Source organism: Phyllostomus hastatus, unplaced genomic scaffold, assembly GCF_019186645.2.
Source record: "Phyllostomus hastatus isolate PE091 unplaced genomic scaffold, TTU_PhHast_1.1 phas_contig_152, whole genome shotgun sequence".
In the NCBI taxonomy this organism is placed as follows: Eukaryota; Metazoa; Chordata; class Mammalia; order Chiroptera; family Phyllostomidae; genus Phyllostomus; species Phyllostomus hastatus.
This window is the reverse complement of record NW_025333622.1, coordinates 2,628,103-2,700,191: the sequence shown is the minus strand read 5'-3', so window position 1 is coordinate 2,700,191 and position 72,089 is coordinate 2,628,103. Positions and strand designations below refer to the sequence as shown.

Sequence of the window (72,089 nt, the reverse complement as noted above, 5' to 3'; positions counted from 1 at the left end):
AAGAAATATTTCCTTGTCACTTCCATTGCCAAATTTAAATAATTTTAACAGAACGTAGGGAGAAATATGTGTTTATATAACCATTTCATGTTGAATAAGCTAAAAAAAGGTTTATTCTTAATATAAGGATCAATTATTTTTAGAAAAGTATCAATACTTTTAATCACACCTGTCACAACTGCATAACTAAGCTGTATTGTCAAGAATTGTAAAATGAAATAACCCATATCTGACTACCTCACTCTATTGACAAGCAAGTTGCCACTTTGAGAAAAGCTTCTTTCCTGTTAGAAGATGGTTTCTTTTAAATGTCACTTGCAAGTGTCATTTTAAAAGAAAACAAGAAAAATACATCAAAACATATTGCAAAATTTTAAGAAGCTATATATTTAAAAGTTAATGTTTTGTTGGCCAACATGAAATGACTAGAGTCTATATTATTGTCTTGAATGAATTAACTAATTGATTCTACATCTGTCATAAAGAGCTACCTGTATAGGAAAATGAGAGTGATGTGTCTATTCCTTTCTTTGCTTTTCAGACTGAATATGCAAACATCAAATATTTACAGCATCTATATCATTGCTAGTTTTTAATCATGTTTATTTTTTATTGTCTTTGTTTTTTATTCTTCTCCCAGAAATGTTATCATTTTATTCTCCTTTAATTTCCTCTGAAAAATAAATATATATATATACACACACACACACACACACACACACATTTGAATTTATATATATATAAAAAATTGAAAGCTAAGGGCCAATTTTAACATTCATAAATATCATGATTAAAACTTACTATGCTAAAATTAGTACAAATTATGGAATAGTCTCACTAATATTCTGGCCAAAGAAATTCTGAAATGTGCAATTATTTCTCAATATAGTTTAAAAAGTCATTTATAAAACCAGAGCTTAAATTAATATCCACTGAATTATCAAATCACTTGAGGTTCTTTATGGTTTATGGTAGATTATAAACTGATGTCATTGAGTTTTTCTAAAGACATTCTCTTTCAAAATGCTTTAGACACCCAGTTAGGTACCTTTACACACAGAGATTTATTTCATGATGTTTTGATGTGGTTGGTGTCACAAATTTCTTTCTTACCCTATTTCCAGTCACTTGCTGGACCTCCATGGCAGTGAAATTGAACAATTTTTCCCCAAAATCTCTTTTTCACATCAAGAGTTTGTCTAAATTTTTTTAATTATTTCAAGAAAAACCTTTAATATTTAACATCACATTTAAAAATTAATTATGTTTATACCTAAAATAGATTAAACTATTAAAATAGAATGTGAAATGTAATGTATTATTAAATACTAAAAGAAAACCTACATTGCAATGTATATGTATGCTGATATTTGGCTGTAGACTTTCTAGCACTTACCATTGCAGTCTAAGAAATCTCTTTTATAGCAAGGTAGGTCCCAATTTTAATTGTGAATTATTCTCATTGAAATAACCCAGGAAGATAGTTTCTTAGTTATCCCAAATATAAAATAGCAATTTTATATTATTAAATTCAAATAATAAGATTGTAACTAGAAAAGCATTTTCTATCTTCTTAGTAGATTAATATACTGTTATGGTAGAAATCAGGAAAACATGTATAATGAAGAATGAGAAAATGGAGGTATTTCACTAGGAGCAAGGAAAACTTGAAGGCCAGCAAGGCAGGCTCAAACCTTTCTTGAGCTCTTTAATAACTGTTATGTAGAAAAGGTGTCTATCTTTTCTGTCTTACACCAGCATGTAGAATTAGTACTAATGGGTAAAAAGTCAGAGAAATGGATATTTTGACTCAATTGGAAAGATCAGAAAACTCTAACATGGAAAAAAATAATCTCAAAAGATAGAAAAGCTGTCTCTGTAATGACAGAGACAAGGAAACTGGGTGACAGCCAATCAAGAACCTACAGAGATTTCTTCAGTGGAAGACATCTGAGATTATAAAGCTTCTAAAACCTCTTCCAACCCTCAGATTCTTTGCTTTTATGTTTAACTACACAATGAAATAATGTAAACAAAGTATCAACTGTGAGAAGAATAAAAAAATCTCTGTAGACTGGCCCTATGCCTGTCATTTGCTAGAAGCTTGACCTGAAAATCTGAAGTACATAACAAGAATAAAAAAAAGACTTTCATATAGTCTTTTAGAATAATAAATTGACAGTGACCATATATATTTTGACTTTTAAAAATATAACTTAATGTCCCTGGCTGGTGTAGCTCAGTGGATTGAGCATGGGCCTGTGAACTTGGCCACCAAGTTCGGTTCTCAATCAGGGTACATGCCTGGGTTGCAGGCGAGGTCTCCCATAGGGGCTGCACAAAAGGCAACCAAACATTAATGTTTCTCTGCCTCTCTCTCCTTCCTTTCCCTTGTCTCTAAAAACAGATAAATAAAATCTTTAAAAAATAACATTTTTTATAAAAATGTAATTTTGCTTATCAGGGCCAGGGCAGAGAAAATGCATGAGAAGACTGGAACATTTTTATGTACCAGGAAGCAGGAAGTGCTTCATAAATAATGAGGATATGTCAAAAGCATAAAGAAGCCAACAGGACAGGTGCTACCAGTGACCCAATTTGTGACAATTTGAGTTTCAACATAATTGATAGAAACTGGTTATAACATATTTTTAAAAACTAGAAACTCTGAGGCTGTCATAAATAAAAAATTAATCAGTTGAAAGTTTGTTGCATAGTGGGACATTGACAGTATAAACAAAATATGTATTAAGTATAAAGGGCAAAAGATTAACTGCAATGGAGAAGTCTATCTTAATCAAGTGATCAAAATGAATATCATCAGTATGGGACTATGTGAAATCATGTACTATCTAATAGGATGCAAGGAGAAGAATGCAATGACAAGTCAATGACATAGTGTCTGTATCCTAATCATTGGGAAACATCACACAAGTGAAAAACAGTTCAACAAAGTAAATGACCTGTAATCTCCCAAAGTGTCATAATCATGAAAGTTAAAGAACTCTTCTGTATTGAAAAAGACTAACATGAAATGACAACAAAATATAACATGATTCTGAGCTAGATTCTTGTGTTACAATGGACGTTGTTGAGATAATTAGTAAAATTTGAATGGATTCTGAGGATGAAATGGTAGACATGTATCAGTGTCAGTTTCTTGATATTGATGCTTGTATTGTGGTTATGTAGGGTAATGTTGATAATTAAGACAGACTAAAGTGTTATAGGGTGGTGGGACACCATGTTGGGACCACACATTGAAGTACTTCAGGAAAATATTCTCTGTACTGTTTACTTCCAATTTTTATAGGATTGCAATTGTCAAAGATAATATATACACCTATCACCACTTATTATAGTTTGTCTTCCTTTGACTAAATATATGTAAAGGTTGATATTGATTAAGGTTATCTAATAATAGCATATAGTTATTTATAATTAGTGATATTCCCATTTTTGATAGTTTTTCAGTCAAGGAACAATAATTATCTTTCATAAGTATTAAAAAAGAACTTATGTACTGGCAAAAGACTTTTAAATAGAGCAGGGCACATGTGGGCCTTAGAGTGGCCCTGTGTAACAATGCAAGCACTACAACCTAACTAGTCTGTTAATCTCAAGCATATCAATAAATTTCTATGCCTAAATTTTCCTTCTTTTAAGTGGAACTAATCATACTGATGTCACCAGGCTCCTGTAAAGATTAAATGAGTCACCCATTCATTTCATTCAATCACCAAATACTTATTGAATATTAGGGTTTCTGGTTTAAGTTATGGATTGGGATGACAAAGATAAATAAGGTACATATGTAGGCTCATCAATTTCATAAGCTAGTAGATAAAACATGCACACAAATTATGATATGTAGAAATAAATGAAATAAGAAATGTATGCTATAGGATATCATGGAAGAATACAGTAAACACTGAACAAATACCACTTCTCTTTGGAAGAAAGATCAGATTAAGATCTTTGCTCAATTCCAATTTTAATATTAAATATCAATTATTTCCTTTTATTTTATGACACTACTATAGAAAAATATGCTTGAGAGAAGACTATGTCTGAGAAGTGTGTCATGTCAAATAGTATAGTCTTCATTTAACAACATAATTTTGAGTTCACAGTATCTGAATAAGGCTGCTCATCCCATTGCGTTTAAGGCAAAACAACCACTTTTAATATTCATTGGGGACTTACTATGTACCAGACAATGCCCGAAGAATTTTACATGTATAACATTTAACCTTCACCATGAACCACTGAGATAGGTTCCCTTCACTGAGTACACTTTACATGTTCTAAACTTTTCTACCTGCAAATATGCACACACTAATTTCATCTAATTTCTTTAAATATTATCTATATTCTTCCCTGGTTGGTGTAGCTCAGTGGATTGAGTACCAGCCTGCAGTCCACGGAGTCACTGGTTAGATTCCCAGTCAGGGCACATGCCTGGGTTGCAGGCCAGGTCCCCAGTAGAGGATACGCAAGTGACAACCACATATTGATGTTTCTCTTCCTCTCTTTCTCCCTCCCTTCCCCTCTGTCTAAAAATAAATAAATAATGCCTTTGAAAGAAAGAAAGAAAGAAAGAAAGAAAGAAAGAAAGAAAGAAAGAAAGAAAGAAAGAAAGAAAGAAAGAAAGAAAGAAAGAAAGATAGAAAAAAGAAACTCTCTATATGCTGAAGTAATGTTATTATTTATCCATCCAATTCACATCTTCCCATCTGAACTAGACACTCATAGGTCTTACTGCCTTGAATGAGTAATAGGTTTTTCAAATTAGCAAAATGAGCTAGCTTTTATGCTTAGTCAAACTTTTTTCCAAGCCCTTTTCTTGTTATATTGATGTTGACTCCATCCTTCTGCTTATTCAGGCTAAATGTATTTGAGTTATCCATGACCATATTGTCTCATTCCCCATGAGCAATCCATTCACAAATCTCACTAGATCTATTTTCAAAAATGTATTCTCAGATCTGACCTCTTATTATTATCACTTTGGCTACCATCTGATCAAAGGCTCTTAACCTTCTGGCTGAAGTTTTGCACTGGCCTCCCAAGTGGCATCATGGTCCTACTCTCATCCACTTCAATCTACTCATAACACAGCAACCAGAGTGATTCTATGAAAATAGGTCATATAAGGCCGTAACTCTGCTCAAAACATTTTCATTGTTTCCCAGCTCACTCAAATAAAACCAAAGTCCTAGAAACAACCTATGGGCCCTATAAATTCTCCACCTTCCTCTCCCCTGTTGCTCAGAGATTTTACACTTGCTATTCCTTTTTAGAAGTCTTTTTTTGCCTATATGTGTAGAACCTTTTCCTTCTCCTCTTTAAAGTCTTCTCTCAAATGCTATAAACTTAGTGGGATCTTCTCTGATGTTCCTGTTAAAAATTCATACCCACTTACCCTTGTACTTCTATTTCACCTTCCTTGTTTCACTTTAAATTTTTCTCAGAGTACTTTAGCATTCTATGCATTTTTGTCATTATTGTCTTTTGTCTGTGTCTCCACTAGAATGTAAGCTCCGTGATAGAAGGAATTTTTGTCTGTTATTCACTTCTCTTTCCTGCACAATTAATATATTGCCTGGCATATGTTAGGCACTTATTAAATACTCCTCAAACGCTTTAAATAAACTTGCCTCATTTATCCAGGGCCAGTACCAGAACTGAAACACAGTAGTCTGACTTCAGAGTCTTTTCTCTAATCCCCTGTATTGTATTTTTGAAATTGCCTTCAGCTCATCAACATCTCAAACCTGAATACCAAGCTTCTCATCATTCTGAATAAACTGGGCCACTTCCCAGAATCCTCTGATGTTGGAGCTTTGACAGTGTGTGTAAAAATAAACTGATAAATGCAGAATATTTTGTTATAAAAGGATGGGCTTAAAAGGGGATAGAGCACGGGAAGCATTCAGAATATGTTAAATAAAGGGATATTTGACTCTATGTCAAGTCATAGCAAGACTCTGTGTGGTTCTAGAGTCAGTGAGTATGTGTACATGCTTCTGAAGTACAGCCAGTAAATCCAGTAAATGGTTTCCAAGCACCAAAAAGTTTTATGTTTTACAAATTATTGCAACACACACACATACATTTCTCATCACCACCCCCCCCATACACATACACAATTGGCACTGATATTCTGTAATATTCTACTCCTAAACCTAGACGCACCTGCATAGGTTAGTACAAAAGCCAACTTGACAGCATGTTTTATGCACTGGCTTATTTCTTGGCCAAAGATTTGTTTTCTGTCATGGGGACCAGGCTCTGGAGCTGTTTTTAATGCAAAATAATAGAACACATATAGAGAGATCTCAGCCAACTTAAAATGTGTATATTGAACACCTCTTCTGTCCAAGGTGCAATGAAGCTAGAAAAAATGATAAAATGTTGTTGTTTCCAGGAGTTTCAGTTTGGATGGTGAGATTAAGTGAACACATATACAGAATAATTATCAAATAAATAAAATACAGAATGTAATCCTGACTGGAGAAAGTCAAGATAAAAAGGTGAAACTATGAGCCAGAGTAGTAAAGGATGGTTCTGTGAAGGAATGAAAAGGAACACTTAGTAAGCACCTGCTATGTGCCAGGTGCTTTGCATATATTGCCTCACTTAATCATCATAGAACCATATGGGGTCTGAATTACGTTATTTTTATAGGCGAGGAAATTGAGTTGAGGTCAGTTCAGCAAGAATTTGTTGCACTTTATTGCAATCATTTTGTATCTTCAGCCAGGAACACAATGTAAAACTTGGGACTGAAATTTTAATCTTGGTAGAGGAGGTTGGTAACAATCTTGGTAAACAAAACTTCAATTTGATGTTAAATTGTACTAACACAACTAAACTTATGTTCTACGAGGACCAGAAGTTTCTGCCTCTAAATGTGTGCCCTGACAAAGTTTTTCTGGAAGAGGCAATGCCTGTACTGAATCTTGAATGATGACAATAGTGAAACTGATTATCCAGACAGAGGGGACTGCAGGAACAAAGTTATAGAGACCTGATACTGTACGGCATGTGTATTAGTCAAAATCATTCTAACTGTTATAACAAACAACCCCAAAATTTATATTAGCTCAAACGTTATACAAGTTAAAAGTAAGTGTTCCTGATGTCAGGCTATTCTTTTATTTTAGTATTAAAAAATTCATCAGTGTGTTTGAAGGAATAAAATATATTCACATGTTGTATTAAATATTTTATGTATAAGGTTTTACAAGCAAATAAATTCATTAAAAAGTAATCTTAAATTGATGTGTTTTTTCTTTCATAAGAGGCTATTCTTAAAATGATGATTCATTATCACTATGTGGCTGTCAAGGTCTACAAGCATTTTGGCACTGGGTTGGAAGAAGGGTAAGAGAACCTATGGGAGGTCTTCACACTCCAGGTCTGGAAGTATTTGACCTTACTTTTATTTTTCTGGAGCACACTGGCATGGCCACTCTTATCTGCAAGGGAAGCTGGGAAATATAGTCTACCTTTTAACAAATGAAGGGAAGAAATTGTTTTTATGAATATATAGTGGTATTTGCCATCATGTGTAAATTCTGTTATTGCTATGGAATAAGGCGCAGTGAGAGAGAAAGAGCTTCATCACAGAGAACCTTTATTTCATGATAAAGAACTGCAGTCCAAATCAACAAGCATTTACTGTGCACAGCCAGGTACTATATTAAGCAGGAGGAGGCAAAGAATAAATCCCAAGCTTTGCCTTCTGGGTGGTTATATTTTAGGAGGGTACACAGAAAAATGCACTGAAGCTTTAGTTTTTATTTTGTAGGTGGTAGAGACCCGGGACAGGCATTGAATAAGGGGATTGTACAATCTTATTTGTTTCTATGTGTATTATTTAGATGACAGCAAGTATGATGCATTTGAAGTAAAAGACTAAAGGCAAATGATAAAAAATTTTACTTAAAATAGGTCAGTGTTACTGGGATGAAAAGTAAAAATAAAAAGTAGGAGGTCATAATTTACTATATGAAGAGAATGGAGGAAAAATTGTAGATGAATTCTAGGTTTTTGACTTGGATGAATGAATGGATGACTTTAACAACAACAAAGCTGTGAAATACAAAAGAAGAATTTGGCATAGGAGATAGGTTAATACAGTGATTTCAACTTTGTTAAGTTGAGTTTGAAGTGCCTTTGCAATATATTGCAAAGTTTCCTAGCTTTCCCTAGGTAGTTGAAGATAGGGTGCTGTCACAGGCTGGAAAAAAGCCCCCTGGGAGATCCACATCTTAATCCCTGGAACTTTACCTGGTAAAAAAGACTTTACAAATGGGATTAAGTTAAGTATCTTGAGTTGGTGAGACGAGCTTGGGTTATCCAGGTGGGTCCAATGTAATCTCAGGGTCCTTATAAGAGGTCCAGAGTGAAAAGATAAGAGAATGAAAGCAGAGAGGAGAGAAAATCCTGGACTTCTGACTTTGAATGTGAAAGAAGGGGCTATGAGCAAAGGAACGTACACTTGGAAAGTAAAGGTGGTAAAAGTCAAGGAAACAAATTCTTGCCAAAAACTACAAAAGAGACCAGTCCTGCTGATATCTTGATTTTTTCCCAGTTCAACGATTTTAGACTTCTTACCCCCCAGATCTATAAGAGAATAACTTTGTTTTCTTTAAAGCCACTAAATATGTGGCTGTACTTGCAGCAATAGGAAAATTAAGTAGGTAGAAATATTCAACTTCGAGGAATAAACTTGTAGGTAAATGATAGTTAAAACCATGAAACTAGATGCACACCTAGAAAGTGTGAGAAAATATAAAGGATAGCATCCCAGGACCAATCAGAAGTAATTAGTAGGGCTGAACAAGAAGAGATAACAAGTCAGTGTCAAGAGAACCAGGAGACCATGGCATCATAGGACTCAAGGTCATAAACAGAATTAGGGGGGAAAGAAGTTCTCAGTCATTCAAAAGCATGGCATATTATCATTTAATTGACTTAAATTTCTGGAATAAGAAAGAGGTGTTAATCTAGAAAAGAAATTGGAAGAGAAAGAGAGAATATCATCTTGCAATATCATTAGTGCTTATATATATACAGGGTTGATCTGATGTGAACTTTTGATATTCAGTTGGGTTCTGGACCCAATTTCATGTGGACAGTAAGGGAAATGGTTCCCCATACTTCCAACAAGCCATGCTCTGCTCCAGACACCAGTTGAGGGCCTTATAGTTCAACTAAATTCTGACACTGTCTACCCTGAGATAGCCTCAGATTGCACAGGTGAAGATCTCAGTCCTACAAGACTACCCCAACTGCACTATAGATGCCAGTGGCAAGCAACTCTGTTGTGTTATCTGTAGTTCTAACAACTGGCCATCATTCAGAAGTTCTCAATAACCCCTTCTCAGGTTCAACTAACTTGTTAGAATTCTCACAGAACTCATAGAAACAGTTCCCTTACTAGATCATACATTTTTAATGAAAGGATATAATTTAGGAACAGCCAGGTGAAAGGGATGCATAGAGCAGGGTATAGGGAAAGCACACAGTTTCCTAGCCTTCTCTAGGCCCACCACTTTCACCAAATCTCCAGTGTTCAACAACCTGGAAGCTCTCTGAATCCTGTCCTTTTGAGTTTTATGGAGCTTTCATTGCATAGCCAGGATTGATTAAATCATTATCCATCAGCAATTGATTGAACCTCCAAACTTTTTCTCCTTTCCAGAAGTTGGGATGGTAAGTACTGATACTTTCAACCCTCTAATCACCAGGGTGGTTTCCCTGGCAATCAGCCTCCATCCTTGGGTTATCTAACATTAAAACAACAACTTACTGTTTTTATCACAGAGGATCATAAAGATTTTAAGAACTCCGTGCCAGGGGCTAGTTTGAAGAGCAAATAACAAGTGCTAGCAAGGATGTGGAGAAAAGGGAGTGAAAAGGGAGTGAAGTGAAATTTGTTTTCACTTAGCATAATAATTTCCAGGTCTATTCATGCTACCCGTGTCTTCTATTTTGCTTAGCATTACAAAAGAAAAGAAAAGAAAAGAAAAGAAAAGAAAAGAAAAGAAAAGAAAAGAAAAGAAAAGAAAAGAAAAGAAAAGAAAAGAAAAGAAAAGAAAAGAAGACCATATATGAGATGGATTGACTCTGCAAAAAAAAGCCATAGTCCGAGCCTACAAGAGCTAAGCAGGGCTGAAGAAGACAGGACATTGTGGACATCATTCATTCATAGAGTCACCAGGACTTACAACCAACTCAAAGGCAAGTAACACACATCCTGCCATATCTCCATAGTATTCTGTTGTTTTCAGTTGACATCCCAGCTTTCTCTTTGTAGTACAACTTGTTCCATGGATACATCAACTAACTTTTAATCAACATAATGAAATGTGATACCTCACTTTAGAATATGTTTAGTACAAATTTCTCGAACGTAAGGTTGCGTTCTGCTTAAAGGTTGACAAACATTAAGATGGGATTTTGTGGAAGGAGGTGGCATGCTATTAATAGAATGGTATGGCAGATACTTCTCTTCATCCACTAAAGGCTCCTTTTCACAGATTTGATTGTACATCATTTTTTTTCACATGCAAAACTCTTTTTCTGTTGAATTTATTGTGTGGACATTGGTTCACAAAACATACAAATTTCAAATGTACAACTGAACAAACATCATCTATTTACTGTGACATGTTCCCATCTCCCCAAGCAAAGTCTTTTTCTGTCTCTATTTATTCCCCTTTGTTCCACCTCCACCTACCCCTGCCCCCTTTCCCTCAATCAGCACACTGTTGTCTGTGTTTATGTGCTTCATATATATGTGGGTGTGTGTACATATATGTGTGTGTGTGTGTAGTTTCTTTTGCTTAATTTCTTTACTTTCATCTAGCACCCCCCAACCTTCTATCCCTCTGACAGCTGACAATCTGTTCCATGTATCCATTATTCATGCCTTTGTTTCTATTTTGTTTGTCAGTTTATTTTGCTCATTGGACTTCACAAAGAAGTGAGATCATATGATATTTGCTTTTCCCTGACTGGCTTATTTCACTTAGCATAATAATCTCCAGGTCTATCCATGCTATCTCAAAGGGTAAGATTTCCACTTTATGTGCCACAGCTTTTTTATCCACTCATCTACTGATGGACATTTGGGCTATTTCCAGATTCTGGCTATTGTAAATAATTCTCTAATGAACATGGAGGTGCATAGCTTTTTTCAAATTAGTGTTTCAGGTTTCTTCGGACACTTTTCCAGAAGTGGGATCATTGGGTCAAAAGGCAGTTTTATTTTTTAATTTTTAAAGGAAACTCCATACTGTTTTCCACAGTGGCTATACCAATCTGCATTCCCACCAACAATGCAGTAAGTTTCCTTTTCTCCACATCCTTGCCAGCACTTATTGTTTGTTGATTTGTTAATGATAGCCATTCTAACAGGCAGGAGATGATATCATACTATGGTTTTAATTTGCATTTCTCTGATGTTTAGTGATGTTAAGCATTTTTCATATGTCTATTAGTATGCTAGATGTCAAGATCCTTAGTTTATATGTACAAAAGCAGATTTAAGAGCTTAACCAACTTCTCAAGGTCATAGCTAATAAACAGCAAAACTAGATTTTAATTTATGTCTCTTTCAATAAAAATTACAGTTCATTCCACTATTCCATTCTATATTAGTCTATAGGATGAGCAAGTAAAAATAAATTTTTGCTTCATAAACATTTTTATTAATCAGTTTCCCCAAAATGACATTGTTTTTAATAAGGGGAAGGCTTTCCATAAATGTGTCTATAATAAAAAAATGTGTCACAGCATTTTTAATGGCTAGTTGTATTTAATTGCTTAAATACAATATGCCTCTCAAATGATGTCTGCTCAATGAACATACAACACGATTTTCACTTTTATCACTTCCATGACTTTAGCATTTAGTAACAATTTAATGTAAAAATATTTTAAATTTTGTATACTATTTAAAAATGTATAAGCTAGTAAATACTTTGAAACATTCTCCATAAGTTAGTAACGCGTGATTTTACTGGGATACAGGTTTTGTAAATGCTATAATTACACAAAATGTGCAAAATATAATAATATATTTTGACTTCAATATTTGTTAAATATTCCATATTTTTCTAAATGAAGTGTTTCCTCTATAAATGTAAACTGCTTCTTTTTTTTCTGTTTTCCTCATTTTCAGAGATTTTCCTGCAATTTCACTTCAAGAGTTGATGCAAGTGCAGCTGTGGTTTTTAAGGAGGTGTTTACACCACATTTAGTACAGAGTTTTTCCATCATATTCTACTCACATATTTCAATAATTAAAATATAGAATAACAGTGGCAAATGCATTGATACCACATAGAGCTCCAGAAATACAACATACATAAGGAAAAGTCAAAGTCAACCACATCTAAATGTAAATATGAGGAATACCTTTGTATGACCTTTTGCTCTAATGAGTGTAAGGATATTTAAAATTTAGTTTCCAGCTAGGTTTATAGTGAATATAAGCTCTACACTGAAAAAACATTATTTCAAAAGACAACTATGAAAATGGAAGATTTATTTCTCTTTTCATAAATCATTGTTTCCAATGAGTTTGACATCCCTACATCCCATCCTTTGATTCAAGAGGATCTTTTCAAAAAACAGAACATTTCATGGTCCTTTTTAAAAAAATTGATTGTCTTTGCTGCCCTCAGAATAACATTAAAACTGCCTTACTGTGACATCCAAAACCTTTCATGATCAGAGAGAGAAACATCAATTTGTTGTTCCACTCATTATGAATTCATTGGTTGATTTTTGTATGTGCCCTGACTGGAAATTGAACTGGCAAGCTTGTCATATCAAGATGATTCTCTCACCAACCAAGCTACCAGGCCAGGGCCTGAAGCATTAATTTTTAATGTAAGACCCAATGCAGCTCTGGCATGACAGCCGGCAGTAGTATTTGAGGTGGTAAATGTATCAGTCTGGGATTTTGAGTGACTGTTCCAAACTGTAGTGGTCAGGTTATTTTTTAAAATTATTTTATTGTTATTCAAGTACAGTTGTCTGCATTTTGCCACCCAACACTCCCCTCCCATCCCAGCCATCCCACCTCCCTCCCCTGTATCCACACCCCTATCCCTAGCTTGTACTCCCCTTGGTTTTGTCCATGTGTCCTTTATAGTTGTTCCTGAAAACCCTTCCCTCCCTTTCCCTCATTATCCTCTCCCACCTCCCCTCTTGTTAATGTCAGATTGTTCTTAATTTCAATGTCTCTGGATATATTTTTCTTGCTTGTTTGTTTTGTTGATTAGGTTTCACTTAAAGGTGAGATCATATGGTATTTGTCCCTCACCGCCTGGCTTATTTCACTTAACATAATGCTCTCCAGTTCCATCCATGCCATTGTGAAGGTTACAAGCTCCTTCTTTCTTTCTGCTGCATAGCATTCCATTGTATTAATGTTTCATAGTTTTTTTTTATTTTTAGACCACTATATTTAGAGTTTGTTTAATGCTACATGGCATAACCTAATTCATCCTGACTGATAATACACCTGAGCATTCATACTAAGTGTATAAAAAATGACTATGAATGTCATGCTAATTCAGATCATTTTTTGTAGTCAAATGATTTATTTGGTCAAAATGGGTTTTTCTACCAAATAAGTCAAAAAAGTTTCAATTTTCAGAGTTTCATAATTTTGGAATTATGAAAAAGTCACTATGAGCCTGTAATGTATTAAATGTGTAACAGGCAATACAGCAGAAAACAACAGGCACTGAAAGAAAAGGAAGAGCCTCCTTGAATACAGAAGTATAAATTTTTTGATTTATTCAATGGTTTTATAAAAATTAAATATGTAAATGGTAAGAAGAATTAAATAGTGTAGGCACACTAATGTTATTTTTTTATTTTATTTCTTACTGATCTTCACTGAAAAGCAATATAAAGAAAAAATTAGATTCGTATTTGATGCAGGAATCATCAAATCATGTAATATGCAATTTACATGAGGAAAACTCCCCACAATTATTCTGGCTTCTCTATGTATACAAGTCAATTTGTAAATTGACTTTCTCTTTATATAATTTATTACATAAATTTATTGAGTACCTATGATGTGTAGGTACTATTTTAAACACTTTATAAGTGCATTTACATAAGCACAAAAATTACCCTAAGGATATTACTATTAGGTCAATTTTATAATATTTGGGAAAGAAATGCATGCAAAGAGGAAAGCTACTTGTCTAAAATCACAAAATGAGTAAGTTTGTCATACCCAGGCAATCTGACCTCAGAACCTGTGCTCTTAACAATTACACTATGGGAATTATACAACAACTGCCTACCTAAGGAAATAAAAAATACCTACTAATATTTCTTTCATTTCATTTAGCCTGAGTCTTATTTTTCACTACTTTAATAACTTTTTGGTTCCCCACTGAAATTCTCTTCAATTTCTTTGATCCTGAGTGGTTGATTGCAAAATCTAGAAAAGGATTGGATTCAGAGACAAATTAATTAAATATTACAATATTACATTAGTACTGTCTTTAAAAATACCATTTCTACACTGTTGATCCATACTTTGTTTTCCAATTATTAAATAGAATATATTTTCAGAAAATGTGTTGTAGCTGCCCATTTTTCTCAAAATGTTTCTCAAGGATACATTCATTCTAAAGGAATTCTAGCTACCATTTATTGAATACACACTGTCTGCCAGATGGTATACTAAGCATTTTGCAGTCATTTTGTCACTTAGTCTGTACAGCAACATTTCAAGTTTTGGATTCTTAATTTTATTTTACAGATGAGGAAATAGATTCAGCATAGATTGTGTAGTTTACTCAGAGATAGAATTGAAATGCCAATTGAGATGAGCCCAGCCTCAAAGTCTGGGCTCTGTACTCTGTGGACCTAAGGTATTTGGATAGGGATTAGAAATAAGCTAAAAGTAATTGCATTTAAGGACATACAGGTTTGGGGCTTTTTGCTTTTTGTTGTTGTTGTTGTTGCATCCCAAGAGAAATACCAAAGTAGATGATATAAAAATAAAATGCATTCTATTCCAGTATGTGTTTCAGAAATAAATGAATTAATGAATATTCTTCTCTTGGAAAGTTCTAACAAGTCAAGTCAATTTATATGCTATGGTAGCACATAAATATGGAAACTATAATTTTGTTTCTTTAGATGTTTATTTTAGAAAATTTAAATTTACAATGAGATATCTCAAAAAGGTATAATAATTTCTTCAGCTACAAACCAGGTACTTTTCATTTAAAAATGTAGCCCATATCAATATTCTTTATACAAAAAAATATGAACTCCTCTGTTCTTTTAGGGGGAATATATTTCAGTAAGTATTCTCTGTAGCTGATCAGCATCAACCAGCCTCAGTGCCTAAGGCTTTTAAAGAGCTTTGATGAACTTTTATTTCAAAGTGCTTTCTTTTTTTTTTTTTTAAGAAAACTCTATGTCACATAATTCAAATTCCAATACAGTTTGGTAGGGATTATGATAACACCTATAACCAAGAAAGCTATTCTTTTTTTTAATCCTCACCTGAGGACATTCTTTTATTGCTTTTAAAGAGAGAGAAAGAGGGCAAAACATTGATTCGTTGCCCCCTGTATGCACCATGACCAGGGATCAAACCCACAACACCAGTATGTGCACTGACTGGGCATCAAACTCTCAACCTTTCAGTGTACAAGATGACACTCCAATCAACTGAACCACACTGGCCAGGGCAAAAACATCTATCCTGAATAAATTTTGTGGTTATTTATTACCTGGTACTGCCTACTTTTCCTTAGAAATCACTCCTCCTAAACCAACTGCAGAAACACTCATATAAGAGAACATCAGAAGCAGGATGCATAAATCCTCTAAAAGAGCAATAAAATACCTTTCCAAAAAAACCCAAATCCAGATTCCATACCATAATCCAAGCAGCACAGCCCATCATAAACAAAAATTCATTATGCCTGCCATGTGGAAAAATGTTAAGCAAGAAGAAATAAACAGAGAATGTTTTAACAAATCATATTAGTCAAATGAAAAAAAAAAAGGATAAAGCCACAGTTCTGAATGAGTCTGCCAATAAAGCTTAAAACTGAGCCAAAATTTGGAAGAAATCTAAACATAGCCAGACCAATTCTGAGTCTTTTTAAGATATTATATTCTCAATGTTTTCTCTCAACTATTTCCTTTAGGTTTAAGGGGAAACCTTGACCAGATCTGGAGATGTGATGTTAAATGCACACAAACTATACCCAACCCTAAATTGAGGATGCAATCGGATGAAATTCAGAGACATGACACAGAGCATCATTCTGACACAAGAATTACAAAATACACCCAAAGAAGATGAAAATGTTTGTAGTTCTAGAATATTGCCTTAAAAAAAAACTAAAAAATGCTTATGGATAATCCAGTCCTCCATTAATGTGCAAAGTCCTAAGTAGATGCAGTATGTACATTCCCCAGTTCAACAGCATGTAGAACTTTGTGTTATGAATGTGTAATGAAATGGCCTTGTCTGTGTAGCCCAGATACAATCAAAACACTTCCTTATTTGACATACACACAATGACAACTTACTGTCTGAGAAAACCGAAGGGAAAATGAAAAGCCCCATCATGAAATAAAATCTCCCTTTTGTAGAACAGGGCAATCACTTGGTTCTCTCCCACCTGTTCCTTTACACAGGCACTCTCTGGGTAATGAATTTGGGCAGGTATAAGTTGAGTTCACTCTGTATGGAGGAGTGGGTTCCCTTCATTTGCTGCTCAATGTTCCATGACTGTGATCTTGGGAGAGGGAGATAGAGGAGGAGAGAGTGAAAGGGAAAAAGAAAAAGAAGATACCTTACCGGAGCTAGAAGCCTCACCTCTACTGGTGGGATTGTGAAGTTATGCATATTTCCTTTCTTGTATGTTTGTGTCCAGGAAAAACTCAGCATGCAGAGTTAGGCTAAATGTGTCTTTTTAAATTATTCTGGAATCTTAACCCCTATGTTTAATAATATTATTTACTATTGTAGAAAAAAGGCATATTAAGTTCCAATACACCAAATAATGAAGGTATTTTTAGAGCAAAATATATTTGAAAGATGCGTGTATTTATACATAATGGAAAGCCTGCACTAAACACTATCAATGCATCAACCACAACAACAGAAGCACACCACACAATATTCATGACTGAGACATCAAAAAGTTACAAAATAGATCAATCACCTGAGATTTATAATGGATTAAATGATTATATAAAAACAGTGACACATTCTTCTTCAGTGTAGACTTTCAAAAAAATAATCTTCCAAACACTATTCTCCTCATGGACAAATTTCTAAACTAGACGCATGCTTTGAAGCAATCTGTGTTTCTTCCAAACACTGAATTTTCTCCTCATGGACAAATTTCTAAACTAGATGTGTGCTTTGAAGTAATCTGTGTTTCTTTCTTTTGTTTATACCTATACATACTCAAGTGACCTTAAAGAGAGGGAGAGATGACAGGGAAATGAAAAAAGAATGCGTAGCACGTCTTGCCCTGCACACCTGCCTTTTCACTCAGTAGCTCAAGGCAACTCCCTCTTTTACTGTAATTTCTTCTTCTTTATTTTTCTTTCATACTATGTACCTCACCATTTTGTCTTAATCATTATTATCAAATCTTTCCCCCTGAAAGAAGAAAGAGGACACAGGTGAATGGAAAGAGAATATAGAAGGGAGAGAGAAACTCAATGAAGACCACAAAATGGTGAGAGAGGGTGGTTCTTGGATTGATTTGAACAATGGACAGGTATCATTCCTGCAGATAAAAACTGACTACATCTGTTGTTCATTATGATCTGAATACTAAAATGGTGAGGGGGTGTCTGTTCAATTTTTTAAGAAAGTAATTTTAAAAAACTTTCTTACTTTTAAGAATTCTTACTAAAATCTTACTTTTAGTGAAGACATAATTTTATTATCTTCTTCAGTGTCCTTTTCTCACCCAAAATATGAATACATTGAAATAAGAGTTTGAGTTTCCTTTCCTCTTTTTCTGTAGTAAAGTAAGTGTGTGTGCGTGCACATGTATGTAAATCATGAAGAAACTGTGAGCCTATAGTAAACAATTGCAATGAAAAATATACACATAGAAGAGTTGATATACGATTAATTCATAAATATTACAGGACATGGCTTGTGGGTTCATTTTTTCTTGTAATTAAATCCAGCCCTACCTATTCTGACACACAAAGATTGGAAGATTATTGAATTCAGAAGAAAGAAAGAAAGAAAGAAAGAAAGAAAGAAAGAAAGAAAGAAAGAAAGAAAGAAAGAGAGAGAGAGAGAAAGAAAGAGAGAGAAAGAAAGAGAGAAAGGATGGAAAGATGGAGGAAAGGAAAGGAAAGGAAAGGAAAGGAAAGGAAAGGAAAGGAAAGGAAAGGAAAGGAAAGGAAAGGAAAGGAAAGGAAAGGAAAGGAAAGGAAAGGAAAGGAAAGGAAAGGAAAGGAACTGGTTAGTAACTTTGTTTATTACCTGATTATTTACCAAAGACTTATTTGTTTGCCTAAACATTTCTCATATTAGTTTTTATTTTGAAAAAGACTAAACAAAATATATTCATCAGTATGAATCTAAGACTAAATTTTCCTTTTCAGGTCTTAAAATTCCAGAAAATAAATATGTGATTATTTATTTTCATGACATTTATTATTTCACATCCTTTAAATGCTATCAGAATAAAAATTATAGCAATGACTCTACTTCAGGCTAATGGATAAATAGTCTAATTTAAATAGACATTCTTTCTTCTATGTGCTTTTCAACAAAAGCTTTCCTTATACTATATTCAAGGCTGACAACCAGTTAATTTACTGAAACTGAAATGTCCATATTTATATTATCAATAAATCATTTATGCTTCCATAGGCATGGAAACAAATACATTGCTGTTTGATTATATATATTTAGAAAAAACAACTTTTTAAGTCAGGCAGATTACACTAGAGATTTAAGTGAGCTTCTTTATAAACAAATACAATGTGAAACTATTGACCAGAGGAAAGACATTTAGAATTAAGAATAAAAAGGAAAGATGAGGGTCACTTCTTGAACAAGCTATTTTACTAAATAATCTATATGGTTTTCAAATTTTAGGCATATTTTGGCAGGAAATGTTTGGTTTATATATTTTGCAAATCATACACAAAGTTGTTTTCACATGTAATATATATCAGATTATTGAAAATAATATAAAAATTAAACTCTTATAACAGTGAATAAATTTTTTATTGTTATTCAATTACAGTTGTCCCAGTTTTTCCCCAGTCTCTCACCCCTGCCCCGTCCACCCACCCACCACTCCCTCAGTCAGTCCCCACCCTGTTGTCCATTACCTTGGGTCCTTTATACATGTTCCTTAACTAGACCCTTCCCCTTATTTTCCCCATCATTGCCTCTCCCCTCCCCTCTGCTCACTGTCAGTTTGTTCCTTATTTCCATGTTTCTGGTTTTATTTTGCTCATTTGTTTGATTTACATAAATTTTTTAAAATTTTTTGGTTATTTATTCACTTCAAGTTACAGACACATTGCACAATCTGTCCTGAGAATAAAAACCAGAGATGGCCAAATTAATCACATATTTATCCCAATTTGATATTTTACTCTGTGTTTTAGAGAGCAAAAAAATTATAATTTAAAAAAATCATTAGCAATGAGAAAAGCTCCTTGTATTTTCATTTCAGTTAAATACCACATTTGTAATATTAAAACTCAAACTTTGCATTATTTATGTAATCAGTAGCATAATTATTAGCATTCTAATTTTAATAATTCTTATCTTTTATAACATGAAATATGCTCATTTTTAAAATTAGAAAATATAAATTAGTAAAAAAATTGTGATTACCAGGACATATAGATACAGTTACATAGAGAATGAGGTATAAAGATACAGATACAGTTATTCGTATATTCCAACAGTCATGGATCTCTTGACAGAGGCACAAACATAAATGTGCTGTCCCACAAATACACTTGCTTCTACATTTCTTTTTTTTTCTTCTTTTTTCTTATTCTGTCCTCTGCCTGTAAATGTACATATGTGATATAAAGAGACAGAGGCATAAATACATTTTAGATGCTTTTTATTTACCAAAATACCATAATACTTAGATTTAGTAAATTTTAGAAGCTGTAAAGCAAAAACATAAACAGATAAGAAGGATTTGTATTATTTCCTTACAGCTATATCTGTAGGAATACTGTGTACACATTCATTGACATCCACAGAGCACATGTTACCAATTAAAAGGTATGTAAACTTTAAGTAAAAAGCTTCAAAGCAGTTTTGCCTATGAAAAACGTACATTGCCTTTAATTTAATAAAAACGTACAAAAATATTTTCCTGAATAAGCACAGGAATCCTTCTATATTTACTATTTTTTCCTGTAGATCTATAAAGTCAAAGAGGGGATAAGGCAAATATAAACTATCCCAGCTTTTTGCTGAGTATGACATAAGAACTAAGAGTTAATATAGTAACTATTTTCCTTTGAAATCCTGTAGCATGTTCCTTGCTGCTCCTTCTTTATAATCACTTTTTTCTTGGTTAGTGTTAACTCAAACTTTTAATTTTGAAAATTAGAATTTGAGCATTCACCAATTTATAGGATGTGAGCATTCACCTGAAAGCTAGTAAATAAAATGAACTCTATAAAATAATAAAGGTATCAAAAACGGTCTCTGAAGAATGTATATTCTAGCAGAGGAAGCATTTGCATGTTCAGCTAACCATAACCCATGAAGTAATAGAGATATGATCAAAGCATCACGAAAGCATTCAGAAGAGAGTGATGAGTTCCAACTGGGAGGCTAAAAAGCTGGAGATTTCACAGATACCTTTCTTAAGAAGCAGTAGCAGCAGATTTCAAAGCAAATGTCATAACTTAAAACTTTTTTAAAAAGTCAGGGAACCATGGCATGTCATAACAAACAAGACACAGAGTGATACTCTCTAGTCATGTAAACTAGTTTGATGTTTTGACTGACTTAATCAGTCAGGTCAGGAGAAAAAATGAAGGGTGTGCTCATGATTGACAAGACCCATACAGACAGAACAATCACACTTGTTTGTGTGTGTGCAAAGAACCACTGTACATATGTGTATACATTGAACAAGTATAGAAAGACACATAGGTGATTGAAGTGACTGTGCTCATGTATTTAATGATCAGATTGTTCTCTTCACCCTGCAGTAAGACTGAAGAGGAGAAGAGAAGGGTAAAAGGAGAAATAGAATTATAAATGCTAAGGAAATCAGAGAGAAATTACACGGTGTTAGTGGTAGAGAGCTACAGGGACAAAGGATACTACAAAAGCAAGTGTTGACAAAATGGAAAGAAGGAAGACAGGAGAAGCAGGGAGGGATAAAGTGTGAATCATTCAATTGAGGAAATAGGAACCGTTGAAGAAAGATGAAGGTGAAACTCTGTATGTCCTGTGTGTAGGAGAGGGAAAAGGATAGTCAGGCTTAGACTCACAGACAACATGGCACACACTAAAATGTTCTTTTTGACTGTATATTCAGGAAATTTTTCAGTTTATTTATGCTTGGCTAGTAAGCCTTTGATAACACAGGTTCTATGTTTTCAACACTTTAAAATTCCTGTTGCAATTATCCCCTGAACATGCACATGTATATCTTAAATAAAAATGAGCCAGGCAAAGCTGTCTAGTGAGAGAATTTGAAGGGATCTATTTTATCTTAGGTTTGTTTTCTTTTGACTTAGGATGATAAACAATGAAAGATAACTGTCATTTTAACAAGCAAATGAATAGCATTTGCCATGTCTAGTTCAGTCCTGCTGAGCTTCTGTGCTATTTCTTTCATTCAGCACAAAACCAGAAGCATTCTACCTTTATCCATAACTGAGCTTCAGAACTTTTTTCTATGTTCATTATTATTTTGATATAAAAATACATTGGAGATAAGTCATTAAATTATAATACATGTCATTATTTTCAAGGACACTTTTCTACTTTATGAGCTAGTCTACATAATCAGGTAAAATGTCAAGCTTTACAACCTCTGAAATACTTTTCAAAGGCAATATTTATATCACTACAGGTGGATTCAATAGACACACACACTAATTTATTAAGTAGCACAGTTCTATTCCTGCTCCAGACCTTTTAAGGTTCATGTCAGCCCACAGAATTTTAAACTGAGCAGTTTCAATGTAGAATACCAACTGCTTTCTTATTTATTTTTTCTTTCCAGTATGTACAAAATTCATTTCATTAAGAAATAGATATGGAATTACTATGAAAAGATTAATATATTTTATAGTTAAACTATATATACATATATGATTTATTTGTATATACTTAAATCTCTTTACAAAATTCCAAGTAATAATTACAAAAGAAATTAAAAAAATAGAAAATCACTATTAGAACACCACAGTAATAATTACTGCAGGTAAGATCTACCAGTGAATACTGTAATTCATAGGTGAAACTTTAAGGGAGAATAAGATATTTGAATGGCCTCAAAGTATCTCCCCCACATATTTATTAATGTCTGTGGCAGTTTTAACATATGCCTATAAATTCTTTGATTTTCTTCCCTCCAAGAGGTAAAGCTTAATTTCCTTCCAAAATACAGTATGCAATGGAAAAAAAAAGTAATTCTACCATGGATAAAATAGGTAGTGTCAAATCCTACCTTAAGCAGGAGATTAAGGCTCACATCACCAGTACTGGGTCATGATGACATCATGTACCCAAATATGGCCTAAAGAGAATATCATTTCACCTCCTTGAAATTTCCTTCCCATGGTATCTGGTTTATTTACTGCAATATACCAAACACCTAGAACAGTACTTAACACCAAGGACTAAATATTAGCTAAATAAATTAATGAATAAATTCTATAAATATTGCTTTTCTACTGTGCTTCAGATCCTGAGAAACTAAGAGAACATTTTCCTTATATTCATCGAATGTTAAAGTGCAGTAAGAAAATAGATGTGCAAACAGTTATAGTAAAGTATAATAATTGCTATAACCTGGGAAATAGAAAGTGTAGAAGGACACCGAGCAGAACCACCTAAGTTAATTATTAGCAAAGAGTCAGCAAAGACCTCTTGTTTTTAAAATTTTATTGTTCAAGTACAGTTGTCTGCCTTTTCCCCCCACCACCCCACCCCAGCCATCACCACTTCCCTCCTCTGATTCTACCCCATCTTGGTTTTATCCATGTGTCCTTTATAGATGTTCCTGAAAACCCTTCTCCTCCCCACTCCCATTATCCCCTCCCACCTCCCCTCTGGTTACTGTCAGTTGTTCTTAATTTCAGTGTCTCTGGTTTTATTTTCTTGCTTGTTTGTTTTGTTGATTAGGTTCCAGTTACAGATGAGATCATATGGTATTTGTCTTTCACCACCTGGCTTATTTCACTTAACATAATGCTCTCCAGTTCCATTCATGCTGTCACAAAGGGTAAGAGCTCCTTCTTTCTTTCTGCTGTGTAGTATTCCATTGTGTAAATATACCATAGCTTTTTGATCCATTCATTTACTGATGAGCACTTGGGTTGCTTCCAGCACTTTGCTATTGTAAATTGTGCTGCTATGAACATTAGGGTTAGAATTCAAATCATGGGAAGATAATTAGACAAAGAGGAGAAAAAGAACATTTTTTTTTTTGCAGGCAAAGTCAATATATAGGAAAACCTAAAGATCAAAAAGAGTATAGACTGCTCCCAGATTGGAACAACCGGCCTCAGGCTAGAGCATCAAGGGAGAGACTAGAGATCTTAGGTGATGCCCACTCACAGAAGCTTGATCCATGCTACAGAGCTTTGACTTTAACCTAAGACACTTGAAGACATGAAAGAGTTTGAAGCAGGGAAGTGATTTGATCAGATGTGCATTTTACACTCTGTTGCGGTAGGGAGATGGCTATGGATTGTAATAGATAAGAGTAGGGGCAGAGATGTAGTAATCCAGGCAGACATAAAGAGTAAATTTTTATTCCAACATGAAGAAATGTTGATTTTTATCATGTTTTATGTGAAATATTTAGCAACTTTTTAAAAACTAATATTAGTCATTAACTCGTTACTAACTTGTGAAGGATAAATTCATCAAGGCCTTACAGCATCTCTCTCTCATCCTCTCCTTCTCTCATGCATTTTTAATCTGCACACATACAGTCACAAACATTCATATCCACATGTGCACACACATGTCACATTGAGACCTATTTTAAAATAGCTGTTATTATAATAAAGGGATTAGGGTCTTTATATGAGATAATTCTTCTTCAAAGTATTGACACACAGATATTTACTTAATAATAAAACTTTAGTTCCTTCATAGCTACATGAGATTTTTAAAAAGCTAAAGTTTATCCTTTCCAGTTGAAAGTCCAATACAAAATACATTTAAAGTGGCATAGCATGCTTTTTTCAATCACTCAAAGTCAATTTAATGCAACTTACATTATATAAAATTAACTTTTATTTTTTTGTAGCTGAAGGAAAATGCTTATTATAGTGCACCTATGTAAGATTCATTTTTACATAGAATTAGTGATCCTACATACATAACATTAACCTCAATTTTATCCTATAAATAATAGGAATGGTGAATTTGTATTATGATCATAGTTAAACTATAAACCTGTTGAGGATAGGATCTATATCTAAGAATGTATTCCTATATCCTCCATGATACTTAACACACTGCTTGTCAGAAAGTATATATTCAGATTTGATCAATAGCTATATTTTCCATACATGACATTTAATCTAAATTATTTCAACAAAATTTTATTGAGTACTTACTATGTGCCATCAGTTGTGTAATGTTTTGCTGTTCAGCAAAACTCACAAAAGAGCAAAAAACAATACACATTTTTATAGTACTAAGTTTGTAAATCCTATCACCTTAATTAACATGATTCTACTGATTATTTCATTAGAAATTAGTATCTAGATGTCAATGCAAAGGAGGTGATTTTGGGTAGCACTTAGGTTGGAAGCAAATGTCATGAATATTACAAATAAAAGACATCCTTTTTCTTTGATTTGTTTTCTTTCTGCACTCCTGTTTTCCCAAAGTTCTCCCTGATCTCCCGGCCTCCAGGGCTCTCCTGTCACTCTGCCTCTAAAGCTCTGTAATGAGGTGTCTGAGCCAGCGATAATCCCCAGAGGTTCTCAGTGTTCCAAAATCCCCTCTCTGCCTTCCCTCTCAACAATGAAAACTTGAGACCAGTATTTTGGAAAAGCATTTCTGGAAGTCTGCCAGTTCTGCCCTGGACATTAGTGAGACTTGATTTTCATTCCATTCATGTGACCTTACTTCTTCTAAAAAAGAAAAATGTGGTAGATATTTTTAGAGGTGGGGGCATTGGTAGCAAAAACAATAGAAAAAAATTAAAGTTATTTAACAGAAGTTAAAAGATAAAGTAGGAGAATTCAATGTGTTTAACCCATTCTTTTCTTTGGGGGGCCATATTATGTGTGTGTATGATGAATTGCCCATTGACACTTTTAGATTACTCCATAGGAAGGAGCCTTTGCCAAAAACAGACTCTTGATAGTTTGCTTTCATTTTTGCTATGTCAGTCTCCTATCACATGAATTATACATTTATTCTCTCATCCCTCATTCCTCATGGCATTGAAAGACAGAAACATCAGCACACAATAGCTTGATTCACATTGATATAACCTGGAAAATACCCCAGAAACAAGTGGGCCTTCCTATGGCTGCACCACAAAGAAAACTCAGGACATTGAGTATATTTCATGATTCAATTACCACTTGAGCACTGTGTGCACAATAAGCCTACACCACTCACTTTGCATTCTGGCTAGTAAGACCTCATAGATAGGCTGCTGAATGAGGGACTACTTAACCCACCTTGGGGGAAGTTTTTTAAGGTTTTATTTATTTATTTTTAGACAGAGGGGAAGGGAGGAAGAGAGGGAAACATCAATGTGTGGTTGCCTCTCCTGTGCCTCCTACTGGGGACCTGGCCCACAACCCAGGCACGTGTTCTGACTGGGAATCAAACCAGCATCTCTTTGGTTTGCAGGCCAGCACTCAAACCTGTAAGCCACACCAGCCAGGGCACCTTGGGGGAAGTTTTGTAGTCAGTGCCAGTCAGCCAGTCTTCTATGAGCCCCCTAAAGAGCATCTTAAATGCTTATATTAGAAGTTCAAAAAGTGATTAAAGACTTGGGGGCAGTAGGTTTCTCTGAAATTTTTACCCAAACAGCCATGGAAATCAACATGGCTGGTGCTTCAAAACATATGTTAAGAGTGAAAGGTCAGTTGACGGTCAAGAAGGAGGGTGACAATTTACTTTATGTCCTCTCAAAACGTTTCAGTCAAAAGTATCTTGCTTTCAAGGTTACCTAATTTTCTCCCTCTATCAATAGAATCAAAATAGTAATTCAGAAGAGGTCTCTTCCTCCTCAAGGCAGGAAGCTTCTATACTATGCTAGTCATACATTCCTTGCAATTGATTAAGATCACCTTAGATGTGGGGAAGCTGTTTCTGATCCCCTTATCACAGTGTAAAGTAAAACATGCCTGACTGGTTAATAATAATGGAAGATGGAGTTACAAAGAGGAAAAGTTCACTTGAAAATCCAAACAAAGCCTGAAGTCCTTTGGTCACACCCAAAAGAGTCAGACAAGTGTATTTTAGAAATAAAGGAAAGACTCCCTGATAAAATTTTTCTAATTTACCATTAATCACAAATATAATTCCGAAAATGGCATGCCACATTAGCTGTCTTAATTCAAATACATAAAACAAAACCAAAAAATAAAGAAATGAATGTTTTCCAGGTTTAAGTACCACAGCCTGGGCATGAAATTGCCAAAGGCATCTGTAAAAGCAATTTTTTCCTATGTACAGGGAACACTAAATGAGTTCACTGTACTTCATAAGTTATTAATATGTATGATTTTACCTTCCCCTTTCATAAATCATTAATCATTCTCTCTAGGGTTTTTTTTCCCATTTATATAATATAATCCATTCTGGACATTTCACAGTTAGTCATTTCTCTAAAGTTTTGCTAGAACAATTAGAGAGAATCATAGAACATGAGACTTTTCATGGATCCGAAGGATCAGATGAATTGCCCCTCATTTTACAGATGGGGAATCCAAGACACAGAAATAAAGGCCAGAGCTGTGTCAGAACTGATTCCACAACAATGCTCTTTCCATGAGAGGCCAAGTGTACCATGATGGTTACAAGTATTGGTGGTGGAGCCAAGCTATTGGGGTTTGAATCCTGACTCTACCACTGACTAGCTCTGTTACTTTGGATATATTACTTAGTCTCTAAACCTCAGTTTCCTCATCTATGGGGGCAATCATAGTAGCTGTCTCACAGAGTGGTTTTGAAAGTTGCCAATGAAAAGCTTAGCAGAATAATAATTTGCTATCGTAATCTCTATAATATATCAACTGTTATTTATAATCTCACTCCCATTTAGGCTATGAGATCTGGAACCAACATTTTCTCCAGGAGATGTTTGCTTGAAAGGAGAGGTTTGAAATCAAACAGCAACCATGACAAAAATCTTAGTTTTTATATTCCAAAGACTCTTGTTAGAATGCCTGATATTACTAAATGTCCATTTTTATAAACATAAATGTGTATCACTCAAACATTCAATAAGATGTTACATTAAAAAAACAGTGAGATCTGCCCTGGCTGCCATAGCTCATTGGGTTCAGTGCAGGCCTGCGAACCAAAGAGTTGTCAATTTGATCCCCAGTCAGGGTACATGCCTGGGTTTCAGGCCAGGTGTCCAGTAGGGGGAGCTTGAGAGGCAACCACACATTTATGTTTCTCTCCCTCTCTTTCTCCTTCTCTTCCCTCTCTCTAAAAATAAATAAATAAAATCTTTAAAAAATAACTGTGAGATCTTTGATGAGACAGTAAATATATAAAAATAATAGAAAAAATAAAAATTGATTATAAGGTTAAAGAATATGAAACATATAATATTTAATTATTACAATTTTCAGAAACATAATTTCTGAAGCTTGAATTATTTTGATATTCAACAAGAAAAATATATTTTATTGACACTTGTTCTTAAGTAAGGAGACTCACCAGCTTACATCTAGTACTTGTTATATCATTCTGAATATATTTTCTTAAAGCACAGTCCTCTCTGTGGTTGAAAAGTTCACAAGAGGCCCCTTTCGCTTCTCAAACCTCACATAAATGGAATCGTTTCAGGTCACTGCTAAGCACTTATAAAGAGTTTGCAATGTGGTTTGTTTTAGTGCTGGGAAATTCTTCTTGGTGTTACCCTGACCTCAAGTGGTCTATTTCCTAATGCTTTTAACAGCAAAAAAACATTACATTATATTCAAACCTTTCTTCAAAATTTATATAGTGCCTAAATTAGATGGAAAACACCATCAAGTTCAAATAACCAAAGATTTTCCTTAAAGTCTGAAACAGAATTGTTAGAAAGACCAATTTGCTCTTCAGGGTTCATCGTACTCCATTTTTTTTCTTCCCTTCACCCTCACCTTCTCTCCTCAAAGCCAAGACCTGTGTGTTCTCATTGTCTTGGAACTCACATTTTGTGCTTCTTTCTTATTTTGGTAGTTTCACACAATCTATACCTTTATTTTCCCATAATGAAACCTATATACCTATTCTTTCAAGACCCTGGGCAAAATATATATTTTTTGTCAACCTCAGTTTTTCCTATAGTAAAGATAATAAGAGTACCTACATCAGCCCTGGCTGCTATGGCTCAGAGGATTGAGCACTGGCCTGTGAAACAGAAGGTTGCTGGTTTGATACCCAGTCAGGGCACATGGCTGGGTTGCAGGCCAGGTCCCCAGTAAGGGGCACTCAGGAGGCAACTGATCAATGTTTCTCTCACACATTGATGTTTCTCTCCCTCTCTTTCTCCCTCCCTCCCCTCTCTCTAAAAATAAAAAATAAAAATAAAGAATACCTACATCAGTATTCTAGGATCTGTACAAACTGGGGCATTACAATAGCATGATGCTTAAGAATCCAAATTTCAGGTCAGTCAGGGACCGTGTTAAAGCCCATCTTTGCTACATGCTGTATGTCATGTCTCAAGTATATGGCTAGCGTTTTCATCATCCATAAAATGGACATAAACAGCTTAACCTCAAGGAGTTGTTTAAAGAATTAATGGGAATACTGTGAAGTACAAAACAATTGTGTGTAGACCCCTACATGCTTAAAAATATTCACTATTGTCACAGTCGTGTAAAGTAACTGGCAAGGTACTTGGTGTACGTGGTTGAATAAGTGAAAATTATTACTGTTAAATATTAGAGCTATGGCATTTAACAAAAATAAGAACAGTCATACTCACTTCTAGGTTAATAGGTGATGTGCCACCTTTCAGATGCAACATGGCATATAATAACCCTATGGTGACACTCAGCCTCACTCAAATGATGGGAATGAGTATGATGTGGAAGGCAGATCTGCGGTTCAGAGCCACAAGCTGCAGCTCACAGGTGGCCAGCCATGCACGCTGATCGCACACCCGGCCTGCCCTGGCTGTTGCCTATGGGGACTTCAGCCATATCACATGTGCTTTTTATTAGTGAGAATTGTATTTTACCTTTGAAGTTTTTGTTTTAAAATTCAAGAATACTAAATAATCAGCAATCCACAAATTATGCATAACTGGCCTAGGATTTTACATTGCTCTTTCTCCTTATGGGCTTACCAATTTCTGTGTCAAATACAAACTTTATTTTATATATACTAAATCCTAAAGACATTTATTTTGGAAACTTTTTGACACTCTAGCTCAAAACAGATGAACATGACCCATATAGTGAGGTCTATTATATAAATTATGTAATTGCATCTGTGAGTCAGGCATTCCAAAGAACCTGTACTTAACCATAAAAATCTGGTTGATATACTTACCCTTAGGAGAGCATCAAAACCTACATTAATATTCCCCAAATTAGATGTTAACCAATAAAACTATTTTTGGGACTAATGAGACTAAAAACCTCCCCTATTTAATATATTACATCCTAGGGTTTCAGTAAGTAGATTAACATCTTAAAAGTTATGAAAATTCATACAGAACAGAAATCCATTCATACTTGTTTTACATAGCTGATAAAGTTAATATATGTTTTCATTTAAAAAGAATACCTGTAATTGGGGATAAATATTGACAGAAGGAGACTTGACTCTAGGTGGTGAACAAAATACAGTATATAGATGATGTATCATAAAATTGCACAATTGAAACCCATAATTTTATTAGCCAATGTTACCCCAAGAAATTCGATAAAAATTAATAAATAAAAATAAAAATATTTATTAGTGTTCCTTTATACATATTGGGGGAAATATTATTTTAAAAGGCTAATATAGAAAAACAATAATTTTTCTCCCTTAGATTGGGTAAATGAGCAATGTTTGGCATTTCAGCTGTTAATTCCAGAATCTGGATGGAGACCCCAACTCTTGCTGCAATCTAGGCAATTTACAAACTTAGCATCTTAGCACTGAATTTTGTATAACTTTGTCCTTATGGTTAGAAGAGCTGAGGCTGGCCAGGAATTACTTGAAGATAATTCATATAGTTTCACGAAATTCTAAATCAAGAACTTTAAAGTTAAAAATGCAAAAACAATTCCTACTAACTACACCAAAATTAGGTATAAAATACATCTTAGTAATATACCTAATAGCAACCTGCAATGGCAAAGTATTAGAATTAAAAGTGTTGTCCATTCATTTAAAAACATTTAATGAACATTTGTTAAGCACCAAGCATTGGATGTCTACATGCCGCAAACATGTTGCTGGCAAATATGCAATCTCTGTCCTTGAAGCTAGTGGCAGAGATGGATGTATTACATCAATAACAGATAAGAAGTAAATACTGTGATAGGGTGAACACAGGATGCTGTGGGAGCAGAACAGAGGGGCACTTAACCCAAACTTAGGGTCTGGTCTTTCAGAGACAAAATAGAGGATGCCCAGTTACATTTGAATTTCTGGTAAACAATGAATAATTCCTCGATATAAGTATGTTCCATGCAATGTTTATAACTAGGTGTTCTATATTTTTATTTGCTAAATCTGGCAACTCTACTAGGACATGATGTTTAAATTTCAATCTGAAAGAAGTCAAATGGAGAAACAGAAAAGATTAATAGAGACAGATGGACCCACATCTACAAAGATGCCGATTAACCTTAGGCCCAGTGCCCATGGGGAAGTACAAGCAGGTTAGTGTGGCAGAGTTAGAAATTTGGATGAAGGGGGAAGTTGTAAACATATTTTGGAGTGTCTGCTTTTTTTAGAGGTGATGGGGAGCCATGAGATGGTTTTAAGTTTAGTGTTATCAGATTTGTGCTTTAGAAGTAACAACCTGGATTAGGGCCAGACTGGATTCAAGAAACCCATTAAGAAAGTGCTCTTAGTAAACTTAACGAAAGATGATGATCCTTGAATTAATATGGTGGCAATGAGGATAAAGAGATATTAATGACCTCAGTTCATAGTCTGGCACTCAATCCACTGAGCTACATCAGTCAGGGCAAATGACTTCAAAATATATTTAGAAAGTAGTGTAATGATTGCAGGTTCATTTCTTGACATCTAATTGCTCTGCCACTTAGAAGCTGTGTGCGATAATACACCATAAGGGTTAAGAATAAATATGTACAGTCTATTTATATAAATAGAATCTTCTCTCAGCTGAGGTTCTCACTATTAATATGGGTCTAATAATAGCATAGGATTATTGCAGTATTATGTGTGAAGTGCTTAGAAAAGAGGAGTAAAGAATGACACTCAGGTTTGTATTGGGGGAGTTAAAAAACAAAATATGAAAATCAGATGTGGCCCAGAAATAGACTCACAAAAATATAGTAAACTGATCTTTAACAAAGGAGCAAAGGTGATTCAAGGGAGGAAAAAAAGTAATCTCTTCAACAAATGGTGCCAGAACAAATGAATATCAACATGCAAAAAAAAAAATCAATGAATCTAGACACAAACAGTACATTTTGTATAAAAATTTACTCAAGATGGACCAAAGACCTAAAGGTAAAAGACAAAATTATAAAACTAGACGAAAATCTAGATGATCTTGGGTTAGGCAATGAGATTTTAGATAAAACAAAAAAAAAGCATGGTTCATGAAGGGAAAAATTGATTACTTAGGAAACATTACAATTAAAAACTCTTGCTCTATGAAAGAGAATGAAAAGACAAACCATAAAATTGGGGGGATCTTCATAAAACACATATCTGATAGAGGACTTGTATCTGAAAAATACAATAAGCTCTTAAAACTCAACAATAAGAAAATAAACCCAATTTTAAAAATTAGCAGAAAAAGGCCTCACAAAGAAGATATACAGATGCCAAATAAGTATATGAAAAGATGCTTAAGATCACGGCATCAGTGAACTGAAAATTAAAATAACAATGAGATACCACTACATACCTATTATAATGGCCAAAATCCAGAATGTTTTGACAATGTGGAAGAATAGGAATTCGCACTCATTGCTAGTGGGAATGAAAACTAGCACAGTCATTTTGAAAGATAGTTTAACAATTTCTTACAAAATTAAATATACTTTTTACCATACAGTCCAGAAAACATGCTCCTTGGTATTTACCCAAATGAATTGATGACTTATGTCCACACAGAAATCTCCACATGAATGCTTATAGCAGCTTTATTCATAATTGCTAAAACTTAGAAGCAACTGACATGCCCTTTAATAGGTAAATGGAGATCCTTCCAACCAAGATGGAGGCATAGGTAGATACACTTTGCCCCTTTGCACAATCAAAAGAAAGACAACAACCAATTTAAAAACCAAAAACAGCCAGAACTGCCAGAAAGTCAAACTGTAAGGAAGTCCAACAACCAAAGAGTTCAAGAAGAAACATTCATCCAGACTATTAGGAGTGGCAGAGATTGGCAGCCAGGGTATAAAGGATGCATGACAAGGCAGTGGTAGCAGACCAGGCAGGCAAAATGGCAGCTGGCAGAGTGGGTAGTCCCACATTTGCGTGCAGATAAGCCAAGAGGAACACCATTAGTGAGACAGACTGTGCAACCCAGGTTCCAGTGATGGAAAATAAAACTTTATACTTCTGACAGAAACACCTATGGGGGTTGCAGAAGAAACTCCCAGTCTCACAGGAGAGTCCATTGGAGAGACACACAGGGTCCTAGAACTTACACAAAGCCGCCCAACCAGTAATCACCACCATAAGGGCCCAATTGGCTTGTGGGAAGCAGGGGAAGTGACTGAAAGTGGGTGAGAGCCAAGCAAGGACCATTGCTACCTCTCTAACCCCTCCCCCACATACAGCGCCACAACGCAGCAATGTGGGTTGTCCTGCTCTGATGAATACCTAGGGCTCTGCCCCCTACAATGTAACAGGTGCACCAAGGCAAAGAAATATGGCCCAAATGAAAGAACAGATCAAAACTCCAGAAAAAGAAATAAGCAACCAGGAGATAGCCAACCTTTCAGATGTAGAGTTTAAAACACTGCTAATCAGGATGCTCCCAGAAATGATTGAACACAGACAAAAAATAAAGGAAGAAGTGAAGGCTATACAAAATGAAATAAAGGAAAATATACAGGGAACCAACATTGAAGGGAAGGAAACCAGGACTCAAATCAATGATCTCGAAGAGAAGGAAGAAATAAACATTCAACTAGAACAGAATGAAGAAACAAGAATTCAAAAACATGAGGAGAGGCTTCAGAACCTCTGGGACAACTTTAAACATTCCCACATTTGAATCATAGGGGTGCTGGGAGGAGAATAGAAACAGCAAGAAATTGAAAACTTATTTGAAAAAATAATGAAGGAAAACTTCCTCAATCTGGTAAAGGAAATAGACATGTAAGTCCAGGAAGCTCAGAGAATCCCAAAGTAGTTGGACGCAAGGAGGCACACACCAAGACACATCATAATTACATTACCCAAGATTAAAGAGAAGGAGAGAATCTTAAAAGCAACAAGAGAAAAGCAGGTAGTTACCTATAAAGAAATTCCCATAAGACTATCAGCTGATTTCTCAAAAGAAATGTTAAGGCAAGAAAGGGCTGGAAGAAGTATTCAAAGTCATGAAAGACAAGGACCTGCACCCAAGATTACTCTAGCCAGCAAAGCTACCATTTAGAATGCAAGGGCAAATAAAGTTTTTCCCAGATAAAGTCAAGTTAAAGGAGTTCATTGTCACCAAGCCCTCATTATATGAAATATTCAAGGGATTTACCTAAGAAAAAAATATATGAACAGTAAAATGACAACAAACTCACAACTATCAACAACTGAGCCTTAAAAACAATGAGCAAAGCAAACAACTAGAAAATGAGCAGAATCACAAAAATGGAGATCACATGGAGGGTTTTCAGCGGGGAGGGGAAAGAAGGAGAATGGGGGAAAGGTACAGGGAATAAAAAGCATAATTGGTAGGTACAAAATAGACAGGGGGAGGTTAAGAATAGTAGAGAAAATGGAAAAGCCAAAGAGCTTATATGTATGACCCATAAGCGTGAACTAAGGGAGGGGAATGCTAGAAAGAGGGGTCTGCACTGTGGAGGGGAATAAATGGGAGAAAAAAATGGAACAACTAATAGCATAATCAATAAAATATACTTAAAATAGGTAAATTGATAAACACACCATTGTACATCCATCTGTACAATGAAATATTATTCAAATGAACCCTCAAACCACAGAAAGAAATGGAAGAAACTCAGATGCACATTGCTAAGTAAAATAAGCCAATGTGAAAAAGCTATGTATTACATAATTCCTCAGATGATGCTCTGGAAAAGTCAAAACCATGGAGATGGTAAATAAATCAGTGATTGCCAGGGTTCAGGTGGAAGGAGAAATGTATAAGCAGAGCACAAAGGACCTTTAGAGCAGCAAAACTATTTAGTATACTACTGTAATGATGGATACATATGTCAAAACTCATAGAATGTACAACACAAAGACTGAACCCTAACACAAACTTTGGATTTTAGTTAATAATTTATTTAAATTGGCTCATTGATTATAATGTATGTATCATGCTAATGCAAGATGTTTATAATAGGGGAAGCTATAGCCTAAAACTGCTCTAAAAATTAAGTTTTTATGTAGTATATAATATCTCATATATGTATTTATATATATTCTAAACCAGAAGTGGGCTAGAATGTATGGTTTGTTTGAGCTTCCTCTGTCTGTTATCTTTGGAGCATTACAATAAATGGCCTCCTAAGAAGAATGATCTGGGGTTTGGTCAAGGGCATAGTTTATTGCAATGAAAACATCTGCAAAAAAATTTGTAAAGGAAAAAGAAGGGGATAGTGTGGAACACCTGGGCATAGGGGAAGAGTAGACTGTAGAGAAGAAAGAGAAGGAAGAGGAGGACTAGATCAGTGAGGTGCCACAGAAGCCAGCATGGAAGGCTCCTAAAACCAGAGGTGTAGTCAGAATCAGAAGTGCCAATGATTTCCTCAGGCTATGATAACAAAGCACTGCAAATAGGGTGGTGTAAAACAACTGGAATCTGTTCAGTCTGAAATCAAGGTGATGATGGGCATTGAAGTTCTGGAAGCTCAATGGAGAATCTGCCTTACCTCTCTCCTAGATTTTGATGGTTGACAATGATTTTCCGCATTCATTGTAGGTAAATGGAAGAACAGGGAAGTTTAAACATATAGGAGATGCCATAAAACTCTAAGAAGATGTGAAGAGATGCAATAGAGAACAATGCTTAGAATTAAAAAGAGAATCTCTCATCCCCTAAAATAAACCAGAAGAATGAAAAAAACGCATTTGAATATACATTTAGGGATGTAGTAGCAGGAAATTGATGCAGTTCTTTTGAGATCGCTTTCTTCCTTGTGAAAAAGGTTTGATGAGGTGGGAGTGCATAAAGGTAACAGATTTAAAGAGTGGATGGGAGAAAATGGGAAGGTAAGAATGACTGTACTCCGACATGTGGAGGGTCCCTTAGGGAACAAAGATCCACATTTTTAGTGCAGTTAATAGGTATTCATTAGGTGGAGCTAATCAGCACATACTCCTGTAGTTTTTAAGGCAGTGTTGACTAGCCCAACTGGAGGCAGGCAGGTGTGGTAAAAGAAAACAGTAGGGTTTTGAAGGTATTGGAAAAAGAGTAGTTTTAAAAAATGGACTGGACAATAATAAAGAAAGTAGATAGGAAGAGAGTGTAAAGAGAAAACATGCTTAGGTAGAGGGACTGGAGGAATTAATGGGGTCAGATAATAGGAAGGTTGAAGAAACTAAGTTAAAAAATGTTAATGGTATAGGATAATGTCAGGAAGTTGTTAATTTAGATTTTCAAGATGGCACAATTCTAAGTAATCTAAAGTTCTAGGTGCTGCCAAGAATATAGATGCTTGCAGTAAGGGAGAATTACTAGAGTTTATGCTGCAAAACATAAACTAATTATAATCTGCTTATTAAAATTTTAAAGTATTTTCTACCTCAGCCAGAATGTAAAACATGATTGAATGACATTAAGAATATATCTGTTTTTTCTGGCCAAGGTGGAGGCGTAGGTAGACACACTGTTCCTCCTCACACAACCAAGATAGAGACAACAACAATTTAGAAACAGAGTAACAACCAAAACTGACAGAATTGAACTGAATGGAAGTTGGACAACCAAGAAGTTAAAATAAACATGTTCATCCAGGCCGGTAGGAGGGGCAGAGTCAGGCAACAGGTCACAGCACACAGAGCAGAGAGCGTTGGGACTGGGTGTGTGAGGCATGTGGGGTGTGCAAGACTGCAGCTGGCAGACCCCAGCCGAGTGAGTGGTAGCAACCAGGAGACCCATCGAGGCGGTGATTGTGAAGCAAGGCACTACGTGCAACCCAGGATCACAGCGCTGGGAAATAGAGCTTTGGGGCACTGATTGAGGACACCTGTGGGGGTTGAGGCATAGGGAGGGACTCCCAGACTCACAGGAGAGGTCCTTAGAGGGTCCCACAGTGTGCACAAGCCCACCCACACAGGAATTGGCACCAGAGGGGCCCAGTTTGCTCAGGGGAAGCAGCAGAAGGGACTGAGGTCCCACGGAAAGCAGAGCAAGTGCCATTGTTCCCTCTCGGACCCCGCCCCCACATACAATGTCACAACCCAGCAACTGGGGTGCCCTGCCCTGGTGAACACATAGGCTCCGCCCCTCATATGAAATGGGCATGACCAGACCAAAGGTGGGGTGGGGGGAAGATGGCTCAAACAGAATTCAAAGCTCCACAATGAGTTTTTTTAAGCAACTGAGAGATAGCCAACCTATCAGATGCACAGTTCAAAGCACTGGTGATCAGGATGCTCATAGAATTGGATGATTTTGGTCACAAATTAGATGAGAAAATGAAGGCTACAATAAGTGACATGAAGAAAAATGCACAGGGAACCAATAGTGATGGAATGAAAGCTGGGTCTCACATCAATGGACTGGACCAGAAGAAAGAAAAGAATGAAGAAGTAAGAATTCAAAAAAATGAGGAGAGGCTTAGGAACCTCCAGGACATCTTTAAATGATCCAGCATCCGAATTATAGGAGACCAGAAGGAGAAGAGGAAGAGCAACATGTGGATAACTTATTTGAACAAATAATAAAGGAGAACTTCCCCATTCTGGCAAAGGAAATAGACTTTCAGGAAGTCCAAGAAGCTCAGAGAGTCCCAAAGAAGTTGGACCCAAGGAGGAACACACCAAGGCCCATCATAATTACATTAGCCAAGGTAAAAATGAAGGAGAGAATCTTAGAAGCACCAAGAGACAAGGAGACAGTAACCTACAAAGGAGTTCCCATCAGACTGTCAGCTGATTTCTCAAAAGAGACCTTACAGGCAAGAAGGGGCTGAGAGAAGTATTCCAAGTCATGAAACTTAAGGACCTACATCTCATATTGCTTTATCCAGCAAAGCTTTCATTTAGCATGGAAGGGCAGATAAAGTGCTTTTCAGATAAGGTCAAGTTAAAGGAGTTCGTCATCACCAAGCCTTTATTCTATGAAATGTTAAAGGGACTTATCTAAGAAAAAGAAGATAAAAAAACATGTTTAGTAAAATGACAGCAAATTCACAATGATTAACAACCACACCTAAAACAAAAACAAAAACAAACTAAGCAAACAACTAGAACAGGAACAGAACCACAGTAATGGAGATCACATGGAGGGATAGCAACAGGGGAGTAGGAGGAGGAGAGAGGGGGAAAAGGTATGTAGAATAAGCAGCACAGATTGTAGGTAGAAAATAGACAGGGGGAGGGTAAGAATAGTATGGAAAATGTAGAAGCTAAGAACTTATGACAAATGGACATGAACTAAGGGGGGGAATGTGGGTGGGAGAGGATGTGCAGGGTAGAGGGGAATGAAGGGGGGAATGGGACAACTGTAACAGCATAATCAATAAAATATATTAAAATAAAAAATAAAAGGGCAAAAAAAAGAATATATCTGTTTTAAACATATGCAGCATCCTGCCCTGGCTAGTGTGGTTCAGTGGATGTAGTGCTGGCTGGCAAATCAAAGGGTCACTGCTTTGATTCCCAGTCAGGGCACATGCCTGGGTTGTGGGCCAGGTCCCCAGTAGGGGGCACACAAGAGGCAACCACACATTGATGTTTCTCTCTCTTTCTCCCTCCCTTCCCTTGTCTCTAAAAATAAGTAAACAAATCTTTTTTAAAAATATGTAGTATCCTGACTCTAAGCAAAGTTGTGAATTGGTGAATTTTATGTATGACATCCTCTCCTCTCTTGTTTCTGACCACTGTTAGCTTGCCCTGTCTTCCCCCATATTCCTCCCTCTGCAGACCCCTTTGCTTTTCTCAACATTAGCCAGGTGCTCCTAAAATCTGCCTGGTTTCCTGAATGGAATCTATCCATTTTAATGCCTTGGTTTTTCAAGTCAGCTCCTTAAAAGTTGTTGAATAGCTGAATGAGTTATGCATGTTAGTGAACTGAAAGGGAGCAAAGCAATGGGAGCACAGCCCAGATCAAATATCTGGCCCAAATCCTGGTCCTACAACTCTCTAGCTCTATGACATTAGGGATTCTTAACCTCTCTGTGTTTCAGTTTTCTTAGCTAAACAGGAAAATAAGAGGATCTACTTATCTGTCACATAGTAAGTACTATTTAGTAATGAAAATTAGTGTTAGTAAATTTATGTTCTTCCCTCACATAGGGACTGTTGGGACTGCTAGAGACAATATTTGTGAGGTAACTCTAATGGAGGACGTTTCACACCAGTCAGCAGAGTTGATGATCCTGTCTTTCCCCAAGTCACAATGGTGTAGACATTGCTTACACCTGTGCAGTGCCATCTACTGGTAAAAATAAAAATAATAGTAAGTGGGTTTAATATTTCCCTCAGTAATAATTTTTAAGTTATCAATAAAACTGCACTAAGATCTGAGACATTTTGCTAGTCTTATATTTTTCCCCTTACCTATCTTTTGTTTGGTTTTCTAAAGGTAGATTTGCCAAGTAAAGAATAAAATAAGTAAAATATATTCATAAACATTTTAGAAGAAGGGATGCCTTTTCACGACTCAAGCGGCTTGAACTAAGTTATTTCTGGGGTAAAACAACAACTTTCCATCTATATCTAAGTGTCCAAATTGCTGAGTGATTTACAAACTCAGTGAGAAAAACAAATGAAATAGTAAGACAGAGGTCTTGCAGGTCCATGGTAGATGAGCAGCTTCCACGTGGTATCAGCTGGATTTACTCAAGATTATGTCATCCGCTTTAATAGCATCGGCTGAACTGGTACTCTAGGGGGAAGTAAGGAAGCTGCTTTCTTTTGCTGTTATCCCAGGGATTGGTAGCTGCTCTTTCCCTAAATGTCACCTAAAATTTTAGTCTTGAAGAATGGGTTTTAGCTAGAAATTCTGTCCAGGAAAGGGGAAGAGTAGATAAAAGGAGAGTAAGGATAGATAAGAGGTGGGGGAAAGGGGGAAAGAAACTATTGAAGAGAGATCATGCATTACAAGATGAATAGATTAAAGGAACTCATACTGTGAGTTGAGGAGACAGATGCAAAGTGCAATCAATCTTTTTCTCAGGTATCATAGTTGTCCTCAAATCCAGTTTTTTTACCTTTTTACGATAGATTGTAATGCTGATCTCCGGTTTTGTTTTATATGCTGTCATCAAACTGGTTTTATGAATCTCTTTAACAACTTCTGATCAATTCAATTTACTATAATTGATAATTGACAAATGACAGCTAAAGATAAATCCATATGAATTTTTAAGTGTCCATAAAATTCTTTCTGCATAGAAAGGCTTAAATTAGAGATGATTTCTTAACCCAGGTTTGGAATTCTTTTCAGGTGATCAGTTGCAACATAACTGGGAGCACATCAAAAAAATAGAAAGAAAGAAAGAAAGAAAGAAAAGCTTCTGTTAGAGGACTAGGATAAAGGCAATTTGCTTCTAAAGGGGTTTGTTTGTTAATTGCTTTGGTCCACTTTACAAGGTCAAATCCATTTGCCTAATGACGAATCTCATCTGTTCTGGCAGAGAAAGAAATGTTTTCTTTCACTTCTACGTGTGGCAAGAGCTCATTCATCTCAGTAAGTTCTGAAGAGAAATCTAGCTACATCAGAGAGAGGAGTATTCAAAGGGCAACTGATGGCCAGGAAGATATATGGAATTCACTTTCCTGAGACAGACATTCAAATGGTAACAAGTGATAGAAAACAGCTCTATATTTCAGCGTGATGTGTGTTCGCTCCTGATGATTAAACCCCCTGTGAGCCATCTGTGTTTAATGGGTTAGAACTACTTTGTAGCTGCAGTTTTTTCCTTCTACTGCTCTCTTATTTATTTGAGAGGAGACCGAACTCCACTCTTTAAAAGTTAAGCATGTAAGAAACCCTGCCAAGAGAATCAGAAAGAAAAGGCAAATTTATAGCCTAGTGTTGTTTTAAGCATTTAGTAGTATAAATAAAAAGTGTAGATAAATGTGTACAAGTAGACGCATAAGTGACCCTCTGTTTATCTCAGTTACATTATTTGCCTAAATTCCAGAGCAGAATTAACCCAATTAGTTTACATAATGGCTAATGCTGTCCCTCAGCTGAGCTATTAGGGATGTGCACAACTGATGCTAGACAGGGGATGGTGTTATTTTACATACAAGCCAAGCCTGTAAGGGGACTGGGGTGTGTATCCAGTGACTCTCAAGGATTAAAAAACCAGAATCTAGTGTGGAAATGATTGTACCTCAAAGCAATGTACACTACTGGTGTTATTAATGCAATTAAATTCAACTTCTGGTTTAAAATGCCAATGATGATAATGGTTTTCCATATGTGGCACCGTCTTACCCAAGACATGTCACATTTTACTAACATCTCATTATTTTTCTCCGACTTAGGAAAGTCAGCAGCCATAAGCACTCAATAAATATTTGCTGAATTGAATTGAACTCTGAGAACCAAGAGGTGAGGTGGCACTGATCACCAGTGACACATCTGGGACCAGAATCTTGTTTCTGTTCTGCCAAATATTTAGTGATCTCAGCCAAAGCCAGTGGAAATATTACATGTAGAGCTTTAAATTGAAGAAAATTTCACACAGCTACAAATGTTCATCTGAGACATATAATTACATTGGCCAAGCAACTTCTCTCTTGACATTTATTTTCACTCTTAAAACGTTGACTAATTTCAGAGATTTCCCTTTTCATAAAATCTAGCTATATACCACTCTTAAATTTGTTTCTAAGGTATTCCTTGAAAAATTTCTCCTGCTTTTTTTTCTGCTTTGAACCAGAAAACAGATCTACAAGGGCAGGCTTCTTAGGACTTAAAAACATCAATCAATTTCACAGCTGGGAATAGAAGGATCCAGATAAGACAGAGCAATTCCTCCATTGAACTTATGCTTATAAACTTTAAGAAAGAATTTTTGTGTGAAGTGAGACAAACTTTGGCCTCGCTGAGACTGACAAAGAGTTAAATTAAAGATACAAAAGCAACACCCAGCTGCTGCTGCTGCATTTTCTTTTCTTTTCATAGAGTAGGGAGTATTTTTCCTGTAATGACCTCAGAATCTTCTGTCTTTTTCTTGGTCAGAGATCAAGGGGTATACCAGGGTGAAACCTTCTTCCTATTGAACTTTTCTATCAACTTTCTGCAGATGTGTATTTGAAGCTGCACTTACAATTTTTTCCATTTCTTTTGGTATACATTTATACAGAGTTCATATCAGATATGTACCTTTCCATATTAGGCAAGTTTCAGAAAATGTCATCCATCCAACTAAACTTAATACTCTTTGAAGACAAAGGCCATGACTTGCATTTATTCATAACCTCCATGGCTAGCACAGCACATTGTAATATTATGAGCTAAGCACATATTTATTGAATTATTTGAGAATAGAAAACTTGAAAATAGTATTGAATGAAACAAATTATTTCTTTGCTGAAACCGAGAACTTTGGTCCAATTAATAAAAAAGGAAAAGATATTTAAAATTAGAGAAAAGTTGTGGTATGATATAAAGAAAGGATTGCAAGTATTTTAATTACCACAAACATAGGTTTTGTGTTTTTTGTTTTTTAACTAAATGTATTGGGGTGACATTAGTTAATAAGATTATACATACAGGTTTCAAGTGTATACTTCTATTACACATCATCTATATATTGCATTGTGTGCCCACCACCAAAGTCAATCAAATCTTATTTGGGTTCTCTTTCAGAGAAAAAGGAGACAAAATTCTATAGTTTTAGAAGTTCCTATTCATCTTTCAGTGTCTGGCTCACATCTTATCTTCAGTTTTCCAGAACTTATAAAGGGTTGACTTAATTGCTGTCTTCCCTGTTTTCCAATAGCATTTTGCTGGAACAACTTCTATTCACACTTTCATTATTTTCCCCCCTTCATCTCCTCAACTAGACTGTTATTTTCTCTCAGGTCCGGCACAGAGGGTTCTCAGTAAGTGTTCAATAAATTAAATAAAATTGAATTTAAAGATTAAAAAATAAAGAAAAGGAAGAAAAAATTTTGACATTGACACAATAGGAAGAAAAATTGGAGTCTGTAAAACAAATTATTTAATTACTTCACAGACTATGATAAAGGGTTTTCAAATGCATATTTCAATTATTTTTTCCACATAGCTTTAAGGAAAGCATGTAGCCTAAGGAAGTCAGAAAGAAAAGCTTTGGATTTAGAAGTTCCATATATTCTCTGTCCATAAATTTCCTCATCTGTGAAATGGAGACTATAATAATACCCATTGCCACAAAACCATGAAAGTCAAAGGAGAAAATAAATGTTAAAGTGCCTTTTTCATTTCAAGTTTTATGTGCCCTTTTCAACCATAAATGAGAAAAGTAAGGCTCAGAGGAATGACTGACCCACCTAAAGCTTTAAAGCTAAAAAGTGGTACAACTAGGATCCCTAAGGCCACACTCTCTTCCTAACGCTGCCCAGACCATTTACCCCATTCCCACACACTTGGTCCCCACCTACTGCATCCTGGTCCCACACTGATCTCACCAAAATGCTTCATTCATTCATTCTATGTGCTGGGGCTGCCTGCTTTAAAAAGTCCTGTTCTTTTCCAACCCTACATTCTGTTAGTCAGAGAAAACCTGATAAATTATTAGGCACCCTCTTATTAGTTCCATAACATATGACTATCCTCTAGGGAGACAAAATATATTTAATCTGGACAAGTGCCCCTGGTGCTTAAAGGGGATATCTTAAACCCTTTTCTGCTATGGACTCCAATCTTTTGAGCCCCTTCTTAGATAAGTGAAAAGCATAGGTTTAAGAGGGAAACCAACTATATTGTCCAAATAGTTACAAAACTAATTTTAAGATGTATTAATATTTATGCATCTTTATTGATAGACTAATTAACAAGATACAGCAACCGGGCTAAAACTTCCCTAATTTTGTAGTTTGAAAACTGTTGAATTTTGAAAACTATGTTAATCAAGTGATAAACTAAAATTATAATTAGTTCAATATATCTATAATAACTAACAAATGTAATATGAAAACTATTTTCTTTCTGTTGGTGACAAAAATCACAGGCACTGCTATTATTGAGGTTTATTGTCCATATTCATACATTTTTAAAAAAAATGCTTCATTTATTTTAGTGGTTAGTGAAAATAAACATCTAATGCTTTTTACATCTCAGTTTAAGAGCCCTCTGAACTCTATCCAGAGATACCCCTTCCCTACCCACTGTCCACTAAATTATGAACCCTACTCTGGTGACATGGGGAATATTTGAATCTTTTCATATCCACCCACTGGACTGTGTAAGTAACTTGTAGGGGACTCCTTCTGTCTTCTACTGAAAATCTGTCATGTTTTGACAGTGCTGGCAATTGTTCTAGATTACAGTATCCCCTCCTCATTCATGGGGATACATTCCAAGACCCCCAGTGGATGCATTAAACTGCTGTTGGTACCAAACCTTAGGAATATATTATGTATATTCTAATAATTAATAATAAAATAAGACAATTATAACAATATCCTACAATGAAAGTTAGGTGTGAATATCTCAATCTCTTTCTCTCTCTCTCTCTCTCAAACTTATCTGACAACCAAGATGGCTACTAAGTCACTAACAGGAGGTAGTGTACCCAGTGTGGATGTGCTGGACAAAGGGATGATTCACATCCCAGGTAGGGCAGAGTGGGATGGCATGAGACTTTGTCACATTACCCTGAATGGTATTTAAAGGGTTTATTTCTAGAATTTTTCCATGTAAAATTTTAGACTAATGTTGACTGTGGGTAAACCTCAGAAGGTGAAACTGTACATAAGGGCGACTTCTATATTCTCTTAAATCTTGGATATGTATGTTTAAATAGCTAGATAAGAGGAAATGTTACAAGTATACATATTATAAAAATGCATGAAAAACTTCAATATACAATGTCTTGTATTCTAAAGTCAGACATGTTGTAACATAGTGTCATGATGAAATACTCAAGTGAAATAATTTATTTGCTCTGTGGACTTTAAAAAAATGCATGGTATGTAATCCCAAGGCTAAGAAGAAAAAAAAAAGCTTCTTTCAATTTCTTATTATTTCTGCAGTAAACTGAAGAATTAGCTAGCTCTTGTCTTAAAGCTTTGCTCACCATTTTTTCAATATATTTCCACAATAAATGATGGCAGTGTATTTCTTTAAAAAGGAGAGGTATTTTTTAAATACTATTTTAGCATTAACTACACCCTGCAATAGTGCATTTAATGTTTGGAGGGGTTTGTGCCATAAATGCTAACTCTACTGCTAAACATTTCATTCTGATTTTTGTTTTCATTTTGATCATCAGTGACATTTCTTCCTGGTTTGTACAAAAATATATATGCTGAGAATTAGAGGTAAGAATAAAAGTACTATTTAATATGTAATTGTATTAAATAGATTCCTTTAAATTCATATTTATATAAAATGCAAAATATGAATAGCTATAAAGAAATAATATTTATGGGAATTTTGGATGCTCAGCTTCTTAGAGGAGAGATGGCTTAAGTTAGTCATCTATCAATTATATTTTAAATGATAAACATACATCTTTATATTCTAATCACTAAAAAAAAAAGTCAACCCAATTAAGATTTTAAAAATAAGATGATCTCCACATTTCTTCTAAGATATTTGGCAACAGAAGTGGCAATTTTTTAATTAAAATTATATCTAATATCATTCATCTTTTACTATTTGAATTAAATGTTAAAAAACAAGAACTAGGGTCACTGTTAAGTTTAGAAAATTATTTTAAAATTTTCAAACAGTTTATGCAAACATTGTAGTTGATCTTTTTAATTCTCAACTAAGGCATCATTTGCTTGCTTATAAACTAAAATCAGCTTTATATATATAGCAGCACTATTGAAAACAGAGGGAAGTGATATATACTATGGAAGTCAAGTGTCTTAGAAAAGAAAGTACAGATACTAAAAGGAAACAATAACATATCATCTTGTAAGAACTTATATTAAGTGCATTAGTCTGCCCTTTCCCCTTGCCTTGGAGGTAAAAAAAAAAAGTCAATAGCCAATTGAAACGATGAAACTAATAGACTCTCATAATTTATACACACAATTTCACAAGTTTTCTCAAGGTTATATAGGTTAAGTAACTCTGTTATTCTTTGGAGATGTGTTGTCAAGGCTGAGGGCACAGACTACAGTAGCTTTCTTGTTTCTTTTTTTTCTCCCATAAGAAGTTACATAAAAAGAAAATAATCACTTTTAATATTCATAAGAAATAAATGATATAACTTTAGAAAACCAAAAACTGTTTTCTGAAATTTCATTTTATGTTTATGAAAAAACTTCAAACCTTATAAAATTCTCCATTAGATTTATATCTTATCATGAAGTCCAAACTGTAACCAAATTGCTCAGGAAAAAAAGAGTACATGAATCACCTCTTAAAACATCTGAAAACAACTTGTGAAAGAAGGAAAGAGTGGATGAAATGTAAACAAATGTCCAAGTGGGTCAGCTACTCAATGAAGCTACATGCTCAATTGTCAATACTGTCAATGATGATCTTAAATAAGTCAGTGAAGCATACTTAGTTTTTCCTCTCTTAAGTACCAAATTCAACATGTTGTGAACAAAATTATAGTACATGAATCTAAGTTCATAAGCAATAAAAGAACATTCAGCAGCATTACTTTATGTACTTTTTAAGATTAATCTTATCCTATTACATCAAAAGTTCATTTCATTATATTTTAATGACTTAAATATATAATAAAATTTTCAGCTGATAGAAAAGGTGGGAGTGCTAATTCAAAAAATGTCATGCAGCTCTTACTGCCATCATAAAATGTCAAGCATGATTAAAGATAGTTTATTTACATGACTGTCCAGGAAAATTATGAACCATGAAGGATAAGAATCATGCTTCCATTATTTATTTAATTATCCCAAATAATGCTTCATGTCCTGTTGGTGTTTAAAATAATCTGTTGATTGAATTAAATTCATACAGAACAGTGTGGATATAGAACCTCAATTAAAAGATGTTATTTAAATTGAAAAAAAAATCAGTTACAGAAGCTCCAGCTAATGATTAGAATATAATGACAAGTAAAACAGAACAGGAAAACTTAGGAGTGAACTGAAATATAAACTGGCCTATGTGAATTCTGTGTCTCATGTTAAAAAATATAAAGTATTAGCCAAGGGGACACTAAAATTTCAATTAAGAAAGTAGAAGAAAATGAACGTGAATACTGCTAATTTGGAATTTTGTTAACCTTACATTTTAGTTCTAAGTTTTAGTTCATAAATTCCTATTAACCACATATATGAATGTATTAAAAGAAGCCATTCTCTCCTAAAACGTGAAGGATATTTAACAGCTGCCTAAATGATCCTTTAACAAAAACTCCTGCATGTAAGCATAATTCTCAAGGCCAAAGTTGAACAAGTTTGTCTTGGGAACAAAACTAAAAAGAGAGAACACAAAAGTAATAAAGAAAAGAGTTATTACAAAGTCAAGGAATGTTTGTTTAGGACATCACTCATCCCCATCATCTGCCTGATTTAAAATTTTATTATAAAAGAGGTCTAACTGCTGTACATATTTTCCCACTAGGAAGAGATACATACTGGATTTAAATACTTTTTTCTTAAATTTAATTTTTAAATTCATGTACTCTTGTCCTTTAGCCTTTAGAACTTCCAAGAATATCCCTAAAGTCTGTAGAAACCACAAGGAAGATTCTAAGAGAGTACAAAGAGCAGAGCTTGCTCTGATTCAAGCCATGAAAGTCATCTTCGTTTCAATTAATTTACTTTGCCTTTATGAACTTGAGAGTCTTTCAAGGAGGTTGACATTTCACTCATCTGAAAAAGCTTGGAATGTGACAGGGGAAAGGGAGGAGAAGTAAATCAATGGGGTTAGCAATTTTCCAGATGCAATGTATTTTTCTTCTCTTCTTTTCCACCAGAAGTTTTAGAGAGAGCCTTCTGACATTTTAATTCCCTATGCAAAACCACAGTAGCAAAAATGCTTATGGATTATATGTCAAAAACCAAATACACACACACACACACAAATGTGTACTTGCACGTGCACATGAAGTAAGTATAAATTCCAGTTCATTGCTCCTTTAACAGAATACATTTTAGTGCATTTATTAGATGTTTGTGTGTACAATTTAATCAACACAATTTTAATTTAAGAGTAACAATAGGTATTGTAACTTTCTTTTCTTTCTTGTGTGTGATAACTAAGACACTGAATCCATGCTGGCTTTTTCACCAAAAAGATAACATTTATAAAAACTGTTCTCACAACTATATTTTAAATCACACTGGAATATTTCAGTTATCACCTTTAGCCACATGGTTTCAGGGAACTATGTCCAAATATTTCATACAAATGCTGGTCATTTTAATAGAGTTCTTTTTCCATGGGACAAAAATTCACTGAAACATCTAGAGGTGAAGTAATCTTTGAGACCTGAAGATAAATTCTCGTCAACAGGGCATATGCCCATTTTGCCGTGGAGCCAGAGAGGGAGAAATGGCATTTAACTCCCCGAAACGCCCTGCTTCAATATTTACCTGACAGCTTTGGTATCTTGACATTTTCCCCAGTGCATTTCTTCCTTTATCAGGTATTATTTTACAATAAGGGATTTCTTGTTATACAGAACTAACATAAATCAATCTATAACAGAGGAATTTGTTTAATACATTTATTCTTTTAAGAAGTTGCATGATCGTATTTCATCAACTTGTACAATAGAAAAACATACTACTAAAACAGAGTTTGTGGAGACTGGTGCATGGTAAACCTATTTAGTCTTCAGAGGTTCATTCTTAGATTTTAATGTTAAATAATAACAACTATTCATTTAAGCTGGTCTCAGTGTATATCCTGACCGTTAGCAATTCCACACACAGCAGCTTATTGTGGTATCCTTTAAATATGAGAAATAAGAATGTTTTACTTTTCCACTTAAAGAAAAATAAGAGTACTGTATGTTACATGGCCCATGAAATATTGGCAGTGTGCTCCTTGGCTTTCATTCGAAGGACTGCGATACTGGAAGACCGCCTTTCAAACTCTGGCTTTGTTTCAAATGCATGTCCATTGGTAGCCCCCGTAAGAAGAGAGTCAGTGAAAAAATTGTTGAGGGGCACGTGGCTGAACTGGTTCTGGTGGTTTGAAAACCCTGTGTAACTGGAATCTGTCCGAGGCGAGTGAGAATAAGGTGTCATACAGGAGGAGGTGTCACGTGGTACCATGCATGAAGTGACCACAGAACCACCACTTGCATTTCCTGCCCACAAATTGTTCTGAATCTGGAATATATAAAATGACAAATATTACATTTACGCATTCTCACTTTTGTTACACTATATTTACTAAATTTTTAAACTATTCATTGTTTGCTCCTGTTGGGTGGTCTATAATTACATTCTGAGTATGTAAAGCAATTACTGAAATATAATTATTTGAAAAACCCACATACTTAACCACATAAAATACTCTCAAAACATGTCAATCCCTTTTTATAGTCATAATTTTTTAAAACGAAATCTGGAAAATTTAGTCATGATCCATGACCAATTCATGTGCTTAGAACAGCGGTTTAAAAGATGGTTTTCAATTTAAATATAGTTTTCATATTTCTAAACAAATGATACAATTTCATTTTTCTAAGTTCTATATTGGACTCAGTGTGGCAGTTTTTGTTGGAAACCATTGCTGACATTAGGTTGTTTGCTTTGTAGACATTTTTGATCAAACTCATTATGGAAAGTGTGTGCCCTTTCAGTGCTTGTTATTTCCTATCGTCTCGAGTACATGGCTCCATGAATATGAGTAATACATACATATATGAAACATTTATTCTATGATTTACATATGATATAGTGAGGTTACAATAGAAGTATGATATGTTAGGTCTTTAAAACATGACCATTAATGATGGAAGCAACTGAAACAAATATTTGAATATTAGCAAAAATATATGGGTATAATGTAAGTACTACATAACAAACATGACATATAAAATTGAAAACTGGGGCCCTAGCTGGCATAGCTGGCCTAGCTGGATTGAGCACGGGCTGCAAAGCAAAGCATCGCAGGTTTGATTCCCAGTCAGGGCACATGCCTGGGTTGCAGGCCATGGCCCCCAGCAACCACACATTCATGTTTCTCTCTCTCTTTCTCCCTCCCTTCCCTCTCTAAAAAATAAATAAATAAAGTCTTAAAAAAATTGAAAACTGGGTTATCATTTGTGCCCAAGAAATTCATATATCACATCGTTATATCTCTACAGAAAACAATTAGTGCAATATTATCAAAAACCCCACAAAGTTCTCTAAAGTTATTAGCATGTAAAAAAAGAACTGAGAATTTGTGGAATATGAATTTTAAATAGAAATTATCTTAGACCAGATATTTAAACAAGGATAGAAACAACAATCACATGTATTACTGGGAAGCACAAAGAAAATCATGACAAATGGGAGGAACTGAAAGAAGAAGGAAAGTGTTGCATTGGTATAGCAAAGCAGAGAAATGCAGCCTTAGAAGATGAAATTTTAAAAATGTATGCCTTTTGCAATATTATTACAGTAGATTTGAAGTGGAACACAGCAACATATACATATTTATTGCATCTGGCTTTTTAAAAAAATCATGATAATTACAATAGAATTATCGATTACTTCAACACTTACACTAATTTTTTTTAATGTTTATTTTTACACAAAGATTCCAGTCTACTACGCATAGCCTTTGGTGTACCTTACAACACCCAAGCTTAAATTGTACTTTTAAAAACAGCTTATTCCCAATTAAAAGTAGGACATATGTTACTCTTCTAGATCACACTGGTAGAGATGTTATTCTATCACTCAAGGAAGAACCACTTAACCAGTTTCAAAACATAAGAGAAAATCTGAACATCTAATTTCATCTCTTAGGTGGGGCTTCAGTAATTGGCAAGATGTTCATTTGAGTATTATTTTAATAACTTCTTTATATGAATATTATATAAGCTGCTTTAAATATGTTAAATCCATTGAGATATACCTATACATATGCCTATTTATAGATATAAATTGTATGCATATTTTATTAATCCTTAAATTATCATGCTCTGTGTTGTTTTAATTTTGGCTCACTCTACTCTATGTATCCTATTTTAGCCAAAATTTATAATGACGGGTGGCAGTGACTGCTGAGTTATGCATCTCAAACCAACAGGAGGGGCTGTTGATGTCATTACTCTGTCAGACTAGCTCTTTTAACTTGATTTGGGTGATTTTCCTCTGACATTCAATCAAACATTGTTCTCCACTGAAAAAACCCACAGTCACATGTCTGAAAAAAGGGCTTTCAGGAAATGAAAGTGAACTTGCTTGCTTATTTTTGAAAAAATAAGTGAAAGGCAAACTAGTGGTTCAGAAAAATTATTTACATTTTATGTTTGTTAAAGGACTTCTCAATTTATTTAGAATTCATTATTAAAGTCATCTACTTATATTTCAAATGCTTAGAAATACATGTATCAACTAGGTGAAAAGGGAAAATAAGGAAGGTAAAGGCAAGGAGGGTAATCTATGAATATAAATTAAGAAAGTATTTTCTCCCTAAAAGAATTAACATTAACCCACTTATAAGCTGAAAATAAATTCTCCAGTTTCTAAGACATGGGAAAAATGTTATTATTTTGATCAAACTTCTTATTTGTACATGATTAGGCAAGTTTAATGTGTTATTTTTGGTGAAAGAACTTCTAACATATAGAAATATTACCTGAACAGAACAAATTGGTAAAGCAAGTTACTGTAGTAATACTTTAGTTATACTTGGGAAGATATCCACACATTCCCATGGGTACAAATATTGTCACAAATTTTTACTGATATGTTCTGTTTCCAAGACCTCTATCTCCCCTCATATGCCTCATGTGTTGTTTTCATTTTAAAATTTGTGGTATGTCTTCAATTTCACTTTAGGGATCTAGTTGGTTTTTATATCAAAAGTTGTATGTAAATCACAAACACAATATCCCCAGTGAATTGAGGTTTTCCTTCTTCTAAAGCTCATTTCCTCTGGATGTTTGAGCATCTAGATTACAATCAAGAAATAAAGAACAAACTGAGAGTGACCAGCAGGGATGGAGGTGGGGATAACAGGGGGAAAAGGGGGAAGGATCATCAAAGAACATGTATAAAGGACCATAGACAAAGCCAAAGGGGGTTAGGATTGAGGGTGGGAGGTCGGGGTCAGTGGGGCAGGGGAAAGCAGAGGGGGAGAAAATGGAGACAACTGTACTTGAATAATGAAAGAAAGAAAGAAAGAAAAGGAAGGAAGGAAGGAAGGAAGGAAGGAAGGAAGGAAGGAAGGAAGGAAGGAAGGAGAAAGAAAAAAGAAAGAAAAGAAAGAAAGAAAGAAAGAGAGAGAGAGAGAGAAAGAACGAAAGAAAGAAAGAAAGAAAGAAAGAAAGAAAGAAAGAAAGAAAGAAAGAAAGAAAGAAAGAAAGAAAAGAAAAGAAAAAGAGAAAGGAAGGGAGGAAGGGAGGGAGGAAGAGAGAAAGAGAGAGAGGAAGAGAGTGGAAGGAAGGAAGGAAGAAAGGAAGGAAGGAAGGAAGGAAGGAAGGGAGGGAAAATATGAGGCTCATGATAGCTTATGATCATCAATTAATTATCATGTGTCAGGCATTATATTAAATGCTTTATAAAGACTTCTAATCATTTTAGTGCACTAGTGTGAGCTTTTATTATCCCCATTTTGTAGAATGTACACTTATAGCACAGAGAACTTTGAAATCTTACCCAAGATTGTATAACTACAATGGTGATCAAATATGAACCGAGGGAACCTTAAGTACTACAATGATATAAAAATTATCCTTATGAGTTAAAATTGCTTATTTACTTATTCATAGTACTAACACTGGGGGGGTTCTTAGGCTCCACCCTCTGAAAGCAAAATCCTCACTCATTACTCAAACTGTTTCTTCATCCTCAGGCCTAACACAACACATAATATGCCCTTAATACAAATTTATTAAGTGATTGAGAAATCTCTAAGAACATGAAATTTGGTTTGATCCAGCTTACAGATGTAATAAAACTTTTATGAACAATATATGCTAATATATCTAAATTTTGTTTTATAATTTGAACTCTAGAATCACCATACCATATTTATTATTTTAACAGAAATCATGAAAACTACATGCCTGGACATTGCTGACTATATCTCCCTGGGTAGATTTTTTTTTCTCTATTAAATATTTATTCTCCATCATGGATGCATCTTCTTAGAGATTCTGGTTCATTAAGCATAGAGTATGGCTCAGGGGCTCTATATTAAAATAATAGCTATGATAATAATACACACATGGAATTCTGAAAATCACCAGGAATAAGGAAACACAGTTAAAGCCCAGCTTCCTTCCATATGCAAAAACCTCTCCTATACTTTCAATTACGTTCACTTCCACTGACAAGAAGGTCACCTGTTTAAAAAGAAAATCCCATCCTTTTTTGGAGAACTGTGTAAAAAAGCAAGCTGTTATCATCTTCTTCTACCTATCACTTCCATTTCTCTTCCTCAAAATGACACAGAATAAGTAGGTCTTTCTCAAATGTAGAAATCTTCAAATACCATAGGCAGTTATTACACAGTTGCAAATCTCTCTTCTTTAAGCATTCCTCATGTGCAGGGGTTCCAGACCCCTCGTTCCAGCCACATTCCTCAGGAGTGCTGGAGGGAGCCAACACCCTTCAAATCACCCTCCTGGACTCCAGCACTGACAACAGAATGTCATATTCTAGATGTCATCTAAACACTGTAGGGGAAACCTGGCAGGTATCATCATTGTTCCAGATTACCTACTTCTGTTAATATGTAAAGGCAGTATTTAACAACAAAGTTGTTTGATCTTGTGGTTTACTAAATTTGTTATCAAGGTGGGCCCATTCTACATTTCCTCCATAACTCTCCCAATTGTATTCTTATATAAGGCATCCTTCTAAAACTATGTGCTAGATTTACAAGTGATATTGTCTAAAATTGTGTGAAAAGCAAAGCCATACAAAAATCTCACTCTGATTCATTAAAAGAAACATTATAGTTTCTGTTAAATTTTGGGATAAAAGAATGCATATTTTTTCTCTATAGGATTGCTACTATTTTGCACTATTTCACAGACACCTGCAATGGCAGTGCCCAGCACCAAATAAATTTTGTTTATTTTGGGGTGTTTCTATCGTTTTCTAACTGTATAATAGTCAAAGGCTTTACAACCAGGAACAATGTTATTAAAAATCTTTCTTTCATGTGTACTAAAAAAAAGAGAGACTGCCTGCCTTTACCCTTTTTCTTCTTTGTGTTTTAAAAGGAGTGGAGAAACTAAAAACCCATGTTTTAATGCGCTTTGCAACATTTTTCAAAGTTCTAGGGGTATGTTCAAAGCACTGTCTGAGGAACTCAGCCAATTGCCTCCCATTAGCATGAACAGAAGTTCTGCTGACTTCTACGCTGTGCTTTGAACATTTATTTGCCCCTTACTGTTTTCCTAATCAAATAAGAAATTGAACAACAATAAAAAAACAATAAAACATAAAAAAAAGAGAAGCTGACACAATTATCCCATGACTTTGACTTCGGGAAGAAAGTTAGCTTTTGTCTGATTCTTTCCAAACTAAAATCAAATTCATTTAAGATTCATTTTTCTTCTAAGAAATTGAAAGCTATAGATAAGAAGGAGAAGGTTCGTGTATATGTACTATTACATGTACATATAATATATATACATATTATATAATACACACACATTGAGAATTCTTCACTGTGGATATATATTTGTCATGAATTGAAGTAATATGGTAAACCATGAATATGGAAATTAGCTTTATCTAGAAACTTAATATAGATATAGTATTTGTATAACCAAAACTACAAAGAAAATGTTAGTATGCTAAATGCAGTGTATATTTCAAATATATTTGCTGATTTTATTAGAGTAAGGAGTTTTTCATACCTTTTAAAAACCTACTGATAAAAACATAAGTTTGCTAAACTCTTCCTTAGTTTTATAGTAGCATGATGTGTAAAAAATTAAGTAGTTTCAGGACAGCATTCTATATATTAATGTTAGTGTTATATAGAAGATACTGGCCTATGGAATTTGATTTGGGTTTAATAGAGATGCTTATAAACATGAAAATATATGAGTAACAACAATTCCTTAATTTTAAAGCACCTCTAAAGCCAACTAAATAATATTTATCCAGTAAAAAAAATTTTATCTAACCCCAGTCCTTCTCTTTATATAGAATGCTCCTACCTGCCACTAATGTTTGTACGTACACACACACCACATATATACATCATGCTACTATACACACACTGCCCTCACATCATATGTTCACATGCTTCCCTGTTAAAGGTTGATTTAAAAAAACAAATCAGGGATTCACAAAGAAGCGTTTGTGATGATATTATAGCAATAGCTTATTTGCATTCAAATCCAAAAGTTGATTCTAGTTTTTCACCTTTACAGAATGATTACATTTATTGACTATTATGCATATTATTCACTACTTACTATATAGATTTATTAACACATTACCACAATATAATTTACCAGATTTTTATATAGTCTCTTTAAAAAATGTAAACATCAATTTTTACAAAAGCAGCTCAATTTTTTAAGAGACCATCACACTGTTTACCAGCCTATCCCTTCTTTTAAAATGTAGAGTGGTAAAATATTAATAAGAATCACATGCTTAGTAACTTGCAGATATTTTTAGCTGTTGACTATCTTTAGGTCCCATTAACTTTTGAGTCACTACATCAGTAGGCTGCTGGCAAGGAGAAAGAATTAAGTGGTTTACTAAAATGAGAGTTTGCTCCCAGTGAATAGCACACACTGAGGCTTTGTCCATCTGGGGAAAAGTCCCAACTAAAACTAAAATAATTCACAGTGAAAAGGTCAATCGAGCATGGGCAGGCACTACCTGAGCTAGAAATGAGGGTGTATTTTCATCAGTGACTACTTATTAATGTGACTTACCAAAGAAAAGTTAAGATAATATATAAAAATTTTTTGAATTAATTTACATTTCAAAAAATTCAAAAGAGTATCTTTTAAACATATAGTATTATTAAACTGAAGTGATTTGAAATTAATTCATCTGAAGAAGATCACATATTAAACATTGATTGCTACTTTGATTTTTAAAATAAAATTCCATCTTACAAATATGTACAGAGATTTGAAACAAGAAAGTGATTTTTCCATTAAAAAAAAACACTGTTAGATGTAACAGTTATATGAGACCTATAATCTGAGAAGACTGCATATGTCTCTTATTAGTCCAAAAATAAAGGCACCAAATTCCATAAGAAATGTTAATGTCCAGACATTTTCAGAATGACATCATATAAATTTGTTTAAATTTTGTATTATTCAAGTAATATTTGAAATATGCTTCAAGTCAAAGATATAAGAAACATTAAAGTCATTTTTTTATTTTCCTTTGATGCTGGATGTGTTTTTAAATTTTATAGTAACTGTAATTTAAAAATTTATAGGAAATTGTACCTTATATTACTTAAAATGAGACTTTTTAGATCAACTCACTTAAAGAGTGCATAAAATCATAGCACTAGCATTTGCTATTTGATTTATTGCAAGTTATATAAAGTATTTTCAAGTTATTTTTCACATTCCTTTTCATATATTTTGATACATACATAATAGCTATTGCTGATTTATCAGTGCCTGATTCATTTTTAATGACACATTTCCCCTACTAAAACTAAGTTCACAAAAAGAAACAAAGATTAAAATATAAAATAAGTTTCCTTGTGAATTAATAAAATGTAAATCAAATAGACAAATACTTCCATTTGCACAGAATATTTATAATCTTAGAAATGACCACTCGGTATCAAACATAAACTTTAAATTCATTCCTAAAATTTTGAGTAAGATTATAAATTATAGTCTTCTTGAATTTGTGTTAACAATAAAGTTGGAATTTCATTTTTGTGATTTTTAAATCAACTGTGAGTTCATACAATTTTTTTTTCTGTTTTGATGCTCAATGATTTAGAATAAAAAAGAAAACCCATAGAAACATGAGGCTTAATAAATATGGTACAGATAAAATTCTGGATTCAAGTTTTTCATAAGGTTCACTAACCTTATTGTTATTCACTAACAATAATACTGTGAACTGCAAGTTTTAACCCACAGGTCTGTTCTCATAGACTTCCCAGGCTTCGATGGCTTAATTTCCCCCTGGGTCTTCTCTATTCTCCTGTAAGGTAGTTTTCATATGTATAAGAAACATTGGCACTCTTCAATTACTTATTTTTACATTTTTTCTTATGTTTATTTTGGTAATCTACTCAACTTTTATATTTTCTTTCTTCTTAAAATATAAAATACTGAACACCAGAAACTAATGCAAAATAATATTGAATGTAAACTATAACTAAAAAAATAAAAAAGAAAATTTTAAATACACAAAATACTTATGACAAATTTAGTTAAATTCAATATTTTAACAGTGGCCACCTAAAAAAAGCAAAAAAAAATTAGCAAAGTTATAATTACTGTGTAAAGTCACTGAATCACAGTAAATTTGAATATTATATTTAAAAAATAAGTCTATTTTCATAATCTAAAACATGAATGCTCTTTACTTCTTTTAGAGAAGTAAAAGAAGTAAATATCTCTTTTCTTTACCTCTTTAAAGTGTGTATGTATTTCAGCAAATAAAAGTTATTCACCAATTGTGTCCAGCTATACCTTCAGATAATTAATATTGACAAAATCTGCCTCATGCTACACATAATTTCTTTTTAATATATACACATATATAAAATATTATTTATACATATGTATAGAAAACTTGCATATATTTAATACATTTAATTACATAAAACTTTATCAATTATAAAAACCATATTTATTTGAATAATAATAGACTGTCATATCATATTCCTAGTATGATTTTAAATATTTGTCTTTCCAAGCAGTGGTAAATTATACAACATCAGTATGACCTGTGGACCTAATGATGCTAATATTTCTGTCCCTCCATCAAAAGGGAAGTTTCACTGCATAATTAATTGCATGACCATCTCATTGGGTTCATAGATATGAGAATCTTCTTTCATAATACAACAAGCACAGCTATATTACTAACACTTTTCAAAGATTTTGTTTTTTTATTTGAAATATTTTGGAAAAACAGAAATAATAACGATAAAATTGTAAGGCTTTCTCCAAAGGCAAAAACCACTCCAGATGCCAAATTACTAGACCACAGTTGTTCGAGGAGACAGGTTCCTTATTTCTTAATTGACTTAGTAAATGTATACTTTAAAATTAGTACAGAAAGTGGCCATAGAAGAAGGACAGGGTAAACAATGTCTTCATAATTGCTGTATTGTTGCTTTGTTACTTCCTTTTAAAATAGCATATTTACAATGTTTGAATCAGAATTTGTTAAGCTAGAAATATCATACAAGCTTAATTTGTGTTTTAAATTACAACAGTGATTATAAATTGTCTATAAGTAGAATCCAGTTCATGGTATGTTCAGACTCCAAGTGGCATGTGTTTATAAGGTAATCAATTCAACAACAGAAAGCGAGATACAGTGCACGTCGGTTTGTAATTTGGCAAACATAGATCTAGTTACGATTCTCACTGTGTACTAAGTAAAACCTCATTAAACATTTTGGTAGAAAAAACTTCAACCCCTTTTCTGAACTTTTTCATGAGAACTTTTTTTTTCATGAGAAAATAATTTTGGTAGATAAAGAATATACTCAAACTTTCCTAAAGTTAACATACCTGGTTATCTTAATTTAAAGAAGAAAGCATATTATCTGAATTCAGGGTTTCCCTAGATCCCTAAATAGTACATTTACTCAAGATTGAATTTATTAAGAGAACGTTCAAACCACTTAGATAGCTTTCTGTTGTAGAAAAAATGACTAATGGCTATCATAGAATGGTCACTAGTTATTGAACACTCGTTACGTACTAGGCACTGTCCTAAGTAATTTGCATGCATTATTTTGCTAAATTCTCACAAACATCATATGAACTTCTATCCCATTTTATGAATGAGGAGAAACATTCGCAGAAGTTAATTCATTTGCCAAAGATCTAAAACCTACTAAGTGGCATACACAGAGTTGGAACCCAATTCTCTCCATGGGGTCCATAGTCATACGTTAACTCCTGACCTTTATCAAGTCTTAGGATTTAGCTCAGCAGGCTGTTTGGAAATCAACCCAATACTCTCAGTAAGAGTAAAAAGCTTTATGATAAAGATACTCATCATCATCACCACCACCACGGAAAAACTCTAGCTTTAACAATGCCTTCATTCTACAAAATAAAGAATCAGAAGATTAAGGAAGTAAAGACACTTATCTACCATTACCAGCTAGTAAATTATCACGGTAATGCACAGGTAATCCAAAGCAAATCTAAGGGCATAAAATTAGAGTTCTTTGTAAGAATGAAGGCTGGTATAATCTCCCAGAAATTTTTATACCTTAACAAAATATTTTATTCACCAAAATAATTATTTTAAAATCATTTTGGTTTTGATAAATTAGAAACAAATTAGAATCTAATGTCAAAAGATGCTTTCTTGCTTTTTCAACTCAAGGGCAAAGGTCTTTTTGGTTTACTGTGTTTCATTTGCATCAAGAAATGTTTGTAGAATTTGATACAAATATCACATAGTTTGTAATCTGTCCACAAAGCAGGAGATTTTGTCTGGATCATTTGTGTAACTCCCATGCATAAAACAGTACTACACATACTCTATTTATTGAATAAAATGCAAATAACTTTGGAAGAAAAAAAGGGGTTCTTCAGAATCGTTCTAGTCTGTCTCTTTTAGCAGATGAGGAAGGAAATTGATGATCAAAAAGGAAAAGCTAACTGGTTAAGACCACAGGGCTAGTTAATAGCAGAGATTCAGAAATCAACTGTTTTATTAAAAACTGACGAATTTTAGGTTTATAACATACTCCTGAATAAGTACTGAAGTGAATCAGTACTTTCTTCACATCTGTCTATTCAGTGTTTATACCAGGGTTGGCAAAAGTAGATTTATAGTTGTGAATTTATTCTTGTATTATTACTTATAAGATATTATTTGTATTACATCTGTAAACCTACTTTTGTCCACCCCTGTATATTCTGATTAATACTGTTATGATACAAAGGTGAGAACTGAGTCATTCTTTTAAATACTTTATAGACTAAATGAGGCGGCAGACTTTGTATACGGCCCATCACAACGTCAGTGAAGACAGCAGTGCTGGCTACAGGTGGGTTAAGAAGAGGCTTCCTGGAGGAAAAGAGGGTTAGTTGAGGGGGAGAGAATTTAAGATAGAGGGAACAGATTTAGCACAAGCAACAAGACAGTTGTTTAAAATGTGATCTATCAAGTAGTTTAATTTACCTACACTGTAGTGTTATTGAATGGCAACTGATATTGTAAACTAAAATAAAAGACTAAAAAATACTGTTTTTCAGTACTACCTTGAAGTATTTTCTACTGACATCACACCACTCACTTTATTATTATTTGCTTGCTATCAAATATGAGTAAGCTAAAAAACAATAAATAAAAATAGTCTTAAAGTGTCTACATTTTTAAGTGCTTTATATTATTACTTTATAAATTTAGAAATTAAAGCGTTTTTGCTTTCCAAAGTAACTTGATGTTTTAGAGTCAAGATTTAACTATTTCATTGTTCAATGATACACTATGGAGATAATGTAACATAAAGTGCCCTGGACTCCTGAACTCAGAAATCCTGGGCTTGCATTCAATGAGTTAATGGCTGTAAAAAGAAAGCCCGGCTTAAAATAAGTCCTCAGTTGGTACTTATTATTTTTACTGTTATGGATGTTCTTGCTGTAGTGCAATGAAGACCAGTAGAAACAAAGTATTTATAACATGTTAGAAAATATTACTATTCACAAGTAAACCTACTACATGTTATAGATATATACCTTTATGTTAAGTAAATTATCCAAAATGAGCAAGCTTGAGGAAATAATTTTCTAAGCCATCTATGTTTTTTCATGTATTTCTGAGATACTTTTGCTTTCCTGCCAAATTGCTAATTCTTTATTTCTGTTCTGCCTCCAACATTTGCTAGTTTCCAACTAGATTAAAACCTTTTTTTTATAATTAGTAATTTTGGCTTCTATAATTCTGTTTTGATTTCTATTTTTTCCATTATACATTTCTATTTTCAAACCACATGATAAAAAAAACAGTTTCCCTTAGGTTGAAGTTTACAGACAAGGTCTTGTCATAATTTTTTTAAAGCAAACAAAAAAATTAAACCACATATTTTTAAATTAAAACAAAATGCCCCCTGACGTTCTCCAATACCTACAGTGGGGAGTGAGAGAGATGTGATTTCAGAATTTTGGGCAACCAAACATTAAGTGATTTACCAATATAGAAAAGCACTATGGATTTTATAGAATCGATTTTTGTTTTTGTTGAGAGATTGCACTGTCAAAATAACTTCAACATATGATCTGCATGCTTCCATATTTAAATTACGGGGTGATATAACCAATGTATATAAATTACGGAGAAGCCACAAGGAGAATTAGTGTGAAATTCCCATGATTTGTGAGGGGAAATTTTAAATTAGTCCTTTGCTGGAGTGAAAAAGGCTGTCAAATGTACAATTTGTATCATTTCCCTTCCTGTTTGAGCTTTCACCTCATTCTGCTAATTGTTAATATCTAAAGCTATGCAATACAATGACACCATGGCAAGATAATCCTAGTAAAAAGGGTAGCTAGTAAGAGTGTATTCAGTTATATTAAGCCATTATAAAGAGATAAAGTGGGGCCCCACGTTGTTATGAATGTTTCATGCTATACTAAAGATGAAAGAGGAGTTAGAGATAAGGCAACCAAAAACAAGAAACAGAGGAGTAAAAAACAGGCAGAAAGGGGGTTTACAAGAGAAGGAATGAAGACTGAAATAACAAGGTGCAAAACAAGATACAGTCAAGTGTTGTGACAGAGTCGAGTGTTGTGGGGTAAACTCATCACACTATTTACAGTCCATTCAAAAAGAGTTTATAATTTATTACTTAACATTTCTAAAGTCATTATAGTCAGCTTGTTCAAAATTATATAATGTATATTGTATGTTCATTATTTTTTATTGGTATTTCACGGGTTATGACTACATTATCTTTTCCCCTGAAGTAAACTGCTGAATTGAATAATGCAGCTTAAACCGTATGCTTCTGTGGTATTAACTTGTTAATTCAATTATTTAAACATTTGTGCTGGGACAGTCTGTTTTGAGGGTTAAGATCTTGCACTTGGTAGCTAAAGTGCCTCATGTCCAATCCAGGCTTTGCCACTAGTGAAAGTGAGTAAATACCTCACCTTTCTGTGCCTCAGTTTCCACACATATGACATGGGGATAATTAATAACGTATAAGGTTGCTGTGAAGATTAAGTGAGTTAATATACACAACCTGCTTAGAATAACACCTAAGAGAGTAAGGGCTGTAAGCCTGTTAACAACTAGGAAAACGCTGCAGTGCCTGATCCCAAGGAGCATATCGCCTGCAGGGGAAGGAGCCTCATAGCACTCTGCTTAGACCTCACCTGGGACACTCAAAAATATTTGGGAAGTAAATTTCATTGGCCCTATGATACTAAGCAACCAGGAATGTATACATGCCTTCAAACAGGAGAATAAATAAGCCAACTACTTTAAGATGAATTTTTAAAAGTAAGAGAAGCAAGATTGTACTTGAGGCAGGCGTGGCATTTATTCAGAAGGGACCCCTAAAGTTTGGTCTCCTAGCAAACGGCAGCAGCAAGGCTGAGCCCACAGCAGCCCCTGTAGACTGTCCTGTAAGGAACTACCTGTGTGATCACAGACCATTCCTTCCAGTACCTGGGTCTGGTTTCCCAGCTTCTAAAATGAAGTAGAACAAGGTGATCTCTAAGGATTTTTTGTTCACATACAACATTACATGAGTAAGTCTGGTGAATTTATCTGGAGAAGTGAAGGTCTCAAGATAGGTGTTTAAGGGTCAAAAAGGCATCAGAAGCCAAAAATAGAACAAAAATAAAGAACTAAATTCACACTAACAGAGTATGAATTTATAGTTGAAGAAAATGAATACCTTAAGTTTGGGACTGAGATGATTTTGTTACCGAACTGTCAAGGTATTCCACAGACATAGATGTTACATTTTTGTTATCAAAGTGGTGTCTCACAATGCGTAGCATTGGACAATGAGGAACTAAATACTAAATAGCAGGTGGCTTGTTCCTTATAATATGTGCCCCAATCATGTACCAAATATAGCTATCAATAATTCAGTATTAGGAAAAAGTAATGTTCATTTAGAAAAATGAAAATATATTTTATTTACATATATTAAAAAGTATGAAAAAGAAAAATCTCTAAATTAAAAGGAAAATAAGAAGATAAAATAATTTCTATTCTTTGAAATGAGAGTTCCCATTATAAAAGCATGTGTTTTTTAACATGATAAATATTACAATTATGACCACTACTAATTCTATATACATTTTAAGAAACAAAGGGTTAAATGTTTCCTTCAAACAGTGAGAAACTTCAAAGCTGAAAAGACAGCATAGAAAAGACATTATTTTTAAGTGGAATAAAGGTTTCATATACTATATTTTATACTAGGTTATGTATGGGTGAGTCATAAAACATTAACCACAAAGACAAACAATTGTGCCAATTTTTAATACATTTTTTAAAAGTTAACAAGGGAAGTAATTCTGAATAATTAAAACGTAGAGTAATTGACAAACATATGCTATTGAAGGATGCTACTTCAGTTGTTGCAGTGCATAACAAGGAAGAAAGCCTAAAATATTTTTAAAAGAATGGCTCTGAAAGAAAACAATAACAAAATAAATATTTTAGTAAAATAAAAATCTAACAAGCACGAAAAAATTCTGGAGTTTAAAATTTTTATTTCTAACTATTAGAGATAATAAAGCCCATACAAGCCCGTTTAAGAGTAGACACACCACACCATTTTTCTAGATCAGTATTGCATGCAGTTTTCCATACCTGTGGGTAGCTGTCAGTCCTGGGCAAAACCGATATATCATAGGTGGCCGCAAAATGGCTTTTAGCTTGTTGTATTTGGCCATAACGTTCTCTCTTCCTCCACTTGGCCCTTCGATTTTGAAACCAGACCTAATTTTTTAAAGAAGTAGAATTTTAGCTAAAGAACACTTGATAATACTAATGGGATGTTAAAATACTTCAAATCAGAAAGGTAAATCAGATCAATATAATTACTAATAAAAGAAATTTCATTATCAGAAAAGGATCCACAAATTCAACTGTCTATTTTATCTTGATGGAAGTGGTATGTACATGAGACAGTATAACTTAATATAGAGATAAGATACTTTCAAAACAATTATTTAATATATCTGAGCCTCTGTTTTATCATTTATGAAAAATAAAAAGAAATTAGATTACATGATCGTGAAGACTGTACATTCCAAATTATCATAGATACTCCCCCTCCCAAAGAATGTTGCAAATCTGAAAATATTCATGACTTTTTAGTTTGGGGTTATGCATATAATGTTAACCCAGCCAATTTATAAACAAATGAATATCTGGGTCTGTCAGAACAATGATTTTTAAAGCATTTCACAAAGTGAACCCTCTTATTCATTGTAACCATACTAAGATACCCTTAGAAAAATTTAAACACAAAGATTACATCTAAAACATAGAGCATCAGCAGAAATATCACATGATGATTTAGAAACAGATAATATTATGATCATGTATAATACTGAGCATGATAAAGACAAAAGGTAAAATGGAATCATCTGAAGTTAAATTACAGTTTTAAAATATATAAATGTGCTTATTACACAAATTATACCTTTGTAGAAAGTTCTCAGCAATCTTCAAAATCATTTCTCCAATTTAAAGGACTTACAGGTAGTATACATAATTTTAAAAAACAGACGAGATAGAGCCAAGTGTGAAGAAAGCCTGTGAGTTAATGGGGCCTATAGAGACTCACCAGGCTCTCGTTCTAATTTCTCTACTTACATGCTAATATTTATCATAACAACTCTCTTCCATAAAGGGTTAAATAGTCACTAATTCATACTTACAGCTCTCCAGAATCTTCATTTTAATATTTTAATGCATTAAAAGAAGATACAGAAAATTATCTTCAATATATATAAATTATTTCTGAGTAGTCATTTCACAAGCAGCTTCCAAGAAGCTCTTTAGCCTTTACAGAACTATGTGCGGAATATATAATGTTTAGGAAAGAAACTGGAAATCCAATATAAAAAATGCAAATTGTAAAAAGCTATTCCTTAAAATTACTCAATATGTTTACTCTTTTTCAAATTCAGTTGTAATCCCACAAAAACATATAATATTCAGTTTAACATGTTAGCATATATGGCAAATTTAAGATGGCACTCAAAGAGTTTTCATCACTTAAAACAGAAGAAAGAGAGCTACATATTCAGTATTCTTAGTTAGAACACTGGTGGCAAATGTGCATTATGCATTATGCCCAAGCTCAAGAACACATAAACAACCCAACCAAACAAAACATACTTCCGTGTTGTCTCCACAGATAGGCACCAAGGGCATACTAAGGAAATTTAGTAGTGAGGTTTTTTTCACTGAGAAAAAAGACCTGACACTCTCGTTAAAATGGAAGCTAATTACCACTCTGATGTGAAAAGCAGGAAAGAAAATAACCTGAGTAAATTAGGTTCAGGTTGGCTCTCTGTGCATGTCCTTAGACAAAAATTAATCTGGACTTGATGAAATGTTAAGGCGAAAACATGCATTTTGCACAGCTGATGCCTCTGTAAGCAAGCATATTTCTGTAGGGTTACAAGCATATCCAATTTAAATATATGAACACAAGACAAAAAAGAACACATGCCGGGCTCCAGTTAACACTTGACAACTCTGAAATTTTCCATTAGCATCAACTTTCTATATATTTACTTCCTGAACTAAGATAACATAACCATTTGTTTCTACAACTGAAGAAAAAACCTGCTGCTTATTATTCCTGCACCACCAGATGTTGTGTTTAATGATGTGAAGGCCTTACAATGGCTTAATCTTCAGAAGAAATACTGTTACCCCACTAAGAACACATCTTTTCATGCTTTCATTCATTTCTCTATTCTAGTAGTGCATGGGAACTGCAAAATTCAATAGTTTCCTATTTAGAGTAGTAAAGATATGCCAAAGAAAAAGGCCATCCTCCCAAATTACTGTTATTTGGAACCTAATAAAATGTAGTGTAAGAATATCAACTCTAATAAAAATAAAATATGCCTAATGGGATATTTTACCCACCATATTCTTTCCTTTTCAAATGATTAAAAATTTAGTTTATTAAATCATCCAATTTGATAATTTAAATACAACTTATAAATGTAATTGAGTATGTATTATTAAGATCATTATTCCCATTACCTTTGCAAAAAGCACACAAGTTATATCGAGTTAAAATATTAAAATGGAATGTATAAGAGGACATAACTAAGGTTAGAAAATTCTAAATGAGTTAGTTATATGACCTTTCTTTAATTATGTATAGTAAAAATAGATTTCATATACAGAACAATTGGAAATTGTGGGATTGTTTCATTTTTTCTTTATTATTACTTTAACCTCAATAAAATTATAGATTTATAGACCATTATTTTTTAAAAAACTTATCAACACCTAGTATATAACCTTTAAAAAAACATCAATAGCTTATAAAATAGAAAAACAAAATAAAATACATGCTTATTAATCAGATAACTATGAGTCTGTTTTTGCCCTTTAAAATTAATTTTTGAAATCAGAGCTATGTTAAGATATTCTGTTACTTTTAAATAATTGATGTTTCTTATGTCCATGTAATAACTCAAGTATTCTTTTATTTCATGTTATGTGAATTGTTAAATTCTTTGCAAGTAAAAAGAAATCTTAGTATATCTACATGTGTACATTACATTGTTCTACATCTTCAAATAGTTCCTTTATGGCAAAATGCAACTACTGAATTATTCTAACACTGTCCTCCCCCACACCACCCCACCCCCTCCAAGGCCTTCATATGGCTCCTACCTGGACCCTAGCCTCAGTGAGCTCTGTCCTCAGAGCAAGCTGTTCTCTGACGTACACATCTGGGTAATGGGTTTTCTGAAAGACCTTCTCCAGCTCCTCCAGCTGCAAGCTGGTGAAGGTGGTTCGGTGTCTCCGCTTCTTACTGCTGGATACATTGCTGTCACATTTGTCCCCAAGTTCATCCAGTTCTCCCTTCTCTTGCATCCCTTTCACTGGAGACATCCGGAGACTGTTACAGTTGTCCATCGCTCTGTTTAGTTCGGTGTGAAGAGGCTGTCCTTCTACTTTAGTGATCCCATAGTTCACTGTACCCAGGAGGAAAACAACAGCTCTCAGCATTGCAAAGCATTTTGATGAAAGAATTAAGATGAAGTAATTTAGAGCATCAGGAAAGCGGTTTGCAAATGATTTATTTTGCCAGTATTAATTAAAATCATCACATTTATGTACAATTATTAATCCACTTTAGGCAGGTTTAAGGCCATTTAAAAATGTCTCCATGAAACTCATGTAATTTGCCAAAATTCACAGTTCTACATGGCTAATGCAATGTTTATGCACATAACTTATAATTAAGGTAGTCAGATTAAAAGATGTTCTAGATTAGAATATCCTAAGTGAGCATAGTTTTTAAAATTGAACCAAATTTACTGTAAGTTGTATATTTATTCAGTGTGGACAAAATTAATCTACTTATATGACCCAAGAAAGAATTTCAATTTTAAATAATATCTGTAAGCCAAAATCCAAACTCTTTCAAAGTTATCTTCCTTCTCTACACAAAACCTGTAGATTTCCAATATGGTATTGTTTCTACTATATTTTAACATGTCAACTGTATATTCATAGCTGCATTTAATTTTTTCAAAAAGTCATTTAAATTTACAAATGAATTTTATATCAGCTTCTGAAAGTGTTTCCTATAGAAAAGAAGACAAATAGACTTCTTCAGCTTAAAAACTTATTTGCAGTTCTTTCTAAATATGCCATATTTATTCTTAACTTATGAAATGTTTTAACACAGAAATCTTAATTTTATCCTCTAGTAAAGCACAGAAATTAAAACACCTATTAAAAGCTTACAATGAATATCATCTGGCATTCTGTTTGGGGATGTTTTAATTTCAGTGATTTCCTCCAGATCTGATTTCATGCTTGGGGTATGATATAAAACAAAACTATATGCCCCACACGCACACACATACACACACACTGAATTAACGCACATAATGAAATGGGAGGCATTAAAAAAATAAGTAAAGTCAACCTAGCCAGAACAATAATTTCCAATGAACTGTCATGCTTTTTTTGGTTTTGTCTGTTCTTAAATGAAATATCATAACGTATTTTTACAACTGCTTTGATCATTATGCAAACATTGAACTTTTATACCGAAGTAGCTGAAACGCTGAGGAGCTTTTGTGAAAGATGGAAAGTAAAACTAAATATAAAGAAGAGCCATCACCGATTAACAATACGGTTTTGTCTCCGCGGACAGAGTTAAATGGGGGAACTTCGGTAATTAGAGATGGGGGAGGGGAAGCAGTGCGCGAAACTACGGGCATCTCAGGAGAGAGACAGGAACTCCGAAATTTAGCGGACTGCTGCTGGGCTGCTCTTACTTCTCTCACATCGGGATTAGTCCTCGTAGGGTGATGTTCGTTTAAAAGTTGGCAAAGCATCAAAACCCACCTATTTCTTTTCTTATTTTGAATTCCCGACAGTTTAAAATATTATGACCGAGTTCTATCCAGCAGTGAACATTACAGAATCATTTTTTTTAAAAATCCTGTCCATTCAAATAACTTTACGCATGCACCTAAGAATTCCAAAAATCTAAAGACACTACAGTCTAAAAATACATCCGGAAAGCCAAACATTTAGTGTATTGAAATAAAAATCAATTGCTTGCATCTTTCTAAACAAATAACTGAAACGATTTAACTGATTTCCTCTGTCGTTTTCGTCTTTATTTTTGCTTTAACACTGAAAGTCAAAAGTACCTTGTAATGTTGAATAAAATAAGTAAAATATATCAGATACTTTTTTCAGCTCACTATGCACAAAGTAGCATTTAGAAACGAGCTGCTATGAGCCAGTGCCTTGCCAGATTTTGAAACTCCGTTAAAATAGGGGGCAGGAGACTTGTTGTAAATATTTCACACTTAATTCGTTTGTTATTTTAAAGTAACCCGCTCCTTACAGCTTAACTGTGGAATATATACAATGATAAGAAAAGTCCTCTTGGAATTGTAAACTTGCTTTAGCTGTCGCGATCTGAAAAAAAAATAGGTTTGTATTGGGTTACAAGATAGAAAAGATGGTTTGTTTTGATAACATTTTGACTTTGAGAGATTTGGCCATTCAAAGTGGAAGATTTCACCCAGAAGCATTCCGAAAGGCTTCTTCTGAGGTGGCTTTTAATGTGAAGTCAGAAAAGCAGACAATGCAGAATTCCAGAGTAAGTGAATCTATTGGGGAGTCTTTGCCTGAAGCTATTTAAAGTGTCTTGTGTCCAAAATTTATGTGTTGCATTGCAAACCCAAAGAAGCAGGAATCACAAATTTACACAAGCTAATCTAGCAACCTTCCAATTTCACAAAGAAACCTATCGCTAAGTCTTGGAAAATGACAAAAGGTTTTTCATCTAACGGAGTTCAGAGCTTTCTTATTCGTGACGACAGCGACGTCTTCTAACGAGCTGTGATCGATTTCAGCTCCTGCTGCCGGGGCCCGCGCGGCGAGCTCGCAGAGGAAGCGCCCTGTCTTGACTCAATTACGCTTTATTTACCGCCCTATCAGTTTACGCCTGGATGCTGGATAGAGGGACGCCGGGACCCGTAGGGGACTAGACTGAACAGCCAGAAGGGAACCGCGGGGAGGCAACTCGGTGCCGAATCCTGCCTTTGCCCTCCAAAGTCACTGCTAGCCAAAGCTCCGCTTCCTGAAACCGGCACTATTCCCCTGCCTTCCTCCGCCCTCCAGCGCCTCGCCCCGCTTTCTTTCCTCCCTTCCTTCCTTCTTCTCCGCCAGCCCGTCCCGACGGTTCCCCGCACTTCGGGTTTGCAGACGGGCTCCGGCCGCTCGGGCTGGGGCAGGCGACTCACCCCCGCTGTCCTGACAGGGAGAGGTCCTCTCCAGGCGCACGTGATGCTCCGCGCGGGGCAGGGGCCCGAAGGCCTGCACGCATTTGCCCGCCGAGGCTTTGCTGTAAAAGGACTCATTGTCCAGTGTCTGCATAACATGCTCCAACGCGCCTCCTGCGCCCATGTAAAAATCACTGTTTTTACTCGGCGGGCTCTTCAAGGCAAACTTCTCGCTCAGAAACTCCATACTCAGGGTGGCTGTCGCGGAGCTCCCGGGGCGCGGAGGCCGGAGCGCTCAGGGGGAGGGAAAGGGTGGGCGGGAGGAGGGAGGGCCGAGAGGAGGGAAGGGGAAGCTCGGGCTGCGGCGCGGGGAGCTGCCCCGCTCCCAGCCCTTTAATACGTCCCTGCTGGAAAGGGGCACCCGAAGTTGCTTTTATATCTTGAAACTCAGCTGGGCTCCTCGGGCAACCTCCCAGTTCTAATGAATATGAAAATAGGCAGGCGACTAACTCCACCCCGGGTCCCCCTCTGCCCCCACCCCACCCCACCCCACCTTCCCCCGCTTCCCCGGGCAGGGCGCTTCCAGGCCTAGGTTAGACAGACAGCTCCATTCCAGACAAATGCCAGGAAGGACGAGGCCCCGACGCCCAGAAACATTGTCGCAGCGACAGTGGACTGGCATTTCGGAAGAGCTTGGTGAGATCGCAAAGCAGTTAACCCTCCACTCCCCACTCTCCGCTCCTTCCCTGCCCGCCCGCTCCGGCCCCCACCCCGCCCCCACGCCGGCCACTTACTACCAGAAAAATTTAGAGGCGTCTTAAGAACTTGAAAGGGAGTACTGCTCTAAAGGGCTTTTATTTCATCCGTAAACCTTTTATGTGGAAGACCCACATTAATCCGAAGCCCTATAAACCAGATACGTTGGCAGCTACTAACTGGTATGACCATGGTAGAGGGGCCGCTTCTGTCCCTAACGCGGAGGAGCTCGGTGACTCGGCGCTCGGAGCGCTTTGGAGCGCGAGACCTTTCCTTTCTTGCAGGAACGCAGCGGTGGGTGGACTTGGTGGCCCTGCGTGCGAGAGGGAAGCGGAGAAAGAGGCATGGAATCTGTTATACCAATACCATCCTATTTCTACACCTTCCTACCCAGGATTCCTCTTGGTCCAGGATTTTATCATTAGATCCAGATTATTTTAAGAAAACTCGACAGGAAAAGTGCTTCCAAAGGGTCCTCAGTATAGGCGGGGGGGGGGGCGGGGGGGGCGCTTATTACACAAAAGTGTGTGTGAAAGAGGATGGCCTTCAGCGTTGTTTTTAAATACTCTTATTTTTACTCTTAAAGAAAGTCGGTGGAGTTACTTTAAAAAGCGCGTGCAGGGAGCAAGGGACACGCGCGGGGCTGGGCGCTGGAGAGAGGCGGTGTCCCTGCAGCTGGCAGGTCTGGGCCTCCTTTCCCGCCCGAGGGGATGGTAAGGAGGTTCGGCAGCTGGCCGCTCAGTGAGGGCAGGGCCGCACTGCGGAGGTGAATGATCCCTGCGTGGCTTCGGACTGACCCGGGCTTCCGAGGAGCTTGCGGCGCCAGAGGGAAATGCATTAGGGGCCTTAGGCACGAAAAGGCAGCCATTTGCAACAGGCCTCTAAAACTGGCAAATTTGGTGAAGTGCCCCCACAAGTTGGGGACCGAA

The 72,089-nt window shown here is 34.9% G+C and overlaps 1 protein-coding gene across 1 annotated transcript; it reads right to left on the bottom strand.

Moving 5' to 3' along the window:
* Positions 1-48,348: 48,348 nt before the first annotated feature.
* On the bottom strand, positions 48,349-70,674 carry ALX1 (ALX homeobox 1). Its single transcript, XM_045830599.1, has 4 exons — positions 70,426-70,674; positions 67,319-67,623; positions 64,256-64,384; positions 48,349-49,429 (listed from the first exon to the last, which is right to left on the bottom strand). The coding sequence occupies exons 1-4, from the start codon at positions 70,649-70,651 to the stop codon at positions 49,109-49,111; spliced, it is 981 nt and encodes a 326-aa protein (XP_045686555.1). The 5' UTR covers positions 70,652-70,674; the 3' UTR covers positions 48,349-49,108.
* Positions 70,675-72,089: the final 1,415 nt, after the last annotated feature.

Coding starts and splice junctions, on each gene's coding strand:
- ALX1 (XM_045830599.1), bottom strand. CDS start 70,651: ATGGAGTTTCTGAGCGAGAAGTTTGCCTTGAAGAGCCCGCCGAGTAAA. Junction 67,624..70,425: donor TCCCTGTCAGGACAGCGGGG/GTGAGTCGCCTG, acceptor TCCTGGGTACAG/TGAACTATGGGATCACTAAA. Junction 49,430..64,255: donor GGACTGACAGCTACCCACAG/GTATGGAAAACT, acceptor TATATATTCCAG/ATTCAGAACAATTTGTGGGC.